At 37.5% G+C, this 72,089-nt stretch overlaps 3 protein-coding genes across 5 annotated transcripts; 1 reads left to right on the top strand and 2 right to left on the bottom strand.

Annotated features, from left to right (window-relative positions):
- Positions 1-14,737: 14,737 nt before the first annotated feature.
- On the bottom strand, positions 14,738-16,526 carry LOC136209786 (cytochrome P450 CYP94D108-like). The gene has a single exon (XM_066001369.1). It carries the CDS (start codon positions 16,404-16,406, stop codon positions 14,889-14,891), a length of 1,518 nt encoding a protein of 505 aa, XP_065857441.1. The 5' UTR covers positions 16,407-16,526; the 3' UTR covers positions 14,738-14,888.
- Positions 16,527-18,907: 2,381 nt separating this feature from the next.
- On the top strand, positions 18,908-27,489 carry LOC136210042 (uncharacterized). Its single transcript, XM_066001718.1, has 14 exons — positions 18,908-19,420; positions 19,560-19,635; positions 19,721-19,810; positions 19,892-19,936; positions 20,213-20,293; positions 20,639-20,705; positions 20,983-21,038; positions 21,760-21,870; positions 21,968-22,107; positions 22,200-22,239; positions 23,749-23,811; positions 23,896-24,083; positions 25,168-25,663; positions 27,232-27,489. Exons 1-13 carry the CDS (start codon positions 19,044-19,046, stop codon positions 25,649-25,651), a joined length of 1,818 nt encoding a protein of 605 aa, XP_065857790.1. The 5' UTR covers positions 18,908-19,043; the 3' UTR covers positions 25,652-25,663; positions 27,232-27,489.
- A 6,797-nt stretch (positions 27,490-34,286) lies between these two features.
- Positions 34,287-55,764, bottom strand: LOC136208963 (probable helicase MAGATAMA 3). 3 transcript variants are annotated; one of them, XM_066000277.1, is made up of 21 exons: positions 55,553-55,764; positions 55,303-55,474; positions 55,057-55,196; positions 54,198-54,407; positions 52,906-53,097; positions 52,278-52,313; positions 50,827-50,912; positions 50,656-50,706; positions 47,270-47,381; positions 47,082-47,187; positions 45,860-45,957; positions 45,127-45,231; positions 44,954-45,046; positions 43,401-43,454; positions 41,674-41,732; positions 41,499-41,583; positions 39,752-40,120; positions 38,832-38,954; positions 38,163-38,249; positions 36,711-36,908; positions 34,287-34,553 (listed from the first exon to the last, which is right to left on the bottom strand). In XM_066000277.1, exons 1-20 carry the CDS (start codon positions 55,652-55,654, stop codon positions 36,720-36,722), a joined length of 2,469 nt encoding a protein of 822 aa, XP_065856349.1. In that variant the 5' UTR covers positions 55,655-55,764; the 3' UTR covers positions 34,287-34,553; positions 36,711-36,719. The 3 variants fall into 3 exon arrangements, with proteins under 3 accessions (XP_065856349.1, XP_065856348.1, XP_065856347.1); XM_066000276.1 differs by lacking the exon at positions 34,287-34,553 and adding an exon at positions 36,091-36,385; XM_066000275.1 differs by lacking the exon at positions 34,287-34,553 and having other exon boundaries at positions 36,405-36,908.
- Positions 55,765-72,089: the final 16,325 nt, after the last annotated feature.

Genomic DNA, 72,089 nt, shown 5'->3' with positions numbered 1-72,089 from the left:
AATAGTAGAAATCAAATGAGAAAACAATTATTTACTTTACATTTTTTTAATAGAAAAATAATATTTTAGAAATGAATATAGTTACGAAATTATTAAAATTTGAGGGGTTAATTGGACAAAATAGATAATCAAAGGGCTCATATTCTCGAAACCGTAAAAGCTCAAGTACTTTTCTGGAAATTAATTCAATAGATATCGTATAAAAAGAAATTACTTCAATATCTTTTTGGTCTTAACCTAGAAAAGTCATTCTTCCGATCGAGGGGTTCGTTTCATCTTCTTCTTTTGTTTAGTCACTAACTAATAATGGAGTGGATGATTGCTTCATCGATTGAAGACACTAAGGAGGAAACTGTCGAAGCTTCGCCGGTTGGGGAAAAGGGAAACAAAAGACTCAAATTAGATCCGGAGAAAGAATGTTTAATCACATTTTGATAATTAATAGAAGTTAGAAAGTCAAGTTATAATAAAGTCAAAAAGTCAATCTCATGCTTCTACCCATAACAATCTAAATACTTAAAATATCTTTCATTTAAAATTTTAAAATCACCGAAAAAGAAAATATCATATATGATAATATTACTAGAAATTTTAGTACCTTCTAAATATCAATTATATATAAAATATTTAATGTATTACTAACATCGTTATAAAAAAAAACTTGTTACAATGTCAACAACTAAGTCTGTGATTTATAACTTAATCACATTTTTTTACCAATGTCTTTACAATGTCTACTATGTTACTAGTATAGTTACAAATAACTAACAAAAAATATACAAAATTGTTTCAGTTTATCGACAAACTTGTTTGGAAGGTCATGTAACTGTTAAATAACATTCAATCCAGCCTTTTCAAATTTCAAGTAACATATGACTAAAATTGAGCTTAGTTGGAAATGTTCGGGGTTAAATTAACACCGTTTGATATGCTAAGACCAAATATGCACTTCTTAAAAAACGCTAAAGTCAAATTTGGTCTTTATTCCTAATTTAAGACTCAAACAACAGAAGTAGTAGGTACATGGGGTTATACTGCCCCGGAATATGAATATGATGTGAAGACTACCAAAAAATTAGATATGTATAGTTTTGGGATAGTAACCCTAAACCCTAAAACACTAACCCTAAGTTCTAAATTCAAAAACCTAAACCCTATATCCTAAAACTAAAACCCCAAAATTCAAAACCTTAAACCCTAACATGTAAGTCATTGTTTTTCTTCGTAATTTGTTTTCTATTGGTTTTTATATTTTTCTCAATTTTTTTATTATCGATTTTCACCTCTTCCCCTCATATTTCTAAACCAAAAACACTAAGCCCTTAACCACAAATGGTAAACCATAAATCCTATACACAAAATCTGAAACTCGGAACCAAAAACTTTAAACTCCAAACCTACATGAACTTGAAACTCGAAACCATAAAACATTAAACTTTAAACCGTAAACCCTAAACTATAAACCCATAAACATAAAACTCGAAACCCAAAAACAAGATGCACACAAATTTAACGAATTCATCTTCTCTACGTTAAAACAATGTCAAAAGATGGCAACATCGATGGTATCTCCAAGGCTGATAATAACTAGCATTGGAGATGCCTTCAGGGGTTGTTATTGTCAAACAATATACATCAAGGGTCAATCAATAATAAATATTAGTGGAGCTCATATATGTGGATTTTATTTAATTTTTAATAGAATCAATGGTCAAAATGGTTCCTCAAATTGGGAGAGTGATCATTTTAGTATAATTCAAAATTTATGTATCCATTCGGTATTAACATTGACAATATTTGATAATTTAATCATAATACAATCAGTTTTAATACCTAAAATTTATTAAATTTTGACTAATTTATCAAATATTATCAACTTTAAAATTAATATCTAAACTGATATCACCTACCAATCCTACGAATTTCAAAGGTCATATTATCCTTTCATTCATTTTTAATCAAAATAAAACTTTAATTGAATAAAAAATTTATAAAAAATCGAAGTCAATCAATTTAATTATATCAAACTATCTTTTAACTTTTATTTTACTTTACCTTTTAAAAAGTGAAATTTAAAGCTTAACTAAATTAATTTTGGTAAAAGTTATTTCCCTCTTGAAATTTCACTTTTCCCTCCAAAATTAAAAAGAACTTATAAATTGTTTGTAACTTTTGAAATTTCAATTCTCACTCCAAAATTTAAGTTTCAAAAATTGGTTCTTGCCCATCGAGAGTGCGATGCTCTGCTCCCAAACTTTCTTCTCATTTCTTTGTCGCCGTTCTTCTTGATGTCCGATGGCCAAATCAAAAACCTTCCTCGTTTCTCATTCTTCCAGCGGATGTTATCGCCGATCTGACCTAACAGTTTATCTTCATCAAAGAGCGACTGCTTCCATTTTTTAAGGTTTGGAAACTTTATATTTTACTCATATTCTATGTTTCTCTTTTTAATTTTTGGTACTTCAAGCCCTAACTAATGTGAACAAATGGATTCCCTAAATTTGGGATTAGCTTTTGGGAATTCTTTCGGTGTCTGTCCTGTTTGAGTTTAATGCTTCTAATCGATTTATCACAATAGCCTCATCACACACACTTGTAGTTTTCCTATTAGATGTTATTTATTCATAAGAGGAAGCTTCACAGTCTATTTTAAATCACTTTTGCTTGCTAACGGTCTCTATTATCAACTAGTCCAGTCGTGCTTCCCTAGAGTAGAATCAATTTGACTAATGAATTTCATGTTTATGATGTGAATATTGATTTTGAAGAAGACATTATACGGCTCGAAAATCTAATATCATCCTCACCGGCCATTATAGGGAAGTTCCTCGTTACCCTATGTCAAACCTAAAGTCCAAATCATGGGCTCTGGTTTGGGCTATGATCTGTCTATTGACTGACTGCAAGGTTCTTTTTATGGCAAGTGTTGAAAGAAAACCTCAATTAAATCAAAATGTCATAGTTGAGGAATTAATTGGATCAAAATGTTCATCTACCTACATCTACTCTGCTTTGAAATTGATTCTTGTTGAAGGAGTGAGAATTCTTCTAAAGTATTTTATGGTCTAAAATGCATCTTTTTGTTTTCAATATATTTCTTATATTGAAGTAGGTGAGCAACCATATTTTTGTATTCAATATATTTCTTATGTTTCTTTGAAACATAATTATGTTTGGAGTCACTTAAGTGTACATCATTATGTCCTTTTGTAGAAATGATTCACAGATTACTGGTTATTTTACCTTAATTAAACCCTCTTTTGCCCGAAAACATTTGTACCTTGAATTAAGGAATAGGTCGCCCTTGAATTAATGTCATCCATGGGTTGAAATCTAGATGGAAATGAAGCTATTTCGTACCATCTTTCCATGTATCTCTTTATATCCATTCCCATCTTTGCTTCCATTTTCAGTTTCGATTTCCATTGCTAAAACTACTTAGGATGTGTTTATATATATATATACATATATGCGATATTTGGATTATTTTCAGTTTGTCTGCCGACTGATAAACTCCGCCTGTGAGGGTCACTTGGTGGCCTTTACAGCCGGTCCCAAGCCCGGACAAAGGAGGAGGGTTGCGGTAGGTTTGTGGCGGCCAGCGTAAAACTTAGCCACATCTTATGACATGAACCATAATATAAATACCGTTGGGGCGTTCCCTACTCAGCGACGCGCTGCACTTCCTAGACCCGGGTGTAGTGATAAATGTGCAAGGGTTGCTAGGTCGTCGCCCCGAAGCGGCGCGCCACCCCAGGACCCGGGGGTGGTGTCAAATATGCAAGGGTTGCGGGTAAATAAGCTAGTCCACGGTAATGGTAGGGGTAGGGGTAAGGGTAGTAGGTTACGCTTTGGGACATGGAACATAGGTTCTTTGACAGGAAGATTAGCTGAAATTGTAGATGTTATGAAGAGGAGGAGAATAAATATATTATGCCTACAAGAAACCAAGTGGGTTGGAGCCAAGGCTAGAGAGATAGCTCCTTGGGGTTATAAGCTTTGGTACTCAGGAAAGGATAAGGGTAGAAATGGAGTAGGTATTCTTATTGATAGGGAGTATATTGATGAGGTAGTAGCGGTGTCTAGGAAGAGCGATAGAATTATGAGTGTTAAGCTAGTGATAGGGGATGAGGTTGTGAATGTCATTAGTGCATATGCGCCACAAATAGGATTAGATGTGTCTATAAGACAAGCTTTTTGGGATGACTTAGAGGAAGTGGTGCAACAGGTTCCTAGGGATGAAAAAATGGTACTAGGGGGTGATCTCAATGGACACGTGGGTTCTAGGCGAGATGGGTTTGAGAGTGTTCATGGAGGGTATGGTTTTGGAGATAAGAATGAAGCAGGAAATGATATTTTGGAATTCGCATCAGCCTATGACTTGAGTATCATGAACACATGGTTTATGAAGAGAACATCCCACTTAGTGACTTATCGGAGTGGCGGTAATGCGAGCCAAATTGACTTCTTCTTAGTAAGGAGTGCTTGGAGAAAGAGTTATATTGATTGTAAGGTGATCCCTGGTGAGAGTATGACAACCCAACATAGAGTAGTGGTGCTAGATTTTCGAAGTAGGAAATGTATAAGAAAACAAACACCTCAAGTAGAGACTAAGATTAAGTGGTGGAAATTGCAAGGGGAGAATCAACAAAAATTTGTGGATGAGATGACCAAAAAAGATATTTGGACTTGCAATATGGATTCAGATATAGATTCAATATGGAATAAGATGGAGCATAGTATAAGGGAAGTAGCGAAGGAAGTTCTAGGGGAATCTAAAGGTAGCATGCCACCGGGTAAGGACACATCTTGGTGGACAGAAGAAGTACGACAAGCAGTAAAGAGTAAGAGAGAATCCTATAAACTATTGGGGAAATGTAGGAGTGACGAGAACTACGAAAAATACAAAGAGGCTAAAAGGGAAGTAAAGAAGGTCATACGAGATGCTAGAGCAAAGGTGAATCGGGATCTGTATACAAGATTGGATACGAAAGAAGGGGAAAGAGACATATATAGAATTGCTCGGATGAGAGATAGGAAGACGCGAGATCTCGGAAAAGTTAAATGTGTGAAGGATGTGGACCAGAAAGTCCTAGTTGGAGATAAGGATATCAAGGAACGATGGAGGTCCTATTTTGATGACTTATTTAATGGAGATCGCCAACAAGATGTTGGAGATATAAGTATCCATCACGATATGATAAATCATGAATGCCTGCGGAGAATTCAAAAGGGTGAAGTCAAAATGGCATTAAGTAAGATGAAGTTGAAGAAAGCAGTAGGACCTGATGGCATCCCTATTGAGATTTGGAGATGTTTGGGAGAAAGAGGAATCGAATGGTTGACGACGTTCTTCAACAAAATTTGGAGAAACAATAAGATGCCATCAGAATGGAGGAAAAGTACCTTAATCCCTTTGTATAAGAACAAAGGCGATGTCCAAGATTGTGCCAACTATCGGGGAATCAAATTAATGAGTCACACTATGAAACTTTGGGAGCGAGTGATTGAACAAAGGCTAAGGAGGACGGTGAAGATCTCGGAAAACCAGTTTGGCTTTATGCCGGGAAGATCAACTATGGAAGCCATCCATCTAATGAGACAATTAATGGAGCACTATCGAAATAAGAAGAAAGACTTGCATATGGTTTTCATTGACTTGGAGAAAGCATATGATAAGGTACCAAGGGAAGTACTTTGGTGGGCCTTGATAAGGAAAGGCATTTCGCGGAAATATATTGACATCATAAAGGACATGTATGAGGGAGTATGCACGAGTGTACGTACTAGTGTTGGGAAAACTGAAGAGTTTCCTATTACGATTGGAGTGCATCAAGGTTCCGCACTAAGCCCATTTCTTTTTGCCATCGTTATGGATGAACTAACAAGTTCACTTCAAGATGGTATACCATGGTGCATGCTGTTTGCAGATGATATTGTGTTGGTTGATGAGACGAAAGAAGGAGTGGAGATGAAGTTGGAACTATGGAGGCAAACTCTAGAATCTAGAGGCTTTAAGTTGAGTCGAAGTAAGACAGAATATTTGGAGTGTAAGTTTAGCGGCCGTAGGAGTAGGGAGGCAGGGACAATCACCCTAGATGGGAGAGTTGTTCAGGCCTCGGATTGCTTCCGGTATTTAGGATCTATTATCCAAACGGATGGAGAAGTAGATGGAGATGTTGCCCATAGGATTAAAGCTGGTTGGTCGAAGTGGAAGAGTGCTACGGGTTTCCTTTGTGATCCCGGCATGCCTAATAGATTGAAGGGAAAATTCTACCGGAAGGCAATTAGACCAGCATTGTTATATGGTACGGAGTGTTGGGCAGTGAAACACTGCCACATCCATAAGATGTCGGTGGCGGAGATGCGTATGTTGAGATGGATGTGTGGTCACACGAGAAAGGACCGGGTGCGTAATGAAATAATTAGGACAAAAGTAGGGGTTACATCTATTGAGAATAAAATGAGAGAAAACCGACTAAGGTGGTTTGGCCATGTGAGACGTAGAGCGCTTGATGCGCCGGTTAGGAGAACCGAAGAGTGGCAAAGGGATGTAGTGGTGAGGGGTAGGGGAAGACCTAAGCAAACTTGGAGGAGGGTGATCGAGAGTGATATGAGTTTATTGGGAATTGAGGAAAATATGGTAGTGGATAGGACGGAGTGGAGGGAGCGAATCTGTGTCGCTGACACGACTTGATTTTCACGGTTTTATATGATGGTTCATGTTAGCCGACCCCGAATCATTTCGGGACTAAGGCTTTGTTGTTGTTGTTGTTGTTGTCTGCCGACTGATAGTGTATAGAACACCATTATGGATTCTTCTATTTTCTATCTCAGATTTTCATATCGTTCATCTATCTCATATTTTTCCTATTGTTTCTAAAGCAAAACTGAACTTTAACATTGGTCAATTTGGGAGGTAAGAGTCCTCACAGCTAACTTCATCTTCCCTATATGCATATATTACTTATTACTTATCATGTCTTGTAGAAATCGAAGAAGAGATGGAAAGATAATATTCTATATTATTGCTTAGAACGATCAAAGTTTCCAGACAACTGAAGTTTAGTTGGTATTATATGTAGCATCAATAAAACCATTCACATCTTGTTGATAAATATAAATTAATTGTTGATAAGAACTCTCCTCTGATAAATGTATGTTAACCTATAACTGAATTAAGCAATGAATTGACATGGAGAGAGGCAGCCAAAACAGATAAGTTTGATTGTTTAGCTGATGTGTGTCCGCAAGTTGTTTTTGTATCGAGTTTGCTTGACCATTCAAAATATGAAATGAGTTCAATTTCTTTGATTGTTTGATCTTATATTATTTACTCTGCGTTGCTTTTCAATTGAAGTAAAAATCAGTTTGGATGTTTGGTTCATCTAAGGTAATGGCTTGGATTTTGGGAAATTGGAGAAAGCATGTTGTTATGGTTTTCTGAAACTTGAAATTATTTTCTTTTAGCTATTGTCTTATCAGTCTTGCTGTGTATGCTTTTATAAATAGCATGTGACTTGCATTCTCATTAGGAGTGGAGGGGCTCAAAGCAAAACTGAACTTTAATATTGGTCAATTTGGGAGGTAAGAGTCCTCACAGTTAACTTCATCTTCCCTATATGCATATATTCTTTATTATTTAGCATGTCTTGTAGAAATTGGAGAAGAGATAGAAAGATAATAGTCTATATTATTGCTTAGAACGATCAAAGTTTACAGACAACTGAAGTTTAGTTGGTATTATATGTAGCATCAATAAAACCATTACATCTTGTTGATAAATATAAATTAATTGTTGATAAGAATTGTCCTTTGACAAATGTCTGTTAACCTATAATTGAATTAAGCAATGAATTGATATGGAGAGAGGCAGCCAAAACAGATAAGTTGGATTGTTTAGCTGATGTGTGTCTGCAAGTTGTTTTTGTATCGAGTTTGCTTGACCATTCAAAATATGAAAAGGGTTCAATTTCTTTGATTGTTTGATCTTATATTAGTTCCTCTGTGTTGCTTTTCAATTGAAGTAAAAATCAGTTTAGACCTTAGGTTCATCTAAGGTAATGGCTTGGATTTTGGGAAATTGGAGAAAGCATGTTGTATGTTTTTCTGAAACTTGAAATTATTTCCTTTTAGCTATTGTCTTATCAGTCTTGTTGTGTATGCTTTTATAAATAACATGTGACTTGCATTCCCATTAGAAGTGGATGGGCTCAATAGAATACTGGTTTGATGAGTGGCTCAATGATATTTGTGCTAAAACTTGTCTATTGTGGTGTTGTGAGATTGAACAACTTGCCTATTGATTTTTTTTTATCTCAATGTTTTGAGTCTAAATATTTACTTTCAAGAAAAACTGAACTATAGTTTTCTGCTTAGCTAGTCTGTGTCTGACTTGATTTTGCTGTCTGACCTTCATTTACTGTAAAGATTTCAAGCATGTCTTTGTGTATGATCTTTATACTCTTTAAATGTTCACACTAGTTTTTAAGGTTAAGCAGACACATATGATCCATCTTATTTTTTTACCATATTCAGTCCCTAAATATACTTGGCTAGAGTTTTCACTAAAATGTGTTTCTAAAATGCCAAGTTGTTGCTGAAGTTTTTCAATTTTTGGACTTCGACCTTGTTCCGAAGTCGTTCTATGTCTGCAATTTGTAAAAAATATGCTTACAGAATCAGTCCCTGAACTGGCCCATTTATGCATCTATGCTTAAACCTTCCCCTCCTACGTATAAGTGTTCTTTCATGTGTACAACACATTTTCTTGAGCTTTACTACTATGTGGATCTCTATACGTTTATTTGAAATTCAAAACTTCATCTTTTTGCTAAAAGTACGTCTAACATTCAGTTGCAGCAGTACTCCAGATACTTAAAACTTTCCTTACTCTGTTTAAGGTGTCACCAACAGATGCATTTGACACAAACACCGAGTTCTACCTTGACTGATTGTTTTTTTTCTTTTGCTAATTTTCCTAGTTATAGATGGTATTGAACTCATTATTTCTCTCAATTCATGCCTGAGTTTCGAAATAACATATTTCTGACCATATTAAACTAATGCAATGTAGATTTACCAGAGTAGAACTGATAATCCTAATTTTAGAGTATAAAAATAACTTAATGTCTGCTTTTGTAACTAATAGATGTAGCAAGATTTCATTATGATGCTAATAGACGAATTAATACCTTCATATCATACCCAATGACTCACAGAAAATAACAACTTTTTAATACCTAATGTTGATTTAGAATCAATGATATAGCATAGCAGCACTCAAATATTAGTTTCGAACAGTATGCATTTATTCTTTCACGGTTGATTTGTTTGACAGGTTTGTCTATTGTCAATTTGATTAACAATTTTCTTCACTTCTTCATTAATGCTATGATCTTATGGATTATCAGAGCTTTGTTTGTTATAATCTATCAAGATTTGAGCTTCATATGCTACATTAAGGTTGTACATATTCGTGAATGACAAGATAAGATTTTAACTGCCAAAAAGAGGGTGTACATCTTCTGTTAGGGATATGCATTCAAATGGAGTAAGGAATTTAGTGAAATGCTCAGCTGGATCTGATTCATGTCAATAGTTTTTGTCATTCAACAGATTTCACCATCTCATCCACCGTTAGATTGTTAAGTAATCCTCAACAAAGCTTGCTCAAAATTATTAACAATGTTTGTTATGGTTGATCTGTTAATTCCATTTGAATTTAGACAATGAAGAGAAGTATATGCCAACATTTCAATTGCTTTGGCTTCATTAGCAAATTCTTGTGGACCAATTCTTTGGGGCCAATTCATTTCCCAAGATTTTAGTAACAAAAAACACTACTAGACTCGTTTTCTTATCAAATATAGTCGTCAATAGTTCTAGTAAGCAACACTTAAAGAATACACATCACTCTTTGCAGTTAGCATAGTTACACTGTTGTACTCTGGATCAACATACCTATCTCTTTTTACAGCCATATCTTTCGTTTGTACTCATGAGATTCAAGACCCATCAATCTAAAGTCTAAGATTCTTGTTGTCCTATTAGTGTCGAGTAAGATGGATGAGGACTTTATGGTTTGATGAAATTTGGGTGGAACTGCATAATTATGAAGATAGTCGATTCCTCTTGTAGCATCTAATGCAATCGTGATCCTCATTACCCATGAATCAATTATGCTACTATCCTTGTGAAACAACTGGTGATACAGAGATACATTTGTCATGTACTTGGAAATTGGATGCCTTTCAGTTCCTTATTCACAGTATCCTACAATGTTTGTGTTGAAGCCTTAAAAAGTATGGCAGTTCAGATTCATATGCACTATATCTTCTTTAATGCTCTTCTTTTGACTTATGAACTTTTTCTTGATTGCCACTTCACATCGTACCTTCCAACACGGAGCTCGCAATCATTTGAGAAGTAATAAGTGGCAGCAGCAAGTTCAGCTGCAATGAATTACTTTTCTCTATGAAATTTTCTTAGATTCAAAGCGAACCTTATTTGTAGAAGATTTCCTTAAAACTTTATATATAAAAGACTGAAGGCAAAGAATATAGGCCAAGTAGAGACTTTGGCAGGATTATCAGTGTTTCGAGACGAATACATGAATGCTATTGATGAAAAAATCCATTGAAGAAGGCTTTGAATTTAGGTAAGGGTAGTAAAACCATGTCAGCAATCCCTTCTTCATCAGAGAAACTCTTTTTTGTTTACCCTTGCAAACAAGATCAATGACAAAAATAAGCAAGACAGTGGAAGACATTAACATACTAAATAGTGCGAGTTAGGGATTATGAATGATAACAGCTAGTTGAAAACAGCTGATGTTAGCTCCAAGATGAAGTTTGTGATGAGAAAGATAATTACAAATGACTATAAAAAACAAGTTTGGGTGAAAGGTACTCTTTTGAATTTTCACTGGTGAAAATTTGACTCTTCACAAGCTGTTATTTAGATATGTTCTAATTAACCTCAAATAAAATGGATCTCTGAACCTTATACTTTATGTTTTTGTCATTTGTTATTTTAATGACATTTCCAATGATTTATAAAATATATTCACATACTTGTTAAGTCGTTGACACAACTTGATTTCACGATTTTATACGATGGTTCATGTTAGGCGAAACATTTTGGGACTAAGGTTTTGTTGTTGTTGTATTCACATGCTTGTTGAAGTGTGAAAACACATGCTTTAAATGAGGACTATGACATTGCCTTAAGATTGATCATATTGCTCAGCTGATAATCGATATCAGTAGCTTCTTTTATTCCTCTAATCCACAGTGTTACTCTTCGATAGTCCATACTGATACTAAGTAGAGATAAAGCACTCCAAATTATTGAAAATCTTATAATGGTTGATCTGTTAATTCCATCCGAATTTACATAATAAACCGCAGTATATGCCACCATATCAATTGCATCAGATTCATTAGCATACTCCATTTCCAAAGGCTCCGTGGGACTGTATATTTATGAAGATAGTCAATTCTTGTGGCAGCATCTAATGCAATCTTCATCCTTATTACCCAGGAAATACATATCCAACCGAGTGTTTGTGGTGAAGCCTCTACAAGTATACCCGTTCAGATTCAAATGCATTCTTATTGCCACTTCACGACATCCTTCAATCGCATGTACCCCTAGGAGTAGAAATTCCTCAAACTCCAACAGCAACATAGCTCTTCTAATCAAGAAAAGGCATGTACGAGTTACATTTTTTTTTGGGTTAGATACCAAAGTGTTCTCTTTTTGGAGCTCCTAATTGACAATTAAAGTCATTAGCCTCATCACTTCCATTATAGTTATGATAACTTGGTGTTGCTCATATTTTTCTGTATTTGTTTCTTCAACAGACGCCTTTTGGATACAATAGGAAGCATGTTTCATTTATTGGAATTGGAGTTATTGTTCTTAACATAGGCTTGAAACGTGGATTAGAGGTATCTTATATTTCTTTTTAGTATATGCTCGTTCTTGCTTTGAATTGCTCTTTTCTAGTTCTCATTTAGTGTTGTTTTGTCTTTTTCTTAAAATGTACTATGCAGTTTGTTGGGGTTGATCCTTTAGAAGCAGGTAACGTTGTTCCATTCATTTTAGTCATTTGATTTGCAAATACCATTGGAAGGAACATCAGGCGTTGATTCTGTTTGTTGAATATGCCAATTGATTTATTCTGTTTGTGGATTAGAATATTGACAATAAATAGAATTCTTCTCAAGCTCAAAAGTCAGGTTTGACTGATTTTCCTTTTCCATTACAAAAAATAGGAATCCACTTGGTCAATTAAGAATGGAAAGATTCTCGTTTAACTCTTAATTTATGTAATCAATAGTGTATATAAATTATTTAGGGATAAAATACTAAAACAATCTCATTTTTTGTTTGAAGAGCTAATTTAGCATCCACGTATTAAAAAATATCATAACGTTTATCAAATGGTGCAATTAAGGATATTACTAACAAAATTTGACACATCAAATGTTTATATTATTATCCCCTTCACATCTAGGCATGAAGTCATGGTTCCATCATAATTTATAATTTCGTTGGAGTTAATGGTACAATAATTTGATGTGTCAATTTTTGATAGTAACGTCCTTAATTGCACCATTTGATAAACGTTATGATACTTTTTAATACGTGGATGCTAAATTAGCTCCTAAAAAAAGATTGTTTTAGTGTTTTATCCCTAAATAATTTATATATACTATTGATTACATAAAAAAAACTTGTATTATATAGAAAAAAAAAGGGTTAAGGTGCAAAAATACCCCTAACGTTTTGAGTCAGGAGCAATTTTACCCTTAAGGTCTAAAATGGTGCAATTTTACCCCTAACGTCGGAAGTCAAGAGCAATTTTACCCCTAACGTTGATAAATTGGGTCAATTTGAGAAATAATTCATCAAACTGTCTTCTCGGTCATGAATCTTGTTATCTACACTTCATACGTGTGTCATTTTATCAGTAACTTATAACAAACATTCGTTGGGATGTGAAAAAAAATAAAAAAATAAAAAAAATATACTGTCTTTTTGTACGGATTAGACAAAAAAAATTCAAAAAATCCACCGAATTTATATTAATCTCAAATTCTATTATTAAATTATAAAAACATGAAATCCCTTTTTTAAAACGAATTATTATGCAATTGGTGTAGAATAATGAACAAAAATATGTGTTTTATAATAGTGTCTGAAATTGATCCAATTTACCAACGTTAGGGGTAAAATTGATATTGACTTCCAACGTTAGGGGTAAAATTGCACCATTTTAGACGTTAGGGGTAAAATTGCTCATGACTCAAAACGTTAGGAGTATTTTCGCACCTTAACCCAAAAAAAAAACATATTTAAGCCTCTGAACTTTACCTATTTTAAGGATCAAGCCACTCATCAATTATTTTTCCATATTGAACCCTTAATCATTGATTCAATTATGAATTCAACCCTTATTTAACTTTTCCGCCGAGTTTGGGTGGCACGCATCGCTAGAGCGATTCGGTTTATTGACGTGGACAAATAAAAATAAGAGTTTATTGACTAGGATAGACATCGAGTAAAAAGTAACAAGAAATTACAAAAATTAATTTATAGTAGGCTCTTCGAAACTCAATATTCTCATCTCCCATTTTTTTATTTTCAGCATTAGAATCGCTAAATCGATCTTCAATTCTCCCAAACTCGACGGAAAATTTGGGCCAAATTCATAACAAAATCAATGATTAAGAGATCAATATGGAAAAATAATTGATCAAGCTTTTGATCATTAAAATAGATAAAGTTCAGGGACTTAAATATATATATATATATATATTTTTTTTTTCTATTATATACTACACTTATTCCGCTTCATTATTCTATTACCTTAAACTAAGTTTTTTAAATTTTGATAAAAAGAAAAAGACAGGAGGTAAGATGAACACATGGAATGAAGTGTGTTATTAAATTCTATACCTTTTGTTCTATTCTATCCTATATTCATATATAAAATATAAATATTAAATGTTTATAATTGAGGCCTCCAAATTTTGGAGGCCCTAGGCACAAGCCTAGGCCAAATGCCCATGAAGCCGGTTATGAATAAGTAATAATTTTTTTTTAAGTTTATTTTTGAATTATATAATAATATTCTAAGACATGTGGAATATATGTTCTGTATTTAACTTACTTTTTTACAATCAAGTGATCAATTGATTCAGATGGCTAACTGGACGGTTTATGCAAGTTGAGGGGACTATATTCTTTGAAAGTTCATGGTACCACTCCAACTGTTTAAACAAGTTCATGGAGAAATGATGTATTAAGCCAATAAAATATAACTCATCAACAAAATGAATATGTCAAGTCTAAAACTAATGTAACCCATCCATGGACTCAAATTTCTTTTGGTATTGATATTTACCGTCCAAATTACTTATCACCACTACCATTCAGACAATTTTATCATTTTCATAAAAAAAAATTCAAAACTGAAATTTTGGTTTTCTGAGAAATTTTTTATTTATTTATTTTCATGATTTCTTTGATAAAAAAATGTAAATTTTAATACTTTCGACTCGTAAACATCTATTTCCAGAGTTTTCGGGTTGTTATGCATCAATTATTTTCATAATTTCAATTATTGTTGTTCGGGTTTGTGATGTTGGAAGAAATTAGAGAGAGAATTTTCAGTTTTTAATTAAAATTATGAGAAAAGCAAAAAAATCCAAATGAAAAAACGAGGACAGTATTTAGCAATCCACTTTCTTTTTTCTTGCTAAATATGCAAACGCCGATTTCCCTTTGCAACAAAAACTGTCATATCACATTAATTAATACTTGTAAATGCGTGAAAGCGAAACTAAAACTAAAACTAAAACCGAAACCGAGAACTTTTAATAACATCTTTCCTTTGCCTTAATTTGCAATCCACCTTTCATTCTAAGTGTCATGGCCAACACATGTTCTGGACATTTCTCCTTGCTATTCACATCAATATGAAACCTCTCAATAACAGCTGCTGCTATGGATTTCATCTGAATATAAGCCATATCTTTACCTAAACATATTCTCGGTCCGGCATTAAACACCGGAAACTTAAACGGACTTTCTTGCCTGCAAACTCCATCATCGTCCAGCCATCTCTCCGGCAAATATTCGCAGCAACTTTCCCCCCATAATCTCTCCATCCTCCCCATTGCATACATATGGTAAGCCACAAACCAATTTTTTCCGATGAATGTTCCGTCGGGAAAAACGTCTTCGTTTTTACAAGCTCTTGTGTCCACCGGCACCGGCGGATACAATCTCATGGACTCCGAAATTGCTGCCTGTAAGTAGTTCATGTCTTTCAGCTCTTCGAAACTGAAAGTTTCACCGTCGCAGGTGATTTTTCCGGTTCTTGCTCTGATCGATTCGAGTTCGTTTAGTATTTTTCTTTCCACTTGTGGATTTGATGATAGTAGCCAGAAAAACCAGGTTAAAGCTGCGGAAGTGGTGTCTCTGCCGGCGAGAATGAAGCTTATGACTATATCACGGAGAAATTCCGGTGAGTTACTGTCGTCGTTTTGGATAAAACGGGAGAGTAAATCTAAATCGTCATTTTGATTCTCAGTTCTTTTTGCTATTCTAGATTTAATTATCTCGTCGGCAAATTCATGGACTATCTTAATCGATTTTTGGAGTGATTTCTCTTCTCCGATATTAAAAAACTTACTGATTTTCCATAAAAATGGAGCTGCGTGCAAAAATCTTCTGGCGCTAAGCGTGGTTGCTTCTTCAAATGCTTTCATAAACTCACCGACAGCAACACCGTCGCCGCCGAGACAACATGGATCGACATTGAAAGCAAGTTTACAAATATTATCAAACGCAAACCTCTCTAAAATCTCCTGCAAATCCAATTCCTGATTCAATTTCGAAGCTCTTTCGAGTAGAGGAATCAATCTTGTTGAAATCTCGATCTTAACACTGTCCATAATGAAAATTCTAAGCGATTTAGTGTTGAATTCGTAGCTAGCAATTTTTCTTTGAAGTCGCCACATTTCTCCATCGGAATTGAAGATTCCGGTGCCGAGAAAGTCCTGGAGAATAGAAACGGAGCGATCTCCTTTCGGATAATTCTCGAAATTGTTCTTGAGAATATGTTCGACGATTTCAGGGCTAGCTGTGATGATTCCGTGGACGTTTCCTGGACGGTGGAAGAAGGCGGTGTTGGAAGGACAGTCCTGCAGCACTTCTGTAGTCCAGTCGAGAAAACGGTGCCGGTTAATCAAGAATTCAGGCAAAGCTCCTACGAGAGGATAGATTTTGAAGCCTTTTTTGGAAGATTTTTTTTGGAAATTGGAGTAGAGGAAGTAGAGATAGAGGCAAAGAGAAAGAGGAAAAAGGAAAAGTAAAGCTAAGGATTCCATTGCAGAGATATGAGTTCAAGTTTTTGCTTGTAACGGAATAAGAGGATAAGACATCTTATCAAATTCAAATTCAAAGCCTGTGTTGTGATTTGTGTTGTGACACGCATTTGGCTTGAAAGGATTTCTTGTAGATGGAAAATTCACACAATAATAACATAACGATAAAATAGGTGTACAAATAGTTATGAAAATAGAATGCTACCCTGCTAACCTAATCTAATATAACGATAAGAATTTCATTTTAATTATTTTCGATATCATAAATATTTTTTTTATGAAATTTCTATTTCTATTTAATTTGAATTTTAGTAATTTATTAAGTTTTAGATTTTATCAATGTTATCAGGTTCGGGTCGGGCCGGGACCCGGCGGTCCGGCCGGGAACCGGAGCGACCCCGGGTCTCTAGTTGCTGGAGAAATTTTAGGCGGCTAACCCAACAGTTAATCGATTGCACCCCTGCGCGTGAGAGAGCATTTTCCCTAGTAATTAGTTAAAGGCTTCTAAATGCCATTTACTTATAAACTAGTTAAGTTTCTCATTTCTTTCCTATGTGGGATGTGAATGCTTAATTTTCTTTTATCTTTTTCCAAACCATTTTAAGTCCTTCACTTTGAGCATCAACTTCTCATTTATCACTTGTTCGTTTTGAGTTTATAATATATTTTTAAAAAGATCTTATGATATAGAATACGTTGATATATTTTAATTTATTCTAAATTTAATTTATTCATCATATATTTAAGACTCAAATTAACAAAAAAATAACAAACCAAATGTTGTTTATAATTTATTTTGGATATATATAATGTATAAAAATAATTTTAAATTAGTTATATATATATTAAAAAAAATAAAAATTTACGCACAATGCGCTTACATTAAAGAAGAAAGAAAAATCCCCACCAGACCCGGATGCGGTTCGACCAATCCGATCCGACCAAGTGACCCGTGATCCAGTTACCAATCCGGTTTAATGTCCGGTCCGGTTCTGATAACATTGGATTTTATTGAATTTCTTTTTTATTGAAATTTTATTTTAATTATTTTTTTTTTTGTTTCTCCGTGTATTTTTATTTATCAACTCAATATATTCACATTATATTGATAAAAATATATAATAGAATTGCAAATAAATAGAATCTCATATGAAATAATGGAATCTTAGCTAAGATATAATAATAAAAGTTATTTTTAGATTTTAATTAGCCAACTAACATTAAATTGTTTTAGCCAATAAGAGTAGGTTCCAGTGGTAAAAAGTTAAATATATGCTTGTCAGTTTGAGGTTTGATGTTTGAGGTTTGATTCCCCACTCCGTCAAAATTTAGACATATCCTTATCTAAACTTTTATTAACAAAAAAACATTAAATTTTAGTAATTTTATTTATTAATTAAATTTCAAAATATAATATATCTCGTTTATTTATAGAATTGCAACACATATCAAAATGAGAGTGTGAAAAAATAAAATTGCAACTTAGGAAGTAAGAATAAATCAGTAAATAAAAGAAGGAGAAGATGTGAAGTTTATAATGGCATCTCCAATAGAGGCTAATAAAGATGTAGGACCTTCGGTGTTGCCCTTCGCTTGCGGACGTCGCTTGTACTGAGGTCGGTCCCTCGCAACACTTCGACGTCTAAGTTAGATAGAAAAGAGATCAACTACAGAGAGATCAGACCTCATTAATAGAACTTAGCTGCCTTTATATATAGATTACTAGATGGGTCAGATCTGGACGTGTCCACGGGTTGGTTTGGTTTGAGTGTTTGTTTTGCCGGGCTTTGTGAGCTTGGTCCATATTCCTTATAAAGTAGCCCCTCGCGAAGTACGTTGCCGAACCATTATATGTGAGGTCTCTGAGTGGTGCTTTCCTAGTGAAGACAACGGATTCCGGTAATGAATTGGCTAAGAGGTGGAAAGTAAGTTGCAAGATAACTTAAAATATGATATAAGAATGGATCAATTCAGATTATTGAGACAAAATAAGGCCATAATCTATTTTATATTTTATGTGTTGATTGGAGTGTATCGGGCCAAATGTCAAAGGGAAAATTACATAGAAATTCATCTTTTAAAAACTATTTACAACTATATCAACTTATAATTTTGGATTATATCAAACTAGTAAAATCAGTACTTTTAATATATTTTAAGGATTAGAATTTATAAATTAGAAGTTTAGAATATATTTTCTAGGGTTTATGATTTACGAATTAGAGTCTAAAATTTTTAAATTATGGTGTAAAATTATAATATATAGAGAATAATGACATATTAAAAATTAAATTTTGTAATATGATTTAATTGTAATTTTGTACTTAATTATGATATTCATGTATTCGACCCAATGTCAAATACACAATGTTCAAATCTAATTTATAAATGATGGGCTTGGGCTTGGGCGGCCCGCAAACTGAACTTTGTAAGGTTTCCAGTAAGCGACGGTGCGTTGATCACTAGACATTCGTCCGATTACAAAAACGAGCTGTCGTCTAGAAGCAAATTTTAGGTGGGTCAGCGGGCTATTACTATTTTTGGTCTTTCAGCTTTCCCTCCTCATTTACGAAAGAGAAAACGGAAGTTTCTCTACCTCCGCTCTCTCAGTACACTCCGCTTAACTGTTTGAGCACTCTGATGGAGGAACCGTATAATTCAGACGAAGACAACGAGTATAATATTATTTACGAAATGGATGAAGACGCAGAGAATGAGTCGGAAACCGAGGAGGAGGAGGAGGAGGAGGAGAGGGGCGAGGAAGAGTACATTCCAGTCGTCAATTCGCATAGGGTTTCAAGCAATATTGGTCTTAATTCTGGTCGAGATAGTGTGGAAGAAGGGAGAAGTAAGCGGAGTAGAGTAGAGCAAGGAGGCGGCGGCGGAAGAGAGACGTTAATCGGAGATGAGAATGCCGAGTGTTCTCAGGGGAAAGAATGTAATCCGATTGAAATTGACGGCCTCTTTTGCCCTATTTGTATGGATGCTTGGACCAATGAGGGAGATCATCATATCTGGTGCATTTTCGTTCCTTCATCTCTTTGCATTGTCTTTGAGGTTTTCGAAATCTTAGTTTCTAGGAATTTTGTTTCCTGTTATTTGGCTTTGGAACTGTGAAATCACCTGTTAATTGTATAATTGTATTTGAGTGTGTAGTTGTCTTCCTTGCGGGCATCTTTATGGATTGAGTTGCATCAGTAAATGGCTGAAACAAAAGAGAAGTTCGGCCAAGGTATTTGTTAATGTGTTTACTTTTGATGAATATTTTAAGACTCAGTCTGTCCATTTTTACTTAATGTTCTTTCCTTCCATTTTAGTGTCCTCAATGTAACAGGAAATGCTCGTTAAAAGATGTGAGGAAACTCTTTGCTCCGAGGATTGTTGTGGTTGATAACGAATCACAGAAGGTACTGCCAGTAGTCTCAAGCTTTACATTCTTTCAGGAAATTGACAGTATAAATATGTAGAGTTGATGACCTTTTTTGCAGACAATTCGATCTCTGGAGGTTAAATGTGCTTTTCTTGAGAAGAAGGTAGGAATATCTGCTGACATAATATAAATAGATAATTGCAATATTTTTTTTTTTCAATTTTTTTTTATAAAAAGAACTGCTTTGTCCTTAGATTTTGATTTTTTTTTTTTTTAAATTTGTTGCTTCCATTCATGTGGGGCTGTATGAGAGTTTGCAATATTGTTTACTCTAGAAAAAGAAAGAGGGTTACACTAATAATGAGGTTTTATTTTTTGGTGTTTTGTAATGTCTGCTAGAATAAATACATATGATATGATCTTATACTTCTGCACACAGAATGCTGATTCATCTAGAAAAGAAAGTGAATGGCTAAAGAGGGAAGCTGAGTTGAACCATAAAGTTAAGCAGCTTGCAGAGGTATGCTAAAGCCTAAATTATGTTTCCCTTTTGAATTTCACCTTCTTAAAGTGAATCCTCAGATTCACATACTATGATGCTGAATGTCTTGGTCTTATTACTGGCTGTTTAGGTTCCTTTATGAATAGTCCTTTGTTTCATCAAGTTTTATGAATTACTAGTTCAAAATGCATTTGCATCTCAAAGTTTACAATCAAGATTAAGAAACTAACTCATTCTTTAGGATTGATATTGTGTGTAGAATTAAGATTAATTAGATCTTATGGTTGGAAATTCGAAGTATTTTGTTTACTTATGTGTTTGCTTCTGTTCATTACTGATATATTTAAACTTTTGACTTTGCAGAGGACAACATGTTTGGAGCATTTATTAGGAGACTTACAGAGCAGGTCAATTATTTCTAACGCTGCTGGTAGGAACTATTGGAAAAATCTATATTGAGCGATTATTCTTCAGATAAATGATCTGTATTTGTCCTTACTGTTTTTTCCAAAGCTGGTCTATGGTTGTTACTTACCATTTAGTGGTTACAGATCAATGAGTTTGTGATGTTGATGCCTTTACTTTCCTAGCCTCTTTGTCTCCTTATCCTTTTTGAGATTAACCTTTCTGCTTTAAATACTGGAAAAATTAAACCAAGTAGTTTTCCTGTCCCTCTGGAATAACTTAGATCTATATATTGTTTTCAGAAAATATAAACTCCAAGTTCTGCAGACAAGGTTCTTCTTGCAGTTTTGTATCAGAGGTGCGGATGCTTTCTCTTTTAACTTTTCTGTTCGAACTCTTGTTTTTTTTTCCTGCCCCTTTTCTTAACCTTTGTTTTTACTTTTTTTCTTTAAACCATGATTAATGTGTACAATAAAGTTTGCAAATACCATTATAAAAACCATGTCCTTATTCACTGAATTGAAGATTGCACGAGTCATTTATGAGCTTTCCTTTGTTATGGTGATAACAATTTTTTTAATTAACACATAATTTGCTTGTGAGCTCCTCGATTTTATCTGGCAGCTAAGTGGAGTGTTGATACAAATTACTATAAGTTTTCTTCTGCACATAGTTTATACTTTCAGTACCACTTATGTTGTAAAGTATGTCTATTATTCTTCTTTGGAAAGATTTGACATAAATATTTCCTGTTGTCCCCAGTGTAACAGGCTTTCCCGCATATTGAAATATTTTGATCCTGTGCTTCATTGTTACTGATTCTTCTGAAATATCATTTTCTTTTGAAATGGTCTTCATCTGTAAATATAGAGTTTCCTTCTATTGTATGTCATTGCAGAACCCTTCTTTTATGTCGGAGCATAAAACTGTGACTTAACATTATTGTTTTGGGATGTCTCTGTAGAAAGAATTCTGTTCTCTACATTGACTTTCACCCTATTGTTTTGTTTGACTTCATTTAATCTCATCTTATTATACTTTCAATTTAACATTAACGACTTGACTTTTAATCATCACAGGGAGAGTTGCAGGTGGAGGGAGCATCTCTATTTGATATAGATGCAGTTGGCCAAATGGTATTACTAGTTCGAAGGCTTCCAAAGATTGGTGGGTCACATGTTCTTACAAAAGTAATGTTTCTATGCTGCAACTTGAAAGGTTTTAATGTCATTAAAAAGATTTTTATTTGAAACCTAACTATCCTACTTTCAAACGTATATCTGGCAGTTGAACTTGCTGCCTCCCCATGAAAGTGAAGATATATTTTTTCCTTCTAGCATGAAAATCATAAAGGACCTACAAATATCTCCCTTCAATAGAGGTCATGCACTCTGTGCTTCCTTAGGCAAGAAATTATCAGTTCTCAGGTATTGCTACTGGTAATATATGAAGTTCTTCTTTCTGTGTTTTTAATTCCACAATACCATGAACCCCTACCTCTTGCTATTGTTTGCTACAGTTCGGAAAGCAACAGTGTCATCCTTTCATATGATTTACCAGTAAGTGTTTTTCCCCCCTACGGTTCTGAACGACTTCCCTTGATATTATGTTAAGATTATTCCTCTTTAGATGGATTCACAAACTGTGGTAGGATTTTTTGAACCGTTCTCTGCTACAATGGTTTTGCTTATGTCATGGTCGCTGCATGTCTGGGTTTGAATATTCCTAAAAATAACATAAAGGAATTACTAAATGTATCAGAAAGAAATTAGAAATAACTATTACTGCTGTTGTAAATTTATAAATGTACCTTGTAGAAATTAGATATAATTATTAGCTATTATTGTCAATAGGTTTGAACTTTCACTTGTGGCCTGGAATCAGAAAGTAAACCTCAAGCTTTTAGAATATATACTGGCTACAGTGTCACGTCTGTCTGCCTGTCTTGAATCTTGATCGGTAATTACTGTTGATAGTTCTAGTTTAATTGTCTAATGTAAAACTCCTTTTACTAATATCGTGCCACCATATTTTTTTAGTTCAGTGTTTTCATACACAGGGGAACATGTCTTGATGTTTGTTTGCTTATTGGGAAATCTGTGTTACTGCCTACCTCATAAGTCAGAACATGTCTCCTACTTTGAGTTATTGCTCGTAATTTGTTTATAAAAAATATAGGAAACGGAAGGTGGGGAAACATGTAAATAATCAAGATATAGAATTTATAAGGATGCATGTTTAATTATATATATATATACACATTAAAAAAGAGGGCGAGCCTTGGCACAATGGTAATTCGAGTCTTAGGAGCGGCCTCTTGCCAAAAATTGGTAGGGGAAGGCTTGCCCCCAATACACCCTTGTGGTGGGACTCCTCCCCGAACCCTCGCTTAGCGGGGACGCGTAGTGCACCGGGCCGCCCTTTATAAACATTAAAAAAATGGAAAAGTATGAATAAAATTCTTGTGGTTTCATTGATTTGCAAATATAGAGAAACGTATTTTTTTTTTTTGTTTTTTTGCAAATGAGGGTATGTGCTTTACACATTTAGCGAAACAAGGAATTTGAATAACACCGTTTGACACATCATCAAGTCAACATGCCACATCAGCAACGTCATCAAAGTCAACACGCCACATCATCATAGACTAACACCGTTAGTCAAATTCCTTCTTTTGTGTTAACTGGTAGTCAAATTCCTTCTTTTGTGTTAACTGGGTAAACACATGCCCTCTTTTGCAAAAAAATAAAACCATATTCCTCTATTTGCAAATCCATGAAACCACAAAGGTTTTATTTGTACTTTTCCCTTAAGAAAGTTGCATACAAGTCATATAGTAGAGGGAAAAAAGAGAATTTTTCATTCTGAAATAGGATTTTACTGAATATGTAATTAGCATCGATCCACTTTTGAAAACACAATACATCCTAAGAAACGAGTTTTCAAATAAGAGACAATTTCTTTTTTTTTTTTTTTTAATTTTACGGAAATGTAATAGCTATAAAATAAAAGTTCTTGTGTAACATAGATGCTATCTAGTATTTTACTGATTTCATCTGCTTTTACAGGCTGCTGCTTGGTCATGCTCCTGGGATCTTAACAGCTCAAATCACATATATGCTGGGCTACAGGTCCTACCCTTAAGTTAATAATGTTTATCATGATTGTCTCAGCAAGCATACATTGAAATTTTGACTTGTTTTCCCACCTTGCAGAACGGCTCACTTTTGGCTTTTGATGTGCGCCAAACGGGGAGTCCATTGGAATCCAGGCCTGGGCTTACGAGAAACCCAATCCATACCGTACGATCTCTTCAAAGTAGCTCTTCTTCTGGAGTTAGAACATTGTTATCTGCTTCTTCTATAGGCATCTGTGAGTGGAACTTTGGCCACACTGAAGAAAGGTTGGAAATTATTACTCCCTCTCTTTTTCATGTTGTTTAAGGTTTTTTTTATTAGAATCAATAAACTATTAATACTTCTCCTAAAACCTCTCCTGAAACTCTACTTTCCATGCCAAAATTATCTTTTTTCCTAGTTATTAGGGCTTAATTATAGGGTTGTTTGCATTAATTCTAAACCTTTTTCTTAGTATAAATAAGGGTAAAATTTGAGGGAAAAAAATGTCGAAAAGTGCATAGGTAGTATATAACGTTGTATAGAAAAAGAAATTGATGAACCTAAAAAGTCATGTAATAAAAAACGGAGGGAGCAGTTCAATTTTACCTATATCATGTCTTTTCCCGACTAAGAGACAAACTGTATTTTGTGGTTCATAAAGCATAGAATTTGCTAAATTATCCTATATGGTTGTTATATAACTATCCAGACTGAATTACATAAATTTGATTCATTTTTTTTTCAAATACTCATTAAAGTATGATTAATGGTAAGGATATAATGACTGGTTCAGGTGGCACAGGCAATTGCCAAGCTGCACCTAGCCATGGTTATAAGAGGTGCGCCTATTTGTCAGATTGTTTTTTTAAGGGTTTTAAAAGAGTTAGATACATGTTTAATCCCCATCATTGGCTTAGATACATCTAGTGTCCAAAATAAACAACAAAAAAGAACACAAACTTTGAAGAAACGCAGGCACCATAATGAGGAAAAAAAGGAGAGAAAGAAGAAGCAGACAACGAAAAAAAAGAAAAGAAAAGAGAAAAGCAGACAACACCAGAAGAACTTGAAGTTGAAGCAATTGTTCAACTTAGGATTTACTATTTAATTAAACACTTGAACTTTACAATACGAGGTTTATTTTATGTTAGACCTTATAATTAAGAATATTGTCATGATTTAGTATTTATTGCATTTTGATTTTAGAATGTCATTTTTTATATTTTAAATATGATCATTTATGATTTTCTATACTTTTATTCTTTTAGTGCATCTTGCGCCAAGGCTCCAGGACCCCCCTTGCGCCTTTAATAACTATACTTACAGGCTGTTTTCACTTTCTAACAAGATTCCCTTTCATTTATGAAGACCATCATTGGTTCATGAAACAGCAGATCAAGGAGTTTGTATATCCCTTGCTTATTGTTACAGTAGTGATGACATTGTTGCTACATTTCGTCCGAAGCTCGGAATGCCGAATGAGATGGTTGTTACTCAGCCATCACTCAGTCCTTCTGCCACCATTGGACAAGGGGTACTGGGTTCCAATCTTCACTTGAAGAGAGAGGGTGACAAGTATACAAAATCCGGTATTGCATCTGCCAGAGTAAGCGATATTCGACTGCCAAAATCTGTTATCATAGACACAGGGAGCAACAACAGACCAGTATTCGGGATCGAAGATGAAGGCGGATTGATCTTGCAAGAGTTGCCATCATTCACATTTTCCCAACGTCTTATGTCACATAAGCGTCTTATTTCTGATATGAAGTATACAAGCAACCTAAGCCGGGGTATACTCGGCTGTTTGAGTGAGGAGACATTGCAACTATTCAGCAGCAAGATTTCATGAGAGATTGGAAATGTAAGTAAAACTTATTTTTGTGACTATATTATTATGTATATTTGCTATACTCTATCTGCTTTTTCCTTGCTGTAGATTTTGTACTCTTTAAGTTATATCTTTAATTATTTACCAATATCACTCGAGATTAGTTAACCGTGTTCTCTTATCTGGCATATATGTAACATCGGTGGCATGGTATACAAAAATTCACGGTCCTTGAACTATCAGAAATGGAATAAAATTGTCATAACTCTTTATTTTGTAATGAGAAACTCCTAGCTGTTTGACTTTTGTTTCTTCTGTTGTCCTTTGTCCCGAAATCAGTAAACTCATTTGCCGGAGATGACACGTGGGTATCAGGTTACTATTTTGACATGAAGATTAGGATGCAAGAAAAAGAAAATAATTTTTGTTGTTTTTCTTTATTCTCCACGTGGAACCTCTGGCAATTGGTTTTGTCAATTTCTGGTCAAAATGACAACAGAAGAAACAAGTATGAAACAGTAAGTGGCTTCTCGTTACAAACAAAGAATCATGGCAATTTCGTTGCATTTCTTTTTATAGTTGGAGAACCATGAGTGTAATTAATTTCAGCTCTGGGTTGCGAAGCAATCTTATAAAAGTAATGTATTTTTGTTATTATTGAGGGAAATTGGGACTGACTGAATAAATTTGATACTTGATAGTATAACAGTATTTAACTAAAGTTGGAAACTTGTGTTATATTATATATACCTAACGTATTCGAGGAAGTGTAGTTTTACCCTTATCATTTTGCCCTAGTTCATTATTGATATTTTGCTAGTGCAGTAATGTTCACCTAATCAATGACCACTAAATTAGAATTCTAGGGTGGAGAAATTAACTAATTAAATAAGGCTATAAATTTTTCCACATTAGAATTCTAATCTAATGGTGACCGATAAAGTGATTATCAAATAAGTTTGATGTTTGATTAATAAACCGATGAAATATCTTGAAAAAGGATAAAATTGAGCTAGAACAAAAACAATGAATTGAAATTGCACCATGAAAAGTATGAAGCTAGTAGTTTTTTCTTACTTTCCTTTTGCAACTTTCATATATATTATTAAATTTTCAACTTTAGGTATTTTGGAGAATTAAATCTATCAACTTATTTGAAATTGTTTCTTAAATTTCATTCAAGGATCATTTTCTGTTTTTGTAGTTTGTTTTCTTTTGTGGGTGTTTATTTGATGGTGTTGTGTCAGATATGCTGGACCTTAATAATACATTAGAGGTCACTGGAACTTGGTCTTAAAAACTGATTGACTTTCCGAATTTACAAATTACAAAGTGGTTTGTTAGCTTCCTGAAGTTAAAGTGACTTATTGACTTCTTAAACTTGCTTACACCGTTCTATTATGCCCCTTACTTTGTCCAAATCAAGTCTCTTAAAGTGAGTCAATCGGTTTTTTGAGCCAAGTTCAGGAGGTAAATGTACGAAGCCTAATTGACGGGGTTCATTATTTTGTTGGTTAAGCTGGACACAAAAACTGCCGAAATGAAATAAGCATACAATTGTTAGAGATAAATCGAAACTTATACTTTTCTTTTTATTGTAGGAAACAGAACTGCTGATATGTTGACGGAAATAAACCTTACCTATCTGACTAATCTGATAATGATTGTGGGTCAAATTTATCCAATTGTACTCAGGTATTAAGTATTTGATTAAGGTTCTATAGTTGAGCATTATATATATGGCATCTCTCAGATAGGTCGATGATCTGTTTGGTTTTACATTTTGTAGTTTAGAGCATGTATGTATGGTTCAATTGTTTATATCTATTATTACTAGTAGCTTGTGCTCGTAAAAGTTAGCTGATTTTGGTTTCGAAATAGTTATAAGCAGCTGTTTTTCAACTCTAAATTTGTTTATTTTGGTTATTTTGGCCGTCAATGCACGAATATTCCATTAGCCACTTCAACTTGTTAATTCTGTGTAAAAATGAGGCCTTTAAAAAGGATGAAAAAGATGAGGAAATGTTGGATTTTTAAAAAGGTTTGAAATTACATATTTGTCCCTCAACCCTTCTTCCTCCTTCAAACTCCTCATGCTGTTTCCTCTATCATAATAGATTTCAATTTGAATCAGCTAATTGAGAGAAATAGGAATGAAAAACAATTTCCACAAATAAATCAATAATCCAAAATTAATCAAATAGATCGACCATGTTGAGATGTGCAGATGAGATAAGACTGGTTATACCGGCGTTGCAGACAAAAAGAGAGCAAAATTCAGGGGAAGTGAAAATTTGGCTAATTGTACATAGCCCTTTCTCTCTCTTACCACTAGAAGCTCCCAATTGATATGATTGCTCTTATGGGATTCTTCCAGGAAGGAAGGCGGTCAGAAAATTTTACTGATTTGGGGGTGTAAAAAGTTTAATGAGTTGAGTTTTTCATTCTATTTTATTTTATTTTTATTTATTTATCAAAACAAAACAAAACTTTATTGACTTAAATATGAAAAGAGAACAATTAAAAAATAAAAAAGTCCGCTTTCCACGTATAGACAAATAACTTACCGTCTGAGTTAGTGAATGAGCTTGCTGCCATTCACCCAGGTCTTGCCTTGCGAACTGGATAATTTGAGTCGGTTGCAATTGTTTCTATAGGGACAAAACCACTGCAGCAATTTCTGCCAAAATCATCCCGGTAACTTGTGATAATGCAGTAGCTAGCCAATTCTGAAAAGAATTGATTAAGTTCATTCAGTTGTCCCCAAAATACACTGACCAGGCTCCTAAAGCAACCGGGCATGCTAGGAAATATGCTCCTCATCCTCCCCAATAGAATTACATATCGCACAGATGTTAACGAAGTTGTAGTGACATTTGGCTAAGCTTGTTAGAGTTGGAAGAGACTCAGTGAAAATTGCCATATGCAATTCTTAATCTTCGGGACCACTTGAAGAGACCAAATACGCTGCCAATCCACCGACTGAATTGAAGTTACTGTTAAGGAGGATGCTATCTGATATCCACTCCACACGGAATAGCTTCCTCACTTTTTGTGCATCCAAAACCAGCCATCAACTTGGTCAGAATCGAGAAAATGAATGTTGGTCTTTGATATTGAAGCATCGATACACAAGTTCCCAATTCCAATACCCGTTACCATTAAGAAGGCTCTAGACAAGATCTGGGGGATATTTTGTTGTAATCGGACTTGTAGGGAACGAGTGCTCGACATCTGGTAACCATGGACTATCCCAAACCAAAAATGGTTCTCCACCTCCGATCTTGCGCCGTATGCCTTTGCATAAAAGTTCACGACTAGCCATAATACTTCTCTACGACGGATTATGCCTGAGTTCTGCAGATGAAAAGGTAGAAGACGGATAGTACCTTGCTTATAGCACCCGCGACACTAGACACTTTGGATTCAGTAGAATTCTCCATCCATGTTTCGCTAACAAAGCCAAGTTAAATTTATTTAAGTGTTGAAAACCCATCCCACCCTCTGCTTTGGGATTACAAAGCTTTTCCCGTTTTTTCTAGTGAATACCAGAACCATAAGTACCCGAAGATTGCCACCAGAATCAATTAAGCATTTTATTAACATCATCATGAAATTGCTCGAGCATGAGAAACACACTCATTATATACGTCAGGATTGACTGTAAAATTGCTTTAACTAGAACCATCTTCCCCGCTCTAGAGATAAACCTCTCCTTCTAATTATTGATTCGTTCCCAAATTCGGTCTTTGAGAAAGTTGAAAGTCTTCATTTTACCTTTGCCAACCGTCACTAGTGCTCCCAAATAACACCCCATATTCCACACCTCTCTTATACCCAAAATTGTAGTCACTTCATTCTTAATCGAGGCCACTGTATTTTTGATGAAAATATGGTTGACTTCATAAAATTGATTTTTTGGCCCGAGGCTCTCTTATATGATTAAAGGCATTGCTGAATAACTGAAGCTTTTGAACAGTTGGCCCAAAAGAATAAGCAACTATCATCTGCGAAGAATAAATGAGAAATATGAGGGGCGGACCTTGTGATTTGGAAATCATGAAGGAAACCTGCTCGTTCTTTAGCTTGAAGAAGGTTTGACAAGCCTTCGGTGCACACTAGAAATAGAAACAGTGACAGAGGGTCACATTGACGGAGTCCCCAGGAAGGAAGAATCGGTCCAAGATCCCTACCCCCGTGCATAATTTTATAACTAATAGACGATACACACATCATCAACCACTCAATCCATCTGGAATACACTCTAGCATACTGTGAAGAGACTTCCATTCGATTCTATCGTAAGCTTTGCTTATATCCAACTTGAGCGCATCCATACCATCTTTCCCTTGTTGTTGTCCCTTCAACTTATGAATCCCTTTGTAAGCCACAATTATATTGCCAGTAATCAACCAACTAGATAAAAATGCGCTTTGACATTCTGAGATGACATTAGGCAGCACCTGTTTAAATCTATTTGCTAACATCTTTGAAATAATTTTAAATAGTACATTACACAGAGCAATAGGCTAAAGATCTGTTACCTTTTCTACAACAAGCTTGTTCAGAATAAGAACTATCAATGTTTCATTTAGAGTTAAAGAGGGCTATGAATCACTGAGCACCGAACGACATGTAGCAACCACATCTGCACCTATAATGTCCCAAAAATATTGATAGAAAGCGAGATTGAGACCATATAGGTCCGGGCTCTTATCAGGATGCATAAAAAAACATACATTCTTTGCCTCATCTTCACTAAACCAGAGGAGAAAAAAAGTCATTATCTCATGCTGAGAACCGTTGTTGAATTAAAAGGAGGATATCCGCGGCCTCACACCCCCGAGATGTAAAAATGTCTTGATAATAGTTTGTTAACAGAGACCCAAGACCGATGTCCCAACCTCACCATTCCCCCTCATCGTCTTTTAACTCAGAAAAAGTGTTACTTCGCTTACTTGCTGATACGTACAAGTGAAAGTATTTTGAGTTAGAATCTCCATGTTGTAGTAAAAACAGTTTGGCTCGTTGTTTCCAAAAATCATCTTATTGTTTGAGCACCTTCACATACTTATCTGAGACGATTCTTTGTCGCTATCCCTTCAACTTATGAATGAAAATAAGCATGCACATTATTTTTGTTATGCGGAATTAATGAAAGATAAATAAGTAGATAATCGAAAACACAAATTTACGTGGTTCACCAACGTTGTGTTGGCTAGTCCACGGGCAGAAGGAGAATAGTATTTATTAGGAGGCAGAAAAACGGAGATTACATGATTAGGTTTACATAATGGGGTATTTATAATACCCAATATAACCTAATCCTACTTGGAACCCATGATCCTAATCCTACTAGGAACCTATGATCCTAATCCAACTAGGAACCCATGATCCCACAATGTCCCCACGATTCCGAATCCAAGTAGAAATCTGAAACACAATACTACTCTGAATAGGAAACAGGATACACTGATTCAAGGCATTACGACAAATCTCCACCTTGGCTTGAATCCTTCTGAAAACATAACAGATGCACCCATGACAGTGCTAGATGAACAGACTTCTCCCTCTATCTCAGATGATATCCCTTCCTTCATCTTGAGAACCCACTTGCAAGTAATAATCTTTCTCCCTGGAGGTGGTATGACTAAATCCCATGTTTGATTCTTATGAAGGGACTCCATCTCATCTCCCATAGCAGCAAGCCATTTCTCAGAATCGGTGCTTGAAACAGCTTATTTGTAAGTTGATGGTTCACGAGTGTCCACCCCTTCAGCAACCTGTAGTGCATAGCCCACCATGTCCTCAAAACCATACCTCTTAGGTGGCCCAACTCCAACCCTCCTTGGTCGATCTTGAGCTAAGCTACGATGTGTAGCTTCAGATGGTTGAGAAACTGATGGTGTAAATTCTGGTAGCTTTATTTCTGCTTCTAACTCTTGTTCCTTCAAGCCACTCTCACTCTGTATGACCTGAAGCTCCACTTGTTTATCAATGCTATCAGTTTCTGTTGCAGTTGTAGGCTTCACAATGGGTCTAAGTACATATTTTTCGTCAAAGACTAGATTTCTGCTTAGAATGACCCTTTTCTCTGATGGAGACCAGATCCTGAAGCCTTTAACTCCATCTCCATAGCCTACGAACACTCCCTTCTTGGCTCTTGGCTCTAGCTTACCCTCATTAACATGATAGTAAACTGTGCACCCAAAAGCTTTCAAATTTGAGTAATCAGCAACCTTTCCTGACCATATTTCTGTAGGCGTCTTGAGCTGTATGCCGATGTGTGGTCCGCGGTTAATCAGATAACATGTTGTGTTCACCGCTTCAGCCCAGAATCTTTTATCTAACCCATCGTTAGAGAGCATACACCTCACCCTCTCCAGTAATGTCCGGTTCATTCGTTCAGCTACACCATTCTGTTGCGGTGTATTCCTAACTGTGTGATGCCGAGCAATCCCTTCATCCTTACAGAACTGATCAAACTCAGACGAGCAAAATTCTAGACCATTATCATTTCGCAGCCTCTTTATCTTCTTTCCTGTTTGGTTTTCCACCAATGCTTTCCACTGCTTGAAATTCTTGAAAGCTTCACTTTTATGCTTCATCATGATGACCCAAGTCATCCTTGAATAATCATCATTCAGAGACACAAAATATCTGTGACCTCCCAAAGACTCAACTCGAGATGGACCCCAACAATCAGAGTGGATGTAATCAAGTGTGCCTTTTGTTATGTGAATAGCTTTGGGAAACTTGATGCGATGTAGTTTCCCAAAGACACAGTGTTCACAAAACTCCAGACTCTTGATTTTATGACCACCAAGAAGATCATCCTTTGATAGAATCTGCATCCCTCTTTCGCCTATATGACCAAGTCTCATATGCCATAGCTTTGTCATATCTTCCTGGTCAATCTCTGACGATGTAGCATTAGCTGAACCTGTAACAGTGGAACTGTCAAACCCGGCCTAAAATAAGATCATGTAAGACGGTGAGACATTACCACTGACTTATTATATAAATCAGTAGCAGTATCTCTCAAATAAAGAGAAAAATCAAAACAAAAACCAAAATTTTCCTATAGCACCAAATTTATTTCACACACCCAATAATTATAATATATATTAATCTCAAGGTATAACTTCTAGAAATTTAGATACGAACGTGACAGGAACCTTGCAGGAAATACAAAGTACCATGTTTCACACCTTTCAGAATCACATCAGAACCTTTACAAACATGCAGAACTCCATCTTTTCCTGACCAACTGAGACCCCTGCTGTCTAGCAGACTCAGAGATATCAGATTCTTCATCATCAACGGAACATGCCTGACTTCGTTCAATGTGCAGAACTTACCATCATGTGTCCTCAACTTGATCGAGCCTATTCCAACTGCCTTGCAGACATGACTATTAGCCATTGAAATGCTACCTCCATCTACATGCTTATAAGTTGAAAACCATTCTCTCCTTGGACAAATACGATAAGATGCTCCTGAATCAAGAACACACATCAGAGTGATGAGTGTGTCCATCAGCAACTAGTAGAGCAATATCATTTTCAGAGTTGGTGTCGCCATCTGCTACAGTAGCAGAACCTGGTTGATTTTTTGATTTCTTCTTCTTCTTTGGACAATCAGTTTTCCAATGTCCTTTCTCCTTACAGTAATTACAGGTGTCGTCTGGTTTGAGACCCTTTGAGAACGGCTTCTTAGACTTCTTCTTTCCACCGTTTCCCTTTCCCTTACTGTCGCTGGCAAATAGTCCAGAGGCCTGATTATCTGTACCTGTATTGTTCGCCTTATGGCGCAACTCCCTGCTATGAAGAGACGACCTAACTTCTTCCAGAGTCATAATATCTTTACCAACAATAAATGATTGAACAAAATTCTCATATGAAAGCGGTAAAGACACCAACAAAATCAAAGCACCATCTTCATCTTCAATTTTCACATCAATATTACGTAATTCTAATAATAATGTGTTCAATTGATCTAAATGATCCCTGAGTTGCATACCTTCCTGCATTCGCAGGCCAAACAGACGTTGTTTCAGAAGAAGTTTGTTTGTTAAAGATTTCATCATGTATAAGCTTTCTAACTTCATCCACAGACCAACAGCAGTCTCTTCGTCTGAGACCTCAATGATGACGTCATCTGCGAGGCACAACATAATTGTCGAATGTGTCTTTTCTTCCAGAATCTCCATCTCAGCAGTGACCTCTCCCGTTGTCTTCTTCAACGACGTCCACAGACCTTGTTGTTTTAACAAAGTCCACATTTTAATCTGCCATAGACTTAAACTATTTCTCCCAATAAACTTTTCGATTTTCACGTTCATAGCAGACATCTTTCTCTCCAGAAAACAAAACACCGATCAGAAACCAAAAGCTCCGATACCAGTTTGTTGTGCGGAATTAATGAAAGATAAATAAGTAAATAATCGAAAACACAGATTTACATGGTTAACCAACGTTGTGTTGGCTAGTCCACAGGCAGAAGGAGAATAGTATTTATTTGGAGGCAGAAAAACAGATATTAAATAATTAGGTTTACATAATGGGGTATTTATAATACCCAATCTAACCTAATCCTACTTGGAACCCATGATCCTAATCCAACTAGGAACCCATGATCCCACAATGTCCCCACGATTCCAAATCCAAGTAGAAATCCGAAACACAATACTACTCTGAATAGGAAACAGGATATACTGATTCAAGGCATTACGACAATGTTCATTGTTTTGCTTACCAACTTCAGTTAGTGGTTGTTGCTGTTGCAGATCATAATAAATTGATATGTGATTTGCATATGTCTATGATTGTGAATACTGTTGGAGCTTCATGTAGAAGGAAAGATGCTCTTCGTCAATCACATCATGATAAAGTAGTGCATTCTTTAGAAAATGGAGATATTTCTACAGAAAAAGACAAACATCAAGAAACAAGTTTAGCTCGACCAGGAGATACCAGATGGGGTTCTCACTATATTACAGTTTCACGTCTTCTTAGTATGTGGAGTTTAGTGATAGAGGTGCTTCATGTTGTACATGCTGATACCACTGATCATAAGACTGCAAGCAGTGTATATGGTTTGATAAGCAAAATGTCCACTTATGAATTTTGTTTCATTGTTCATTTAATGAAACACATATTAGGAATGACAAATGTGTTATCACAGTCTCTACAAGTGAAGCATTAAAACATTGCTAATATTGTACGAATGATTAGATTGACGAATCAGAGTTTGGCAACATACAAGGAGAGTGGATGCAAAGAGTTATGTAAAGAAGTCGGTGGTTTTTGTTCAGAAAATAAAATTGAAGTGCACAATATGGAAGATATTATTACAAATCAAGTTAGAAGGCTTCTTGATGGTGTTCCAAGGACTCATCATCATCACTTTTATGTCAAAATTTTTGCCGAGGTGCTTTGTTTGTTTTTACTTTTCATATAATGATATAACTAGTATTCAACCATGTTTGACTTTTTTGTATTTGAAAAATATTAGGTTGTTGATCGTCTTGTTGCAGAAATTAATAATCGTTTTTGTGAGTCAAATACAGAGTTATTTGTTTGTATGTCATGATCTTATAAATGCTTTTGAGAATTTTGATCACCGACAAGTGCTTCATCTTGCTGAGTTATATTTAGAAGATTTTTCTTATTGTGATCTAACTCAGCTTAAAGAGGAACTCAAACTCTTCATATCTGAAATGAGATCGAAGCAGCATTTTCTAGTTTGGCAGATATTAGTGGCCTGACAAAAAAGATGGTTCAAATGCTCACTCTCTATTTCCTTTAACATATTGACTTATTAAGATGATTTTGATCTTACCTGTTACAACAGCTTCTATTGAAAGATCTTCCCTGCAATGAAATTAATTAAGACTGGTTTGCGCAACAAAATGAGTGATGAGTTTCTCACAGATTGTCTAGTTTGTTACGTTCAGAAAAGAATTTTTATCGGTATAAAAAATGAAACAATTATGCAAAATTTTCAGAACATAACAATCTCGGAGGGGTAAATTGTCACCTGTTAAGCATTAATTTTCTTACTATAGGTATATACTTTAACTCTCATAATAATTTGTCTTTTATATTGTTTTTTTTTATTTTTATAAATATGTTGAAGTAGCATTTTTTTTTTAATCCATGGTCTAACCCCGACCTATAGGTTCTGGCTCCGCCACTGATATAACTTGAGTACTATGTAGGATTTATATGTGAATAAATCTAACAATGCATGTTAATCTTTTAATTTACTACACTATGTTTTCTCGTTTTTGCAATTAATATGCATGTTTGTTTGTATACAATCCTGAAAAACTTTGGACAAAATTTTAACAAAAAAGTACGTCGGGGGATGTTAAATTGACAATTATCAATATGAAAAAGAAAAAAAGAAAAAGGGAGTTCCCTATAACATATTGATGCCATTTCTGTTTTCATTGAATTCAAAATCTATTAATAAAATTACAAGGATGGCATTAATCGCTGCTACAGAATTGTCAACGGACAGGGTTTCCCGTCCTTATTGAGGATCTACCCCGATGGAAATGAGAAATCCCCGAAAAAAATTCCTCACAGGATGGGGATTGGGTGATTTTTGAACAGGAATGAATATGGGGAATGCTCTAGTAATTCTTTTGCATGTCAAGAATAACACTATCAGAATACATTGCCGAATGATCCATCTCTGTTGCCTCTTTTCCCTTTCCTCAAACTAACAAAAACACTGCCATCCCATCTTGTAACACGTTGCATGAAAACGGATACAGTAACATAAACATGTGATTAGCATTAATCCACGTCCACGTGTACAATACATTCTAGAAAGCGAGTTTTCATAATTATGGAAACGTGACTCAAAACATTTCATACATGTTTCCTAGAGTTTCGGTTTCCGAAACGAATATGTGAAAACGCTTTGAAATCAAAGTTCCCATGCAATGTTATAGATAACATGCCATCATATTTTGTGATTTTTCTTACTGTGTTAAGAGTATAAATGAATCAGCTAAAAGCTAAGAATGTTGTGCATATTAAATAGGTTAATAAATATGGGAAAGAACCTTGATGTTCTATTCTTCATCGACCCTTTCCTCGAAGTCATCATCACCGGCGGCTGGCGCTTGATCAGCATCTTCGATATTACCATGCATTATTACATCATTGTCTTGTTCTGGGCCATCTCCACCCTCTGGATTTTCTGTGATCTTCATAGATTCAAGATTTGAGGCACTGAAAAATGTTTCATATGGCTTGTCAACCTGCCCACAGCATCTGTGTTAGTTCGGAATTGCAGAAATATTTCCAAATCAAGGAATCAAATGTCCACGAAAGGGAAATAGTACACGCAAAAACAACATAATGTGCTTCCGATTACAAGGAAACTATGTAGGGCCGTCAAAATGGATCATGGCACGACAACACAAATCGTGTAACCCTTAAATTAAACCAACTAGGCTTAAGACTTAACGAGTTTGAATTATAAGTGTTTATTAATTTTAGCTCGTTTGGTTACATCACTTAAAAATTCCAGTTAAATCCAAAACATCACTTAGTCTAATGAATCAAAATATTTAACTTAAAACATTATTCACTAATATTTTTAAATTCATACTTATTTTTAGTATTTTATAAAACAGTTATATTATTTAATATTTTCAGCCTTTATAATATTTTACACTTAAATTCAGTAATTATTTTTTTAGTATTTAATTTTCAGTTTTATCAATCATCATTTAATGAGTTGATCGTGTCAATCCCGACCCATTTAACCCATTTAAACTTAAATATATTTGTAAATAATATATATTGTTATGAGTTTATCATTTTACCCTATGTATAATCTTTCTCCTTTTCCTAATTAATAAATTTTGTAATAGGTTAAACAGGTTACTAGCTATGAACGTACGCGTATCCGATATTCCAAGGACGGGGATACGGCGGGATACATACGGGATACGGCTAGGAAGTATCCCTTTTTTTTCTTTTCTAATTAGGGGATACTTCGGGAATACTTTTCATAATTAAATTAGTTAAATTGTTGGGTTTTTTTTTTTAAAAAAAAACCCTTAAAAATATAAGGTTATATAACAAATTAAATAAAGTAATATTAACCCACCACCCATTAACAAATTAAAATTTTTTAAAAATATAAGGATTATATGACTTATTAGTTAATACTAGTATAGATGTTATTTATGGTTTTATAATAACTTATGAGTGTTATACGTGGTTTTATAATGACTTTATGAATGTGATTTGTGGTTTATATACTTATATATCTTTCAGATTTTTCATTACAAATGATATATATTTATTAATTATATATAAAATTTGCCGTATCCTCGCCGTACCCGTACCAGTGCTTCATAGGTTACTAGTATTAAACGGGTCGTGTTATTTGAACTATATTCAATTCGCTTGATTAATCGTTTTGACCAGTTTAAACTCCACGTCGTCTTGTGTCAACCCAGAGCAAAATGAAAGAAGATATTGAATCTAGTTTAAGTATAAACCTTAATTAGAAGACCTCTCTCCTTGGCACTTTCCACTAGGTTGTTCCAATGCTCATCGCAGCTCAAAGCTGATGCCGAACCCACTACCTAAAATATCAACCATTTTCATTACAAGTAAGAGATAATCAAACACAAGCTAGGGGGGACATCGGGTTTACTGCGTTGATGGTAACCGAAGTTTAGAATTAGTTTTAAAAAAGATCACCGAACTTCATTTTATTTCAATAAAGTTGAACTGGTCATTTCAAACAAGAAAATTCACTTGAATAATGAAATGACAACTACGTTAAAAGTAATTGACTTCTACATATGACATGGCAGTCAGATGACAAAATAAAAATAAAAATTATAGTTATTGTTTACTTAATTCAACTGCTTGAATGCAAAATATATATTTTTTTAGCTGTCACATGGTATACACGTGGTTGCCATGTGGCTGTCATATTATAAATAGCAAAGTTCTTTTCAATGTGGTTGTCATATCACTATTTAAATGATTTTTTCAGTCCGAATTAGTTGGAATGACTTTACTGAAATAAGAAGCAAACTTTAATAACTTTATTGAAACAAAATGAAGTTCAATGACCTTTTTGAAACTGACCCGAAACTTCGGAACCATTGATACAGTTTACCCTGAAAAACTGTTAAAATGCATAAAGTTAAACGTACCAGCACACTAGACTTGGCCCGAGTAATACCAACATTCATTCGCCGAAAATCAGAGAGAAAACCAATACCTCTGTCTTTATTGGCCCTAACACATGAGAATATTGCAACATCTTTTTCTCTACCCTGCAAAACAAATAACACAATATATTTCAATGAATATGACTAAGGACTAAATTTCGCCCGCGTTCATTTAAGTTTAGACAATGTTCCAATAAAATTATAAAAGTTCATTTTGTATCAATAAAATAACTCATCTTTGCACCAATAAAGTCACTTTAATCATTTTCATACCAAATTCTCCCAGGAAATATTAACTAGGACATTTAGTCAATTCAACCAAGTCACGTAAACGCCATGTGTATTAATTTACTGCCATGTGACACCCATTTACTCTAACCTAACTAATTGCATTTTGTAACAATAAAGTTACTTTGAACAGTTTGAGGCCAAAATTCTCGCTGGAAATATTAACTAGCACACTTGGTCAATTCACTCAAGCCATGTAAGCGCCATGTGTATTAATTGACTGCCACATGACACACATTTCCTCTTTACCTCCCAACCTTCGTTTAACAACCTCCGTTAACCTAACTAAGTAAATGAGTGTCACATTACAGTAACTAATACACGGCTAACATTGCTTGGTTGAATTAACTAAGCGCTCTAGTCAGCATTTCTGACGAGAATTTAGCCTGAAAATGTTCAGAGTGACTTTACTGGTACAAAAGATAAGTTATTTTATTGATACAAAATGAACTTTAGCTTTAACCCTCATTTCTTCCAAATAAAATATGGCACCAAATGAAGTATTGGTGCAAGCAATTTGTGATTCCATAAACCTGACATCATAACCTTAATTACATATCTTAATCCTATAGTTGAAGATTTTATAACTAAATGGAAAACAAAAACAAACTTACCTGGAAACCATCAACTGTTTGAATATCCACAAATTTTTGAGATTCTTGCCCAAAAGTTTCCTTAAATCGATCTTGGAAAAGCTTTACTTGATTTCTATAAGGAGATATAATTGCGAATTGTGAACTTGACCTAAGTTCTGGATGCATAGTCACCAATTTATGATACAAATGCATGACAAAGTCAATCTCATCTGTGTTAACCCAAGACCCACTTCCAGAGGGCTGTGATTCTTTCCCTTCATGTATATCAAAGAAGCAAAATGGACCAAAGCAACGGTACATATGCCAGTCCCGCATTGTTTTGCTCTCAATATCATCGGCATCTTGAAGTGCCTCAGAATAAAACTCCTTCGAAGGAAAGCTTCTTATCTGCTTGACAAAAATATGATAAATATTAGACTGCTATACTAAATTGTGATTTATAGTGGACTATAATGTTTCACAGCAACTCCTCTTCATTAGCTTATGTTTTCAGAAATAAACTTCTCCCGCGTTTGTTTTTGGGGTAAGAAGATTCTACAGTCACTAAAGTAAGGGCTTTGTGCACTGATGGTCACTAAAGTAGTTTTTGACCCAATAAAGTTACTAATGTAGCAAATTTGTGTCAATAAAGTCCCTATGGCCGGATCCCACGATCTGGACCACCGGAAAGCTTACATGACCTCCATGCCAACAACACCTCACAATATGACTGACTCGTGTAGCCACATGGTGGCGAAACGTGGCTACTAAAATCTAAATGTCCTAACCTTCATCCGTATCCCAAATTGATACAATTCATTTTTTATTTTTAATTACCACGTGGTGACATGTGTCCGACATATCATGAGGTGTGGTTGACGTGACAGCTACGACAATGTTTCGGTGTTCTAGATCGTTGGAACCGGCCGTAGTGACTTTTATTAACACAAATTTGCTACTTCTTTTTTTTTTACCACAGGTGCACAAAGCCCCTACTTTAGAGACCGTAGAAACTTTTTACCCTTTGTTTTTGTTTTCGTGCAACATACTAATGTACAGGAAGGCTGCTTTCACTTATCAGACACTTAATCTTTCGATTTCACTAGAGGTGGCAATCGTGTACACGACCCGATAACACGACAAGAATTCAAGATGAATTTAGTGGATTAGTGTTCTATTAAACAGGTTATAGGTCATTTTTTACTAACTCACCCTAATATAAGTAATAAAATTACTATTTTCACCCACAAACATGACTCGAACCTCTCATATTTTTACATATATAGAGATAATAAAATTACAATTTACACATGACATGTGAGAAAATTACATGAACCCAACATAATATAAGCCGATTAAGGGCTTGTTAGAAAGAGTTTGGGTCAAACTATTGGAAGGTCAGAGTTAACCTGCTAATCCAAGAATGATATTATTTAGAAGTATTACTACATCCTCATGAATTTTTAAATGTCTCCATTAACATAAGTAGTAAAATTACATGTGACCTGCGAACACGATACAAAGACTAGCCCGATTGAGTTGACACGATTATGATGCCGAATTTTTTGTATTGGGTTAGGGTTGACTCATTTGACACTAACCCAATAATTGACATGACACAAACACGATCCACTTAGACAAATTGCCATCCCTAGATTTCACAATTTAACCACAGATTTAGTAATTAATTGATAATTATAGATTCCTTAATTGATGATCATAATCAGAATTATTTATACTGGCATAATTCCTATTGAGAACATATGTACAAAAATTCTCATCTGACCTGTGGATGCATTCGATACTGCATCTTCAACATGTTGACTGGATAACCAGCTCTTTGAAGCCTCTCAAACAAACTTGTGCCATAACTTCATTGTAAATAGAGAGAGCAGAGAATCAATAATATGGAACTATTAAATAAAAAAAAAAAAATTGAAGGTAAAGGCAAAGTCCATTACCCTAACTTCCCAGCAATAGGAGATATCACAGTGGCTGGAAGTTGGACTGGATCACCAACCTATATTATGGATTACAAAGAATGAGTTTCTAAATAGATCATGAACATCATAAACAATAGCCAAAAACATGCAGTGCTTCACATGTGCCTAGTGTAAAGGGGGCTATTGGCCCGTAAGCCGACTAGCCCAAGCATTGGCATAGCTCCGAGGAAGCTTTAGTAGGGAGTGTCAAATGACACATATCAATGGTTGTTCCTCCCAAACCCCAAGTTGGTAAAGGAATACTACCGGGGGGGGACCAGGACTTATCCGACATAGGATCTCCACCTCCTCCGAGCGGTGAATAGACACTTGGCTTAAGTGATCCACCCTAGTCCACTGGGACTAGGAGGTGGGCATATTGCCTTGGGAGAGAGTGATGTCTCCATATGGAAGGAGCCTATGGACCCTATGGGGCCATTGGGACCATAGTGCATGCTCTTACAAGGGTCGAGATTTGATACACCAGGGAATTTTGCAGGATGGAATTCCGAATTGGATAACAAGCATTGGCTTAGGTTTGATTACACTCTCGGAAGTAAGACTTGATGGTAAGATTATAGGGGGAAAATTCCCTTGGTATTACTTGGTTGGCCGATGGGTGGGGAAAGTTTCAGCGCCTCACAGGGGCGTTGGGCTTAAGCCCAAATCTGTCCCCGTGACAAGTAGCAGCTCATCAACAACTTAATGGTAAACTCATGTTCTCTTGTTTAACACTACACGAAGTTCTCATCGTTGCCCTATGAAGCACCGATACGGGTACGCATACAGGTGCAAACGGCATTTCTAAAAAATATGAGATACGGGTATGGCGGGGATACGGCAAATTTTATATTTAATTAATAATATATATATATCATTTATAATGAAAATTTAAAAAATACATAAATATATAAATCACAAATCATATTCATAAAGTCATTATAAAAACACAAATAATACTCTCAAGTCATTATAAAACCACAAATAACATCTATAATATTAACTGCAAAGACAAAAGAAATCGACCAGATAAGAGCAAGAAATCGATCAAAGCAGATCGACCATGAGAGGAAAAACTCGACCAGAGGGAATCGACCAGATGAGAGGAAGACCAAATGAGAGGGAATCGACCAGATGAGAGGAAGACCAGATGAGTGAGAGGGATCGACTGAACAGAAGAACTCGATACGATTAGGTTCAATCGACAGGGGAGATTTTCAATTTAGTTTAGGGTTCAATTCAATCGCGATAACCCTCTATATACCAGTAATCTTGGATTATTTCATTTTAATCCTTCTATTTACTGAGTTTTTAAAAAAAAACCCTTATACTTTCAAAGTTTTTTATAAAAAAAACCCTAAAGTATCCCCGACGTGTCCCCGAAGTATCCCCGGCGTGTCCCCGGGTATCCCCTCATTTAAAAGAAAAAAGAAAAAAGGGGATACTTCCCAGGCGAATCCCGTACGTATCCCGGCGAATCCCCGCACCCGGAGTATCGGATACGCGTACGGTGACCTCCGGGAAGTATCGGTGCTTCATAGAAGTTGCCACTTTAAACAATCACTATATACTACCGGTTAATAATAACAGAAATCTACCATGTTTTCAATAAGCGAATACTTGTTATGACAAAAAAAAAAAAAAAAAGAAAAATCAGAGGCAGGAAAAAAAAAGAAAAAAAAAAAGAGTGATGCAGTAGATAATACCAGAAATACTTGTTTGCACCCATTGGACAAAGGAACGAGTGTTGCTGGTTCTATCTGTAAAAAATAGATACTTTATTACTCATACCCAGTTGCAAGATAATTAAATTGGAAAATCTGCAGCCTTTTCAATACTGATATTAAAAAAGATTGAACAAATGAAAGAATGGACGTCATTCAAGATGCAAGGTCGTTATCATTTTTTTTTTTTTTTGCATTTATATCATATTATAATCATATGGATGGAACATATGTATAACATGACACGATTTGAACACAATAACCCGAACTGTCGTCGACCCTAATTTTAGGTCAGATGAAGCTTTTTTTTAATTGAAATCTTGGTGTGAGGGAAAAGAGTTAGACAGACATCCCAGCTAGGCTGGCACCCCCGCCCGGAACCCAAAACCCAGAACCATTATTATAAAAGAGGAAAGAATAAAGAATAGTTACAAGAAATGTAAAAGATGCGAGAAAGCTAAGTAAAACGGTAAACAGGCCGTCCGCTTAAATTACAGAAGTAATCCGAAACACAAAAGCCAGGGATACTATCCCACCAAACCGAATCATGGGTCGTGCGACCAAAGTTTGCAAGGCGATCTGCAACCTGGTTCCCCTCCCTGTAGATGTGAGAAACGAACACTGCCATTGAGGAAAGATGTCGAAGACATTTTAACCAATCCATTCGGAGAGACCAAGGAACCTGTCCGGAGCGGGACTGAAGAAGTTGCACGACATAAACAGAATCGCTTTCAACCCATGGCACATGGCAGGTTTTCATCCTCAAACACAATCTACCTTAACATTTGATCATAAATTTATTTTGTTCACAAAGCGCGGCAGACACTAATTTAACACAATCAACAACTTTCACAACTATAAAATGACATTATATTAGCCACAGACAAAAGACACGGATGAATTAAGAAAAAATTTAGAGGCAACATTTTTGTTTGTCATAGCTAAAAAACAAAGTGGCAATCAAGATATGATGTTTTCTCTTCCTTTTTTTCCCTTCTAGTCCACCTACTCGGATTTTAGTTTGACATTAACAGTAGTACAAGTAAAAGTTCAGTATATTTTACTGCAACTGCAGGAAAACACATCTATGGCTTCTGAACTGTGCCGTTACTAACATTATGGCCCTGAACTTCATTATGTGAGATAAAAATCCTTGAACTTTACATTATTTAACATTGAAGTCCAAATCAAAGAAAATCCATTAAAAAAAGGATGACCTAAAGAAGTTTGACTACATCAGTGACTCTTTCTTTATCCATGTCACCATATATTAAGGTCAAATACCTAGTTCTTGGTCATCATCTCATTACTTTTTAACGGACTTTCTTTGATTTGGACTTTAATGTTAAATAATGAAAACTTCAAGGATTTTTTTGTCGCAAAATGAAGTTTAGGAGTCATAATGTTAGTAGTGTTACAGTTCAGGGACCATGAATGTATTATATCCCTGCAGCTGTCTATAATATAAGATATTATAAAAATCAAAACATCAATAGTAAGAGGTAACTAGAACAAAGGAGGATGTGAATGGTTACCGCTTGTGCAGCTTCATCTATTATAACAACATCAAAACCACGATTCAATTTGCTAAACATTGCTGACCCACTGAAGCTGAGAGTGGAGAAGACCTGCCAACAGTGAAAAGAAAATATAGTAAGAATATGTAGAAGTTTAGATTTCACATTAGAACAATGTTAAGTCCACGTACAATTACAGCTTCATCTAAAATAGCAGTGCGGATGCTATCAGTATCACCTCCTGCACCACCATGTTTCTGTTTATCAACAGCTGCTTCGCCATGTTTTTGTTTCACCTGCGAAATGGTATCTTCTATTAAATAACAAATTGCAACGTTATTTGGAAAAAAAACCACCTGCACGTATATAGTATGATGTCAATTAAGTTGGATAAATCGCATCAACTGTCACTTATGTTTGGACAATGCCCCAATAAGATCACAAAATTTCATTTTATATTAATAAAATAGATCATCTTTTGCATTTTGTATCAATCAAGTCACTTAGAACATTCAGCCCAAAGTCCCACCATGAAATGCTGACCAACATATCCCAAACTTAAGCGACCGTCAGTGAGATCAATCCAATTTAAGTTCTGGTTGAAGACTTCCACTTCCTGCACCTAGGTAATTCTTCCTAATTTTTCTCCCCTTTTTACAGGAGGTGATTAGTAGTTGGCTAGATGCAGGCAACTTCTCATCTTGGGTTCAATAGAAAGTCAAAAGTATCTTCCTCTCAAAAAGCAAATGTTTTTTTTTTCATTTTTGAGAGAAAAAGCAAATGCTTTTAGTGATAAAATTAACAAATGCATAAAGAAATCACTACAGGATGACACAAAAATTAATAGAAACAACAGGAAGAGCCAAGTAAATTCAGCCTTCTTTTTCATAAAAAAATGTATTGAAGTTTTTCCCAGGAACATACAAGGTAATCCATGCAGACTGACTGGACAGAGTGATGAGCTTTAAGACCAATACGAACAATTTTTGGATTATACGGACGGACATTTTCATCAAGAATCCCTGCAAAGAAAAATAACTTTCTTTATATGTATATCATAGTGGTGGGACACATCCAGAATGAAAACAATTAGAACTAGTAAGAGTTTTGTATTCCAAACTTTGGACTCTTTTTTCTTTTCCCTTTTTATAAAGAGCACAAGATGATCTTAATATGATCTGCTCTTACAATCCCACAATACAACAAAGAGAAGTCATTTGTTTAGCCTTGGATTTAATCCTATTGGTACAAGGTAGATCCACACTACGTATAAGCTATGGTTTCGAAGTGAACTATCATGAGATCAGCCAAGATGATCCAGGAGAACATGATCGAATTACTCTTTCCATTTTTTGCAAAAACGCTCTCAGCCAATATGGACACTTGTTCGAATGTGCTGGAAATATCCTAAGAATGTTCTACAAGATGCAGCATTCTCAAGACGTGAACAGCATATCCATGTAAGGCAACTGTAACTAAATTTCTTGATCAAAAAGTTCTTTTTCCTCTGTAATTTAGAATCAGTATTTTCTGTGTTCTTAATGTCCAACAGATTTTTCCAGTAAGTTTGGATAAATTTCTGCTCATTAAAATTTGAAGATATGGAAATGGAAAGTCGGTAAATAGAAGAAAATATGTGCAATAGTGTCCAGTCTAGCTGAAAACTGCAAGGGTTTAAAAATAGATCCTAAAATTGCCAGATTCAGATTTTAGAAACTACTGTGCTTAAGAAGGTTCACACCTAATACCTTAATCCCCATCATTAATGCCTTGAATCAGTATAACACACTACGACAGGAAGCAATGGGTTCCTAGTCGGATTAGGTTAGATTGGGTATTATAAATACTCCATTATGTAAACCTAATTTGTAATCTGTTTTTCGCCTCCTAATAATACCATTCTCCTTCTGCCCGTAGACTAGCCAACACAACGTTGGTGAACCACGTAAATCAGTGTTTTTATAACAAAAACAAGCACAGCTGATTCCTACCCCACATTGTCCTCCCTAGTCAAGCTATTGAAAGAATTATATATAATCATAAGAATAGAAAAACTAGAAGTCCACCGAGCATTCTATCCTAAGAAGTCAAAAGTGAGCAAAAGGAATACAGGTTCAAGGACTAATTGCATGTATGAAACACGTACCATTCCTTAGAAGGCGCAGCACAATCTCATCAAGCGCAGAGTTTGAAGGTGCACATACTAAAACGCGTACACGATATCTTCGACTAGAAGTAACAACTTCTGGTTTCTGCACAACTTAAAATTTCACTTGGGGAATATGATTCCATTGCTAAATAAAAGGAATAAAGCAAGAGTAAATTCAAACTTACCAAATCACTGCCGGTAACAGGAAAAAACCCATCATTACCATCTTTTGGCATGTTTAAATCTCTAGGATTATTAGCATTCAACCATGGAGATGCTAGTGCCCAGTGATTCTGCCTGCAAATTGTCAATTGTGACAGCTAAAATGAGAATCAAAAGGACTCTGCATATCATATGTTATGCCATCGAGGAACCCAGAAATGCATTATTCCAATATACTTCTACTAGAAGAGCAGGATACATCATGTGAATAGATTCAGTAAGCATGTCATTTTCTATTATATGGAAAAAGTAATGATGTCAAACGTTTGTTCGATAGAGCACAAAGTTCAGTCTCAACTGAACACCATAATACTGATCAACAAGAATCCAACTCTCCTGGTTAAACACTCAAAATACTTGGTTGGAAGTTGAAAATACGAGAAACTGTGATGCAAAAACACTCTTAGGTAGTGTCTATTAAGAGGGATTGGAGGGAGGAAGGGGAGGGAAAGGGAGGGGTTCACATGTACCAAGGCATATATCAAAACAAATACTCCCTCCATTTCAAAATAATTGTCACATTTGACCAAATTTTCTTATTTCATATTATTTGTGGTTTAGTTTTCAAGGCAATTTTTTCCTATTTTACCCTTATTAATGAGTTTGACACTGATTACTCCATCCTTGTCTTATATGGAGTATAAATAAGTAGTTTAGTCCATTTTCTATATATTTAATGCAAATCAATCATTTCCTTGGTATTTGCAATTTGGTCAATGTGACAGTTATTTTGAAATGGAGAGAGTATTTGTTAAGATACATGCCTATGTCTTTGTGCACTCTTCTCCTTCCCTCAAATCCATGTTCACAAACACGCCCTTGAAGACTTAAGTTATCCAAAACTGACAGTTAGAGCATATATATTTTTATTTCATCTTAGAAATTTCCATCAATCATCACCACATGTTCATCTACTTTTTTTTGATAGAAATTGGGACGAGACAGAACTTGGGCTGGGTGAGCACCCGTGGCCCAAGAACTGACAAACCCGCAATATATTAATAAACGAAAAATGAGTGTTTGAACAAGAGAAGAGGAAGGAGAACAAACAAAAAGAAGGGGGAGGAGAAAAAGTTTAGGAAAGTCAAGAAAAACGCAAGTGAGAAATACTACAAATGTCAACATTGATAAACCTGTGGCAAAAAGCAGGAGTTGAAGGCCACCAATTGATCACTAAGGAAGAGACTCTAAACTTTGCCAGTGCATTAGCAACTCTATTTCCTTCCCTAAAGATGTGTGAAAAAAGAATGTTTATCCTAGAGCAAATGCTGAGACAATGCAACCATTCTTGACGAATACTCCAAGGAACATCCATGGAACGATGTCTAAGCAGATTAACAACGTACATTGAGTCTGACTCAACCCAAAGTTGATGCCAATTTTTCTCCCAAGCAAGTTCAATTGCAAAAATAGCGGCTCTCAATTCAACCATATAAGCAAAAGAAGGAGGGGGTAGAAAAAGCAAAACAGCCTTTGGGAAATCCACGATAGTTGCGAAAAATACCTCCCGCTCCTGCCTCGCGTGAAGTGCCAAAAGAAAAGCCGTCCACATTGACTTTAACCCAGCTCGGAGAAGGTTTAAACCAATAGACCGGAATAATGTTGGGAGCCGGAGGCAGCCTAGGAGAAGCCAGAAGATGGGATAAGATAACATCATCTCTCCGTGAAGAGCAAAAACCTTTAGAAGTGACAAAGGACTCTCGAATCATTCGAAAGAGGGTGATCTTCGAGTGCTGAATAGAAGGAGAAACTTCCTTAAAGATTGCTTCATTCCTGCAATGTCAGATTAACCAGATGCAAGTGACAGCGGCAACACGCCAGATCATCTACACCTGCGAGCCAAAATGAATGCTACGAAGAGAGCTGAAGAAGTGGATGAATTGTGAATAACGAGGCAAAGAGCAGTCAAAGTGAAACTCAAGAGCCCTCCAAAGAGAATCTGCAAAAGAACAGCTAATGAATAGGTGGTTAATGGACTCAGCATCCCTACCACATAGAACACAACGAGAGGCAAAGGAGAATCCAAGATGCTGCAGGCTATGAAGCACGGAAACTCTTCATGACATGCGTTTCCCCGTTTCCGGCAGATGTGGGAAACCGAAACTCTCGGAAACTGATACGAAACGTTTCCGGGCACGTTTCCGTAATTATCCAAAATATGAAACGCGCCTCTCAATTTTTAAACAGTTTTCCCTACCTATTTCGATTAAAATTCTGGAAATTCAAACCTTCTATTTTGCAATTTCTATTCAATCTAAGATTAGAAAAATTGAAACTTCCTATTTGAGAGATAATTCCTTCCATGTATCCTTCAATTTAAAGAACTTACCCATATTTTTATCTTTGTCTCTTGAATCTCGATTGAACTTGGACTTTCTTCCTCTTGTTCTTCAATCTTGTTTAATTTAATGTATTATTATATTTTTAATATTTATAAATATGCCCCTATATTTTTAATATTTACACGTTTCCCCCACGTTTTCGTTTCCTATGTTTTTCAGAAATTACGTTTCCCGTATCCGTATCCGTTTCCGTTTCAGTTTCCGTATCCGTTTCCGTGCATCATAGGCTGCAGGAGGTCGTGAGTCGGAACCTGGCCATGCAAAACTCTCAAGAAAGTGAAGGAACGAGAAGGGGGAGTGTGAGCATTCCAAACAAATTTATACCAATCCACCGAAGAGGAACTAGGACTGATAATCGAATAGTACTCTTTGGCAGAGAAAATACCCTTCGTAGAGGGCTGTCAAGCGCAGAAATCAAGATCATCTCTACCCCTGTGAATAGATCGAATACTGTCTTGAACAACCAAAGGAAGAGTGCCTAAGTCAAGCCACTCCGAATTAACCAAAAAATCATCAACAGAATTAAAGCGTGAACGATTATCCTGATGATCAAGACCCAATTTGTCCGCCACCGATGGAATGATCCACCTATCTGTCCAGAAATTGAGCTTTAAAGACTGGCCAATCCACCAAAAGTCTGGTCCCAAATGGATGAATAAACAAACTTACAAGAAGACCAAATCGAGGACGGAGCAATGAAAGCTTTAGGCAAACCAGAGACAGCCAGAAATCTAGACTTCATCAGAGAAATAGCAGGACTGGTGCCTTGAATTAATTCCCAACACAACATGCTCATCTACTTAATAGGCATCACAGATATCAACTATCCAAAGCAAGACTGAGCAAACAGATAGTGCCAACATGATTAATGCCTCCGTATATAAAGACCCAGTGGACTCTTTAAGTGTAAATCACACTATCAAAACATCAAGCTTAGGCACTCATTGACAAAGTGCTTACATATGACAGCTATTCAGGAAGAATTGATTAAAGCAGCGAGCACATACTTCTCTTGAATTGGCAGTTTTGGCCCACTTTTAATTTCACGAGATGCACCCCTGCAAGAAAGTAAATTGCATAGATGAAAAGTAAACTATATCACATTCAGCATGGTTAAAAATCACAGGAAGTACTTCAAAAGTATGATTGTACAGTGAACAATGGAAGCATATTCTTACTTGTACTGTACTCTTGCTGGAGTAGCATGCAAAATTGCACTAAGAAGCGCAAGGATGGTTTGCGTTTTCCCTGTACCAGGAGGACCCTATAAACAAATAAAAGAATAATTTTAATGCGTTTACATGCATCACCTAATCAGACATTGCTTTTTCAAAAGCAAAATTTTCAATAGGCAACATAACTTTTAACAAGAGTTAGCCAGTGAATAAACACTGTTACCAATGTTTTTGATAGCTTAAAGTATACAACAGAACAAATTCATTCGCTGTCTTCTTGTTGATTCATGTTTTCTGGATGGAGAAGACAAAAGTAGTTTCTTCAACCACAATCATAATCCATAACTATGATGATGGGGATTTTTCTTCTCCAGGTGTGGAGGGGGATAGAGAAGCTTTTCTAATGTTTTTCTCAACAAATAAGGGATCCACATTAAGAAGCCATCTCCACTCATTTATTCAAATAAAAGAGTCAATTAAAAAGTTTGAATTATATGGGCTTGTAAAGAAACTTAGATTGCTATTATGCTACATAAAACAACAAGAAGTTACTCAAAATTTCCTTATCCAGAATCACTAGCCCAACGATTTGTTAAGCGCTATCTATATTTACAACTTCCAAATTATTTATTTTCTTTAACTCTCTGCATAATATAATTCGAGATTTTTGGATTTGATCCTTATCTAAGTATAGTATGTAGCTTTACATGTATATGCACATCTTGGTGTTAATGATCATAATCCGATTAAAAACCTTCATAGGGAACACATATCCGTTTATAAAAGAACAAGTTACCCAGCATTAGGACAGCATATATTAAAATAGCTCAGGGTACTATACCTTTTTGGTCAATAGTCACTCTAGGCTGATTTATTTTATGTTGGCTACAAGCTAGAGATCTCGGGTTCGAGTCCTAGTATACACAGTAAAATTTAATTGGGAAAGTATCTACCTAGTGCCTGACAAGCGTCACATTAATTAATCGGATAAATTACCAAAAGAAAAATTATGCTGGCTACGATGACAGTGTATTCCAATCTCTGTTATAACTGTAACGTGGATCCTTCTCAACCAAAATATCAGGGGCTCAACTTGTGGTTATGGTTTCTCAAATGAAAATAAAAGCATAAAAAAGGTCAGTAAATGTTCTTGTGCAACAATTAAGTAATTCAAATTAGATTATAAAGCATGTACATGAATGAGTATCAGATGTAGTTATTGTTTGCTACAGATTTGTCAATACATATTGTAAAGGGCCCATATGGACTTTTGTCAATTCAGTTTGAAACTTGCCATGGATATCCACCAAATAGGATACATTTTCCCCAATAAAACTAACAACCTGCAATACTGCGCAATGCGAGTGGGTGCCTATTATGGTAGAGGATAGAAAAAGATGGCAAGAAAATGATTGAAACTCAAAACATAGAAGTAAGCTTGAAATAAATCAAACCTGTATCAAGACAAAGGATTTACGTGATAGGCCAGCCTGAAAACAAAAATGATCTATGAGATTCATAAGGTTTTGAATATTTGTATATAGATTAGTCATCAATACTTTTTATTTATCAAGTGGTAACTCGATGCAAAAGCTCAATGAAAAGAATAAGTCTATAGATAAATAATTAAATGTCGCTATGTTGACCACTCTTCTAATTTCAAAGTCCATCACCTAGACAACTGCTGAGGCAACATCTTGGATCAAAAGTTCTGCTCCATTTATGTCATGGACCAATAATGCACATATGGCTACCATTCTAATAGACATTTGGATAGCTACTTTCTAAGAGTATATGTTCTTAACATGTTACTCTGGTCATGTCTAAGAAGGCAGTTGACGTAGGTCTCTTGGTTGTCAAGAGACCAACAAAATCTTGTCTCATATGTGCAATATACATATGATGGAAGGCTAACTATCCATTACAGTAGTGGACAGCCTGTATTAGGCCTAGTGATGTATGTTCCATTTAGGGTCTCAAACACACCCAACAGTCAAAAGCAATTTATGCACCAAGAAACTTATCCCTATTTCCTCATAGTGTATATATATTACCAAACATGGTGCCAAAATGATAACTCACATCAACAGCCTCTAGTTGTGATTCATTGAGCTGTCCTCCAAAATGGTCACGAAGAGGTCCTGATACTTTCCATGCCTGGTCTGCAGAACCAGAATTTTCATCAGTAGCCTTCAGTACTAAATCCTTGAAAGGGAGAGAGCTAATTGACCGCAGAGCAAAATATTCACGACAAATAGTTGATAAACTGCATATCTACAGAAGACATTGCATTAGTTAGAATTTAGAAGCATGTATAATCAATTGTATAACTATCACCACCAAGTCTTAATCCAACTAATGAAATGGTGTGCTTCAGAAAGTCGAAAAAACAGTTGTTGTAGAAGAAGACTTAAAATAGATTAACAATGGACAGTATGCAATTCCAACAGCTTGATAAGACAAATAGAAAAGCAAATATGCTCAACAAAAATAACATAAAAGTTTTAATCCTCTGAAACATAGTGCAAGTTGGATAAAAACATCATTTGCTCATGAAATTTACAACTAAACGACACAATATCATATCCAGCAATCTTCAAGATAAAATAAAATAGGACAATGATCAAACGCATGAAATGGAGGGTCACAGTCTATTAGAGACTGGGACAGATAGACCAAATGTATTAACACAAAAGATTCCAAATAGTACCCCCAAGGTTTAAACAAATCATAAATATGAGAGTAGTTGCTGATTGGTAGTTCCCACTCAGATTGTTATTCATTAATGCTGAAAAAACATGGCAGGGACATAGCCCATTCAATAATGATATTTCCTTTATAGAATTATGGTACTCTAATCCCCCTGTCCCAAGACTAAGAAAACAAGGGGGGCAGGACAGCAGATATTACACAATTTACTTTGTTAGCAATGTGGAGAACATCACTGTTAGATATTAATCTGATAATCCATTTACTTCTTTTTCTCCAGCCCCTGTAAGCTCTCTTTCAGCTGAAATTCATTTTCGAAAAGATAATGAGAACTACCAAGTAGAAACTGTATTTTGGTCTTTTATCTTTTTTTTTTTTAAGGTTCTGTTTTCCTTCTTTCATGCAATGTGCAACTTTAGGGAAGCTTGTACTCTTTTATACTTACTATTTGCTTCTAGGCATAATGTACTATTGTACCAAAAAAAGAACTTCTATCAAGTGATTAGTCTATCTATTTCAGTAAGGCAAAATTTATCCTTTTTATATTTGTTAATTGATCTCCGCTAATACAGCATCCTATCCACACAATTGAAATGGAAAATGGATGGGAAAAAATCAAAGCAGAAGTATACCACACTGACATAAATGATTTTGCAACTAGTTACCTTTAGACTATATATGGGTTTTTCTTCTGGTTTCTTAGCAGCAGTCATGAAACCCCTCATTTCGAGCAGCCTTGTACGAGGTTCAAGGTTGCCTACATTTAAATGCATGACCTCTCCATTCAAAAACATTCTTAGCCTAAGAAGATTATGCTGGCGGTGTTCGACCAGGGCAAATGCATGCACACGAGGAAGTCTTTCCACACCTTTAATCTGTAATAAGCAACAACAGTCATTGCAGTAATTAATTAAAAAAAAAAAATCAGAACAGATACAGTATCAACTTTGAATTAATTTAAGGAATCAAAAAGAGTAGTGAGATTGAAATTAGAGACGAGGATTGTCAATATCTGACACAAGCCAATCCACTTATCACGACCCCTTTGACACGTTGTTGTTTTGTGTCTGTTGTGCGGATTTAAGGAAAGATAAATAAATGAAAGTCAAAACACAGATTTACGTGGTTCACCAACGTTGTGTTGGCTAATCCACGGGCAGAAGGAGAATAGATTTTATTAGGAGGTGGAAAAATAGATTACAAATTAGATTTACATAATAGAGTATTTATAGTACTCAATCTAATCTAATCCGACTTGGTCCCCACGATGTGGCTTCCAAGTAGAAAACCGAAAGCCAATACTAATCCAAATAGGAAACAAGATAACCTATGTTGCACGGACACTTATAGTTAGTAGCTTTTCGTGTCCATGTTCATTTTAGTTTGTAGGCTATTTGATGAAGGTTATGTTTTAGAAATAATGTTTCTGGTATCCGTTTTAGTGTACATGTCTGTTTCCGTGTTAGTGCAACATAGCAAATAACCAAAGTTCAGAACACTGTCAACTGAAGTTCATTAAATTACCTGCTCTGTGGAAAGGAGCAAGAGATCATTCTGTGATATTCTCCCATCCTGATCGTCATCTCCTCCATAAGTTACAGAAGGAAAGAGAAAACCCTCTCCCTCATTGCATTCAATTACCAGCCTCATTACCCATTCTGTCACTGCAACACATTTACGCAGACACTGAATAACAAATCCGAAATTCCTCAACCACTTAGGTGAAATTTTTATTCAGAAACCAATAGCGATGGAAATTAAAAAACAAACCTTCTTCGTCATCTTTTTTCTGAATTACTTGAGCTTTAACTTCTTCAAACAAAAGAGGCTCAAAAGTTGCAAGGTAATCATCAACATCCTTATATGTGTCCTTCACTTTTGCTAAACCTGAAGAATCAGCAGCTCCTTTTTCAACTTTTCCTCTCTCTTTCCGCTTTGCTTTCTGCATTGCAATAAACAGATTGTAAACAGCTACATGAAACTAAAATTACCAAAGTAAGAAGAAGAGAGGAAGAGTTACGTCGGCATCTTTGAGCAGAGTAAAATAGTCCCAGCCAAGAACGATTTTGCAGAAACGAATAAATGAAGCTTCTTCAAGTAGCTTGTTTTTGTCCACAGCCATTGCTCTCAACCTCTAAAACCTCAATCGCCAGAGAGGGGCTTTTCGATCAGGGTTTAATATTTTCCGGTTACACAGATTGTATAAATAAGGGTAAATATTTCGGTTACACTGTTCAGGGTTTAATAGCTACCGCAGATTGTATAAATAAGGGTAAATAGTGAGATTTGCCACTGGGAAGGGATTTTTCCAATAATAATGCTAAAGTAAAGCCTCTATGATAACCTCTATTTTTTTTATAAAAAAAAACCGTTCCCAATTTAGTAATAATATCTATGATCAAACTCTATCTATTTAGTAATAACTTTATTTAGTAATAACTTCCCAGTTGTTATACAAATAGTCCGGTCCCAACTGTATTCTTATATGCGTTTTGTGCAAAATAAATATTAGTATTTTTTACGAAAGAAAAGACCATACACTAAATAGAATCAAAATACATTTGAAATATTTAGAGGACTAGTATTGTTGGAGATAATTATTGTTAATTATATCTTTACCTATATACTAACGAAAAACTATTAAACTTGTTTAGGATTATTTAATAACTAGTGTTTATGTATATCTTTATTGTACATTCAACAAGTATGTCACTCCATCCGTCTTGGCGTAGAATATGATGCCCTTGCAAGTTCATGGGCAAACACTATTCACAGAACGACTAGTAAAAATAATACTAACATCATTAAACGAATGAATCAACCTATTACAACCATCAAGAACAAGGCCGTAATAAGACATGAAGGTATGTTGATCAAGATCTAAAACCACCTAATCTGCATTGATTTCAACAAGACAGTCATCCAATTGGTTCGTCCAGAATGATAGCAAGAAAGGAGATGGTGATAGATCCAGGGATGATCAGAAGAAGAAGGCAAAAGGGATCATCAATGTCATAGCAGGCGGACCTGGGTACCAACCTGTGTTGAAAAAGGCAAAAACCACTGCTCTGGATAGGGCATCACTTAATCGCCCTTTTGCAGGTGCCGGCCCGGAGATCTCTCCTCATGCGGACGCCTTGGTCATTACTATGATGGTGGAAGGCTGGGAGATGAAAAGAGTGATGATTGATACCGGAAGTTCATGCAATGTCATCACAAGAGGAGCATTCGCCAAGCTCATGGTCAACCCAATCCAAGTGGAAACCACCATAGTGGACATTCTGGGAGTAACAGGGCACACCATCCAAACAAAGGGCCAGGTAACATTAGATTGTGAGTTAGCAGATGAAGATCAAATTTGGAAAGGAGATCTGGAATTTTCCATCCTAGATGGCCAGTTAGCTTACAATATCATTCTTGGGCGACCCTTTATCTCCGAAGCTGCAGCCCTTATCTCCATACGCCACTTAACTCTTTACATCCCCACGGCCAAGGGAGGTGTAATGATCAGAGGAAGCCAAAAAGTGGCTCAGGAGACTTATTCGGCATCGTTAATGATTCGCCCACAGTCTAAAGATGAAGACGAGGAAGAACTTGTCACAATGGCCTTGGGTGAAACAGAGATGTACCTCATGACGGATGAAAAACAGGTACGGATGGCTAAAGCGCTAAAGGAAGAAATTAAGTAAGCTATCACCAAAGTTCTCCATGAGTCAGAAGATGTCTTTGCGTGGAAAGATGAGATTCTTCCCGGGATTAGCCCAGATGTGATCACTCACAAACTCAACATCGACAAAGACGCGGTACCGGTGGCACAAAAACGGAGAAATCATGGCCCTGAGAGACAGAAGGTGATAGAAGAGGAGATCACCAAGCTCAAACGGGCGGATGCCATCGAAGAGGTACTTTATACACAGTGGCTGGCGAATGTGGTTCTAGTCAAGAAAGCAGGCGGATCATACCGCATGTGTATTGACTTTACAGATCTCAACAAAGCTTGTCCCAAAGACAACTACCCCCTGCCATGTATTGATATCCTAGTAGATAGAACCGCGGGACACGCCATGTACTCCTTCACCGACGTGAAGTCGAGTTATCACCAGATCCCAATGGAGCCCTCGGATAGAATCAAAACTTCATTCGTGACTCACCAAGCCACCTATTGCTTTAAAGTCATGCCCTTTGGGCTTAAGAATGCGGGTGCAACCTATCAACGGATGATGAACAAAATATTCGACGGAAGCAAAGGTGATAACTTTTCTGTCTATGTGGACGATATGATCATCAAAAGTACCACTGTAGAGAAGCATGCGGATGATATAAAGGAGGTACTGGGCGTACTCCGGCACCACAACATTAAATTGAACCCGGAGAAATGTACTTTCGGAGCAACATATGGAAAGTTCTTGGGATTCATGATTAGCCAGAAGGGAGTAAGCCCAAACCCTGACAAGATCAAAGCAGTCTTGAAGATGAAAGCGCCGCAGAATATTAGGGAAGTGCAACGTCTTAATGGGCGTATCATAGCCTTGGGCAGGTTTATCTCATGTTCAGCCCGACGATGCCAACCCTTTTATGAAGTAATCAAGAAGCAAAAGGCGTTTGAATGGAGCGAGGATTGTGAGAAAGCCTTCCAGGGGATCAAATGGTTTCTCACGGAACCACCCCTAATGAGCCGACCCTTGAAAGGTGAGAATCTCTACATGTATGTCTCAGTTACAGATAAACCCGTTTGCACGGTCATGATAAGGGAAGAAGAGGGCCAGCAATATCCTATCTATTACGTGAGCAAAGTATTAAAGGATGCTGAGACTCGATATTCCAAATTGGATAAAATGGCACTGGCCGTCGTCACCACGTCCATACGCCTCAGGCCTTACTTTCAAGCTCATACTGTCATAGTTCGTACAAGGATACCAATGAGGAAAGTGTTGCAAAAGCCAGAAACTTCAGGAAGGTTGATGGAATGGGCAATCCGCCTAGGAGAGTTCGATGTTCGTTATGAAAGCCGATCAGCCCTGAAAAGTCAAGTCTTGGCAGACTTTGTGAATGAATTCACTGAGGAGGGAATGAATCTCCCCAAATCCAAAGTTGAGGAATGGACGATGTACACAGATGGGGCTTCTTCGGCAGAAGGTGTAGGTATAGGCATCGTGATCAAAGGTCCCCAATATATAAAGCTACACTACGCAGCAAAATTGGATTTTCTCGCAACCAACAATGCAGCTGAATATGAGGCCTTAATATTGGGACTACGCCTGCTAAAGGAAATCACTCCCGAGCGGATCGTGATCTACAGCGATTCCAAATTAATGGTCAACCAGGTGATCAAAAATTTCGAGGTCAAAGATGACATTCTTGCCAAATATGTTGAAGAGGTAAAGAAACTGCTAAATCACCGCGAAGCCAAAGACACCAAGTGGGAATTGATCCATGTACCCCAAGGATCCAACATAGAGGCTGATCACCTAGCCAAAATGGCTTCAAGTAATGAGCATTGGGCGGATCTGCAATGCCCGTTCGAAGTTAAGACGGCACCGACCTTCGCCTCAGAGACGGTATCCTTACTCATGTCTGTAAAGAATGATTGGAGATCACCAATCTGCCATTATCTAACAGATAGAGCATTGCCTTTGGACAAAGAAGAAGCTCGGCGGATCGTAAGAAAGGCGGCCTATTTCTCTGTGATAAATGATTGCCTATATAGGAAGTCTTTTAGCCACCCCTGGTTGAAATGCATCGTGCCTGAAGAGGGACAACAGATCCTCAAAGAGTTGTATGAAGGCGCATGTGGAGCTCATGAGGCATCTGCCTCCATTTTAAAGAAATCCATATTAGCAGGATTTTATTGGCCTACGTCGGAACTTGATGCTCAAAAGTTTGTGGAGTCTTGCCATAATTGTCAGATTCATGCAAATGAATCACACACTGCTAAGCACCTTCAAAGGCCCATCCTCGAGGGTCGACCCTTTGCGGTCTGGGGAATTGACATCGTTGGACCATTTCCTCCTATTAGAAGACAGAGGAAGTATGTTGTAGTGGCTGTGGATCATTTCACCAAATGGGTAGAGGCTGAGGCTGTCTCCTCTATCAATGTTGAACGAATGGTGGAGTTCGTCAAGGATAACATCGTAGGAAGGTATGGAGTTCCTCATACGATTATCACTGACAATGGAACGCAATTCAACTGTGCAGAGTTCAAAACTTTCTGTGAAGAATTGGGCATTCTAAACCGATTCGCCTCAGTTTATTTTCCTCAATCAAACGGTATGACCGAAGTTACAAATCGGACGATCGTTAAAGGAATAAAGAAAAGATTGGGAGAGCATAACAAGAAATGGGCGGATCAGTTAACGAGCGTCCTATGGGCGTATCGCACTACTCCCAGAACAGCCACTGGCGAGACGCCATTCGCCCTTTCTCACGGTGTAGAAGCTGTAATCCCAGTTGAAATACAAGTCCCAAGTGACAGAGTTGCATTTTATTGCGAAGATGAAAACAACCAAAGATTGAAAGAAAGTCTTGATCAAGTGGAGGAAAGGCGAGAAAAGGCATACGTACGCATGGCGGCTTACAAGCAGCGGATCGTAGCCTATCATGACAAAAATGCCAAATTTGTAAACTTGAATGTGGGAGACCTCGTACTCCACAAAGTAGATAAAATCCAATCTAAAGAAGGGAAAGGAAAGCTGGGACTCACCTGGACAGGTCTGTACAAGATAGTCGACAAGATTGGGTTCGCCACATTTAAAATTCAAGACATGGAGGGAAATACGCTGCCGCGTACGTGGAATCTCCAAAATCTCCGTAAATATTTCGCCAGAAAATAGAATGTAAACAAGGTCTTGAGTACTCTTTTTCCTTTAGTAAGCTTTTTTTTCTCATGAGGTTTTTCTTATTAAAGGTTTTAATGAGGCTCACATATAAGACCCGCTTGCTGTAATAAAGCGTATCACCAATCAATAAAAGGCAATTGTTCTCTTGTCAATATTCTTTTTTAAGTATTTTCTTGCAGCAATATAAATATTCCAGCTTAAAAAAGAAGGGGGGCACCCAACGCTTCCCACACAAAAAATACTGCTATCATGACATGGCTACTTTTTCTCCTCAAAGATAGGAGAACAATCTCATGGGCGGATCAATCCTTAAATGATCACCATTAGAGATAGAGTTAAAACATTTCTCGGACGCGAGATCTTTACACTCTCTTATATCCTTCCCAAAGAAGGGTTCATCAGTCCTAAGGGCGGATCGATTCACCTCAAAAATAGGAAGCAAATCGATCCCCTAACGGCAGCTTAACTTCCTCTAAAGGAATAAAACAGCTTTAAACCTTCACAAAGGTTCACACAATGTAGTATGGCTGGCCACCTACTTCAAATCAATCCTAAAATCTATAAATTTACTTGCACAAAGCATAAAGTAAACATAAATGGTTATAGCAAGGATTAAAAATTGTACTTAGTTTTGCAAAACTAAACATTAACAGGAGCATCCTCCTTAGCATCTTTTACATTAGATGCGCCCTCCAAAGGGACTTCCTTCTCTACATAAATAATTTCTCCTTGAGGAGTAGTACCATCAGTTATCAGCTCCACATTCTGGTCATCCGCCTTCGGATGCACTTTATCGAGGACCTCTGGCTCCAGATCGATAAGGGGTTTGCTTTCCTCGGCAGATCCATTCATCACCTTGTGAATGTAATCACAGATGTAGTCTTTGACTTCCAGGATTTTGCGATACTTGAGGACCACATCCACGTCAGGAACCACGAACTCCGGATCTGTAAAATCGATCTCGGGATGCGTCAGTTTAACATACGCCATGATCCATTTGCCGTAGTAGTAAGCTCGCTCCCCCACCAAAATCTTCGTGTCCTCTAAGGCAGCTTCATGTTCTTTAGCATCCGCCTCCATTTGTTCTTTCAATTTAAGGATCTCAGCATCCTTTAGGGCAATAGCGGACGCAGCGTTCTCATTAGCGACGACGATCTCCTTCTCTAACCTTTCTATGGTTGCCTTATCCGCCACTCCTTGAAGGAGATCCGCTTCCATGGCACGCATACGGGTATATACCTATCAATGCAAAAACCAAATTCAAGCGAAAGCACGACAACGAAAATCTCCCCCAAAGGAGATCACTCTTTCATCCAAAAATGCAAAAGGATAGAAAGAATTTACCGTGAGAAGCTCCGTTTTTTCCATCTGAACATGGGCTGATCCTGGGATCTCGTTTTGGCTCTTCCGCACCTCGCCTAATTGACCAAGAGCTTCGTCTAGGTCATTGATGACGGACTCATTCCTCAAAGATCCCTCGTCACCATATTTGGCGGACCAGTAACCGCCTAGATCAGGCTTGACCATCTGCACAAAGATTGGAAGGTTGAAACTTAGATTCACAATGGGGAAAGAAGAAACATCAAAACAGCTTACCTGTTCCTTCTCCACAGCAGGTATCGCGGCTCTCATGGCATCCGCCATAAACTTTCATCCGCCGGACACTGCAGGCTTCTTCTTCTTCTGCGGAGGAAGATCAGCCCTTGTATCAGTGGGACGCTTTCCTGCGCCCTTCTGGGGATCCGCTGCCTGCTCCTTCTTTCGAGCCGCCTCCTCCTTCTGTTTCTTACGTATCTCTACAAGAGCGTGACTGGCCTTAGACAAACCCCTGACAAAAGAACCGTAAAATAATCAAGGTTCAAGGAAAAACAAAGTCACCTTCATCAATTTGTGTAAACTTCACGTAAGTGATCTCGTTCCCTTCCCAGCGGATCAAAGGGATGCCATTCATCATGAAGTCCAAGGCATCGGCGTATGTCCAAGCCTCCGCCTTGACACTTTTCATGACATTGGCCACTTGTTCATCACTTTCTGTCAATATTCGCATGTCTCCAGCCATATGCAAGGGCCTGGCACCCTAAACCGACGGAAATCCTAGAGATTCGCCCTCCTTTATCTTTACATAGAAGAACTTTTCATCCCAAAGATGGACATTGGACATCTTGCCGCTAAACGGTGAATAGGTTCCAAACTTAGCAAAGGTGTAAAAAGACTCGGCTTTTCATTTCGTTGGTTTGTGAAGAGTTCGGAAGACACGAGGGTTACAAACTACCCCTAAATTTGAAGCTAAGTAACAATCCAGAGCTACATCTAACCAGTCATTTGGATGCAGCTGGCTGATAGTGATGTCAAAGTAAGCTAAGATGTCCGCCATCATCTTAGGAAGAGGAAGCCGGAACCCTCTTTCTACGTGACAACTATATACAGATAAATACCCCGTTGGCGGACAGGCGGGTCGATGATGAGCTTCCGCCAACATAGGCTCATATTCCTTTATCCAAGGAAAACGATCCGCCAGACTCGCTAGATCCGCGGCGCTCATACGAGAGAAAGTGGACTCCGCACGAGGCGCCTTTTTCCTAGACGGGGCTGAAGAAGATGCCTCCATCCCCGAAAACCACCTAGAATCTATCGCCGAAGCAAGATGAGCAACGGCGACGGGACGGTTCCGAATCCTACCTGAACGAGTTCGACCGCTATTACACGCTGAGTTATGCAACTCAGCTAAATCACAACTAACAGTACCTTCAGAGGAATTAGAATTCTCCAAAGAGGAAGAAGTCCAGCTAACTACGGTTTCGGAAGAAGTAGTCAAATTAAAAAGCTCAAAAGTAGACCCAGAAGATGAAGAGGAACTCCTAAACATTCAGCAATCAAAGCAAAAATTCACTTACATGTGAGTTAAAAGCTCTGCAAGATTTCGAACTCTGGAAGAACTCTGGGCAAAGGAACTCGATGAAAATGGGAGAAGAATGCAAATGCAATAGAAAGAAAAAGAGAGGAAGGAAGAAAACGATTTCTCTCCCCTCGGGCGGCGCGCCCATGACACGTGTCACCCGTCGATTGGCATCGAACAGAGTGACCATTAATGCAAGTCATCATGACGGTGCGCGAAGAAGCTCAAAAGCCCTAAAGGACTTTAAAGGAACTTTAGGGGGGCTTCTGATAACATTGGGATATTATCCAAAGGATCAAATGAGATATTCTCCTAGAACGGCCACGTATTGATCGCCTGATATCGGAATGTTACGGCGTATCAAGCAAGGGGATCCGACAGGCGGATCACCAAGACCTCACCACAAGGGATCTGCGGGCGAACCTATGTGGCGAACCGCCATAACCTCTCAATCCTCCAGCAGAACAGCTGAGCCGATCCCGCAATAAAGACCATTAATAAGCTATTAATAAGCTAACGGGCATACTTAAAGGAAACCAGTAACCGCCATTAATGAAGCATTAATGGAGACTTTCTAGTTACTAATGGTTACAACTTCACTACTATATATAGCTTGTATCTCGAGCTATCAAGGTACACATTCACACAATCCTAGAAACCCTACTTTGTTTATTCAGTTTACTCTTTCATACTCTATACTGGCTTTGGCATCGGAGTGTCCCCCCGTCGAACCCAACGATGCCCCCCCACAGGGACGGAAGCTGAATAGAAATTCTCCACAAGTCATCAATTGGTGCGGTGAACGTGGAACCCTAACCAAACAAGGGTTTATATTCGTATTTTAAACACATGACGAGTGGAGAGCAAAATCCCACCTCAGGGATTGAGACACCGTTGGTAACACCATCAAGCCAACCTATAACTAGCGTTGGACGCGTTGATATAAGCACTCCTGCATCGCATGATGGAAGGAGTATGTCGCCAGATACATTCATCGAAACATGTGCGGGATCCATAGGAAGAGCGTTTGGCCCTGAGATGGAGAGTCGCCTAAAGTCGTTCATGATAGTTCCAGAGCTTCGGCGTACAATTCCTACATCATCTCAATGGCCACAGGCAGCTATAGGATCAAACGCCCATAATTCTTCATTCTTCCAGACTCAACCCACGGATTCCATGGTGACTACTACCGTAGCAGGTAATAATCCGCCACTCAATCGGCAATTATTTTCTGATGGATCGGAGGGGAGTCGAAAGAATAACCAAACTCTTCCGGAGAGGTCAGCAAGCCATGGGATGATTCTGGGCGGATCAGGTGTCCCAAGTCGCCTACGGTTGAGTCTCCCAGAAGGCGGATCAGAAGGTCGAAGACACAAAAAGCGGAGAAAGGGGAAAAGCAGGCGATCAAAATCACCTTCACCCCCAAGACAAAGATCTTCCCGTCGGGGTAGATCACCCCGTCCTCCGGTCGTAGACAGAGCAAGAGGCCAGTAGAGACACCACGTCCGGATAGGCCGCCACCCCTGCCAAACCAAGAAGAGGATAGACACGCTCTCCCAGGAGACCACGGAGGTGATGATGGATAAGCTCCTCCTGGGGAACCTGGTGGTGGAGGTGGGCGTTCGCCATCAGATCCTTCATCCGGCTCTAGCTCCTCATCTTCTCCGAGTAGATCGCCATGTAGGGGACGCCAGAGGACGGGTCCGGAAAATTTTGACGATCGCGTTAGAGCTGCGGTGCTCCGCATAAATGAAGAGAATGCCAGACATAACCCATTCGCCAATCGTGATTAGCCCTTTACGGCATGGATCGAAGCTGAGGAAACGGACAGGCATTTCAAAATACCTAATATCCCGGTGTACATGGGTGCAGATAACCCCGAGGCCCATGCCAGAAAGTACCGAATGTTGCTCAGCCTTAACCGTGCAAGTGAGGCGGTATTATGCCGAATGTTCATCACCACACTAGGAGGCCCCGCTTATGATTGGTTCCACTCTTTACCTCCGAGATCGATAGACAGCTGGGATCAGTTGAGTAGGGAGTTTTGCGCTAAATTCGCCGGATGTATCCCTCCAGTGGTCAAGTCACGGAAGCTTTTTGAATTAAAGCAGAAGGCGAATGAACCCCTTCGAGAATATGTAGACAATTTCAACAAATTGTGTATACGAATTATCGATGTGGATGTCTCCATGGCAGCGGAAGCTCTAGCGAAAAACACCACGTGTAAAAGCTTGCAGGAAGATTTAATTCGGAAGAAGCCCAGAAATATGGCAGAATTAATTGAACGATGCAAGGACTTCATGGAGGTAGATGACATCCGCAGAGAGTCATTGTCTACGCCCAAGAAGGACAAAGGCGAATCTCGCCATCGAGATAAGGAGAAAGACAAGCACCAGGATTCATCCTCTAGGGGTCGGCGAAGGGGCTCTAAAAACAAATCGGCATTTGTGTCATCCTTTACGCCGCTCAATGCTTCTAAAAGCGAAGTGCTAATGTGGATTGAGAACAGCCAGCACAAGCGGAGCATTTCATACCCCGAACCAAAAGGGGGGGACTACACCAACACCGGGAAAAATCCCAAAAATTATTGCAAATACCACAGGAAGAATGGCCATGACACGGACGCATGCTGGGAGTTAGCCAGAGAGATAGAAAGGCTTATCGAAAGAGGAAAGTTGGACAGGTTCGTCCAAAATGATAGCAAGAAGGGAGATGGTGATAGATCCAGGGATGATCAGAAGAAGAAGGCAAAAGGGACCATCAATGTCATAGCAGGCGGACCTGGGTACCAACCTGTGTTGAAAAAAGCAAAAACCACTGCTCTGGATAGTGCATCACTTAATCGCCCTTTTGCAGATGTCGGCCCGGAGATCTCTCCTCATGCGGACGCCTTGGTCATTACTATGATGGTGGAAGGCTGGGAGATGAAAAGAGTGATGATTGATACCGGAAGTTCATGCAATGTCATCACAAGATGAGCATTCGCCAAGCTCATGGTCGACACAATCCAAGTGGAAACCACCATAGTGGACATTCTGGGAGTAACAGGGCACACCATCCAAACAAAGGGCCAAGTAACATTAGATTGTGAGTTAACAGATGAAGATCAAATTTGGAAAGGAGATCTGGAATTTTCCATCCTAGATGGCCAGTTAGCTTACAATATCATCCTTGGGCGACCCTTTATCTCTGAAGCTGCAGCCCTTATCTCCATACGCCACTTAACTCTTTACATCCCCATGGCCAAGGGAGGTGTAATGATCAGAGGAAGCCAAAAAGTGGCTCAGGAGACTTATTCGGCATCGTTAATGATTCGCCCACAGTCTAAAGATGAAGACGAGGAAGAACTTATCACAATGGCCTTGGGTGAAATAGAGATGTACCTCATGACGGATGAAAAACAGGTACGGATGGCTAAAGGGCTAAAGGGAGAAATTAAGGAAGCTATCACCAAAGTTCTCCATGAGTCAGAAGATGTCTTTGCATGGAAAGATGAGATTCTTCCCGGGATTAGCCCAGATGTGATCACTCACAAACTCAACATCGACAAAGACACGGTACCGAGGGCACAAAAACGGAGAAATCATGGCCCTGAGAGGCAGAAGGTGATAGAAGAGGAGATCACCAAGCTCAAACGGGCGGATGCCATCGAAGAGGTACTTTATACACAGTGGCTGGCGAATGTGGTTCTAGTCAAGAAAGCAAGCGGATCATACCGCATGTGTATTGACTTCACAGATCTCAACAAAGCTTGTCCCAAAGACAACTACCCCCTGCCATGTATTGATATCCTAGTAGATGGAACCGCGGGACACGCCATGTACTCCTTCACTGACGTGAAGTCGAGTTATCACCAGATCCTAATGGAGCCCTCGGATAGAATCAAAACTTCATTCGTGACTCACCAAGCCACCTATTGCTTCAAAGTCATGCCCTTTGGGCTTAAGAACGCGGGTGCAACCTATCAACGGATGATGAACAAAATATTCGACGGAAGCAAAGGCGATAACTTTTCTGTCTATGTGGACGATATGATCATCAAAAGTACCACTGTAGAGAAGCATACGGATGATATAAAGGAGGTACTGGGCGTACTTCGGCACCACAACATTAAATTAAACCCGGAGAAATGTACTTTTGGAGCAACATATGGAAAGTTCTTGGGATTCATGATTAGCCAGAAGGGAGTAAGCCCAAACCCTGACAAGATCAAAGCAGTCTTGGAGATGAAAGCGCCGCAGAATATTAGGGAAGTGCAACGTCTTAATGGGCGTATCATAGCCTTGGGCAGGTTTATCTCATGTTCAGCCCAACGATGCCAACCCTTTTATGAAGTAATCAAGAAGCAAAAGGCGTTTGAATGGAGCGAGGATTGTGAGAAAGCCTTCCAGGGGATCAAACGGTTTCTCACGGAACCACCCCTAATGAGTCGACCCTTGAAAGGTGAGAATCTCTATATGTATGTCTCAGTTACAGATAAAGCCGTTTGCACGGTCATGATAAGGGAAGAAGAGGGCCAGCAATATCCTATCTATTACGTGAGCAAAGTATTAAAGGATGCTGAGACCCGATATTCCAAACTGGATAAAATGGCACTGGCCGTCGTCACCACCTCAATACGCCTCAGGCCTTACTTTCAAGCTCATACTGTCATAGTTCGTACAAGTATACCAATGAGGAAAGTGTTGCAAAAGCCAGAAACTTCAGGAAGGTTGATGGAATGGGCAATCCGCCTAGGAGAGTTCGATGTTCGTTATGAAAGCCGATCAGCCCTGAAAAGTCAAGTCTTGGCAGACTTTGTGAATGAATTCACTGAAGAGGGAATGAATCTCCCCAAATCCAAAGTTGAGGAATGGACGATGTACACAGATGGGGCTTCTTCGGCAGTAGGTGCAGGTATAGGCATCGTGATAAAAGGTCCCCAATATATAAAGCTACACTACGCATCAAAATTGGATTTCCTCGCAACCAATAATGCAGCTGAGTATGAGGCCTTAATATTGGGACTACAACTGCTAAAGGAAATCACTCCCGAGCGGATCGTGATCTACAGCGATTCCAAATTAATGGTCAACCAGGTGATCAAAAATTTCGAGGTCAAAGATGACATTCTTGCCAAATATGTTGAAGAGGTAAAGAAACTGCTAAATCACCTCGAAGCCAAAGACACCAAGTGGGAATTGATCCATGTACCCCGAGGATCCAACATAGAGGCTGATCACCTAGCCAAAATGGCTTCAAGCAAGGAGCATTGGGCGGATCTGCAATGCCCGTTCGAGGTTAAGACATCACCGACATTCGCCTCAGAGACGGTATCCTTACTCATATCTGTGGAGAATGATTGGAGATCACCAATCCGCCAGTATCTAACAGATGGAGCATTGCCTTTGGACAAGGAAGAAGCTCGGAGGATTGTAAGAAAGGCGGCCTATTTCTCTGTGATAAATGATTGCCTATATAGGAAGTCTTTTAGCCACCCCTGGTTGAAATGCATCATGTCGGAAGAGGTACAACAGATCCTCAAAGAGTTGCATGAAGGCGCATGTGGAGCTCATGAGGCATCTGCCTCCATTTTGAAGAAATCTAGGTTAGCAGGATTTTATTGGCCTACAGCGGAACTCGATGCTCAAAAGTTTATGGAGTCTTGCCATAATTGTCAGATTCATGCAAATGAATCACACACTGTTAAGCACCTTCAAAGGCCCATCCACGAAGGTCGACCCTTTGCGGTCTGGGGAATTGACATAGTTGGACCATTTCCTCCTACCAGAAGACAGATGAAGTATGTTGTAGTAGCTGTGGATCATTTCACCAAATGGGTAGAGGCTGAGGCTGTCTCCTCTATCAATGCTGAACGAATGGTGGAGTTCATCAAGGATAACATCGTAGGAAGGTATGGAGTTCCTCATACGATTATCACTGACAATGGAACACAATTCAACTGTGCAGAATTCAAAACTTTCTGTGAAGAATTGGGCATTCTGAACCGATTCGCCTCAGTTTATTATCCTCAATCAAAAGGTATGACCGAAGTTACAAATCGGACGATCGTTAAAGGAATAAAGAAAAGATTGGGAGAGCATGACAAGAAATGGGCGGATCAGTTAACGAGCGTCCTATGGGCGTATCACACCACTCCCAGAACAGCCACTGGCGAGACGCCATTCGCCCTTTCTCACGGTGTAGAAGCTGTAATCCCAGTTGAAATACAAGTCCCAAGTAACAGAGTTGCATTTTATTGCGAAGATGAAAACAGCCAAAGATTGAAAGAAAGTCTTGATCAAGTAGAGGAAAGGCGAGAAAAGGCATATGTATGCATGGCGGCTTACAAGCAGCGGATCGCAGCCTATCATGACAAAAATGCCAAACTTGTAAACTTGAATGTGGGAGACCTCGTACTCCGCAAAGCAGACAAAATCCAATCGAAGGAAGGGAAAGGAAAGCTCGGACTCACCTGGACAGGTCCGTACAGAATAGTTGACAAGATTGGGTTCGCCACATTTAAAATTCAAGACATGGAGGGAAATACGCTGCCGCGTACGTGGAATCTCCAAAATCTCCGTAAATATTTCGCCAGAAAATAGAATGTAAACAAGGTCTTAAGTACTCTTTTTCCTTTAGTAAAGCTTTTTTCCCATGAGGTTTTTCTTATTAAAGGTTTTAATGAGGCTCACATATAAGACCCGCTTGCTGTAATAAAGCGTATCACCAATCAATAAAAGGCAATTGTTCTCTTGTCAATATTCTTTTTTAAGTATTTTCTTGCAGCAATATAAATATTCCAGCTTAAAAAAGAAGGGGGGCACCCAACGCTTCCCACACAAAAAATACTGCTATCATGACATGGCTACTTTTTCTCCTCAAAGATAGGAGAACAATCTCATGGGCGGATCAATCCTTAAATGATCACCATTAGAGATAGAGTTAAAACATTTCTCGGACGCTAGATCTTTACACTCTCTTATATCCTTCCCAAAGAAGGGTTCATCAGTCCTAAGGGCGGATCGATTCACCTCAAAAATAGGAAGCAAATCGATCCCCTAACGGCAGCTTAACTTCCTCTAAAGGAATAAAACAGCTTTAAACCTTCACAAAGGTTCACACAATGTAGTATGGCTGGCCACCTACTTCAAATCAATCCTAAAATCTATAAATTTACTTGCACAAAGCATAAAGTAAACATAAATGGTTATAGCAAGGATTAAAAATTGTACTTAGTTTTGCAAAACTAAACATTAACAGGAGCATCCTCCTTAGCATCTTTTACATTAGATGCGCCCTCCAAAGGGACTTCCTTCTCTACATAAATAATTTCTCCTTGAGGAGTAGTACCATCAGTTATCAGCTCCACATTCTGGTCATCCGCCTTCGGATGCACTTTATCGAGGACCTCTGGCTCCAGATCGATAAGGGGTTTGCTTTCCTCGGCAGATCCATTCATCACCTTGTGAATGTAATCACAGATGTAGTCTTTGACTTCCGAGATTTTGCGATACTTGAGGACCACATCCACGTCAGGAACCACGAACTCCAGATCTGTCCTTAAATGATCAATCCTTTTTCTCCTCAAAGATAGGAGAACAATCTCATGGGCGGATCAATCCTTAAATGATCACCATTAGAGATAGAGTTAAAACATTTCTCGGACGCGAGATCATTACACTCTCTTGCATCCTTCCCAAAGAAGGGTTCATAAGTCCTAAGGGCGGATCGATTCACCTCAAAGATAGGAAGCAAATCGATCCCTAATGGCAGCTTAACTTCCTCTAGAGGAATAAAACAGCTTTAAACCTTCACAAAAGTTCACACAACGGAGTATGGCTGGCCACCTACTTCAAATCAATCCTAAAATCTATAAATTTACTTGCACAAAGCATAAAGTAAACATGAATAGTGATAGTAAGGATTAAAAATTGTACTTAGTTTTACAAAACTAAACATTAACAGGAGCATCCTCCTTAGCATCTTTTACATTAGATGCGCCCTCCAAAGGGGCTTCCTTCTCTACAGAAATAATTTCTCCTTGAGGAGTGGTACCATCAGTTATCAGCTCCACATTCTGGTCATCCGCCTTCGGAGGCACTTTATCGAGGACCTCCAGCTCAAGATCGATAAGGGGTTTGCTTTCCTCGACAGATCCATTCATCACCTTGCGAATGTAATCACGGATGTAGTCCTTGACTTCTGGGATTTTGCAATACTTGAGGACCACATCCACGTCAGGAACCACGAACTCCAGATCTGTAAAATCGATCTCGGGATGTGCCAGTTTAACATATGCCATGATCCATTCGCTGTAGTAGTAAGCTCGCTCCCCTGCCAAAATCTCCGTGTCCTCTAAGGCGGCTTCATGTTCTTTAGCATCCGCCTCCATTTGTTCTTTCAATGTAAGGATCTCAGCATCCTTTAGGGCAATAGCGGACGCAGCGTTCTCATTAGCGACAGTGATCTCCTTCTCCAACCTTTCTATGGTTGCCTTATCCGCCACTCCTTGAAGGAGATCCGCTTCCATGGCGCGCATACGGGTATATACCTATCAATGCAAAAACCCAATTCAAGCGAAAGCACGACAACGAAAATCTCCCCCAAAGGAGATCACTCTTTCATCCAAAAATGCAAAAGGATAGAAAGAATTTACCGTGAGAAGCTCCGTTTTTTCCATCTGAACATGGGCTGATCCTGGGATCTCGTTTTGGCTCTTCCGCACCTCGCCTAATTGACCAAGAGCTTCGTCTAGGTCATTGATGACAGACTCATTCCTCAAAGATCCCTCGTCACCATATTTGGCGGACCAGTAACCGCCTAGATCAGGCTTGACCATCTGC

This window comes from Euphorbia lathyris, chromosome 10 (assembly GCF_963576675.1).
Source record: "Euphorbia lathyris chromosome 10, ddEupLath1.1, whole genome shotgun sequence".
Lineage (NCBI taxonomy): Eukaryota > Viridiplantae > Streptophyta > Magnoliopsida > Malpighiales > Euphorbiaceae > Euphorbia > Euphorbia lathyris.
Note: the sequence above shows the minus strand (reverse complement) of the source record. Positions and strands in the feature narration are given on the sequence as shown.

What these genes read in the sequence shown, in the direction of transcription:
- LOC136209786 (XM_066001369.1), bottom strand. Translation starts at nt 16,406, where the DNA reads ATGGAATCCTTAGCTTTACTTTTCCTTTTTCCTCTTTCTCTTTGCCTC.
- LOC136210042 (XM_066001718.1), top strand. Translation starts at nt 19,044, where the DNA reads ATGGAGGAACCGTATAATTCAGACGAAGACAACGAGTATAATATTATT. An exon ending in TCCTTTCATATGATTTACCA is followed by an intron (nt 22,240 to 23,748) that starts GTAAGTGTTTTT and finishes CTGCTTTTACAG; the next exon opens with GCTGCTGCTTGGTCATGCTC. An exon ending in ACATATATGCTGGGCTACAG is followed by an intron (nt 23,812 to 23,895) that starts GTCCTACCCTTA and finishes CCCACCTTGCAG; the next exon opens with AACGGCTCACTTTTGGCTTT.
- LOC136208963 (XM_066000277.1), bottom strand. Translation starts at nt 55,654, where the DNA reads ATGGCTGTGGACAAAAACAAGCTACTTGAAGAAGCTTCATTTATTCGT. An exon ending in GGTGCAAACAAGTATTTCTG is followed by an intron (nt 41,733 to 43,400) that starts GTATTATCTACT and finishes TCCATAATATAG; the next exon opens with GTTGGTGATCCAGTCCAACT. An exon ending in AAACAGTTGATGGTTTCCAG is followed by an intron (nt 38,955 to 39,751) that starts GTAAGTTTGTTT and finishes TTTGTTTTGCAG; the next exon opens with GGTAGAGAAAAAGATGTTGC.